Here is a 71,152-nt window from a genome sequence, read left to right on the forward strand (position 1 = left end):
AACGAGTGGCGCTACTTTACACAAAGGGTGGTGGGGGTGGGGAACAAGCTGCCCAGCCGGGGTGTTAAAGAGGATTGCCTGGTGCCCGTCAAGACCCAGCTGGATAAGATCCTCCAGTCAGGACAGGACAGGGAAGGCGCTTGTTTACACAAAGTGTGGCGGGGATGGGGAACGGGCAGCTTTAACATCCTGTGTTGTCCAGCCCCACCTGTGTGTGTTGGTCTCCCTGACTCTGACAGAAGCTTCGCAGGGCACTGATGTCCTCTGCTGTCCCCCTGGACTGAGGGGCTGAGTAAGTGTGAGGCCACATGGGTTGGTTTAATCACCTTTCTCCTCCATTTCTCTATATACTGAGCTGCTCCTGCCTGATCTCTCTCTCTCTCTCTCTCTCTCTCTACCTTAGATTCATCAGTTGGAGGTGTGATAGCAGTATCTATTTTTTTTTCCTCAATTGAATGCTAACTGAAATCTCCACATCGATAGATAGATAGATGGAGATGGTAAGTGTGTGTGTGCATGTGTGATCCTGTGGAGTAGGAGTCAAGCCGATAGACGCATCATCAGAAGATTCTGGTTCTGGAAGAATTAGCTGGTGGAGGGTTCATGTCCTGCCTGTGTCTGCAGGTCCTGCTGATATTAAAAATAAAAAGATTAGGCTTTCTGTGTGTGTGCCTTTATAGAGTATAGATTTAGACTGTGTGTCTCCTAGATGTGTGGTTGCAGCCTCAAATCCTACCTGAGACCTGTGATTTCATTTCAAGCAAATTCTTACTAATAGTAACACATTGATAAGTAAAGAGTTTAGTGCTGTGGTGATATGGGCCTATAGGGTTGGGGGTTAAGACATGTTCATACATAAACAAAAGGGGGGTCTGTGTCAAGGTGGCTCTGTAGAGGAGAGGTTAAGATGTGGGGTTCTGGTCTTGCATGCTGCAGCCTGTCTGTTTTCAAGTTCATTCTTAACGACATCAACACATTGATAAATAAAGAGATTGATCTCTTGTATGTGGGCAGGCTTGTAGCAGAGTGGTTACATCCCTAAACTCAGAAGTAGGTGGCTGTGGGTTCAAATCCAATTTAAGCCCTGATCTTCATTTTTATTCTTACTTAAATATCAGAACCTTCATAAATAATGACACTGAGGTCAGGGGAACATGGTGCTGTGGTTTGGAGTTTAATGCTCTGTGCTCATAGGTGTTAAGGTGTGGGCTCAAATCCTGGTTAGAAAGGGAGCTTTCTTTTCAATTTTTGACTTTCAATTTCTGTAGAGTAGGGGTGAAGGCTTCGCGCTCATGTTTGGCAGGTTGTGGGTTCAAATACACCTCCAAGTGTCATTTTCAGTTACAGTCTCCCAGAGAGGGGCACATGGATAAGGAAAGATATTGGAGATGACCTGGTTTGGCCCTTTAGTTAGTAAAGGCTGTGGGCTTGTAACTCTGGGAGTGTGGGTTCAAATCCTGCCTCAGGACCAGGGGTTTCTTTTCAATTACACTCTTAATAAGAGTAACACGCCGATAAGTAAAGAGAATGGGTCTGTGAGTGTATGTCTTTGTAGAGTAGAGGCTAGGACTCTGGGCTTGTGGTTGCGTGGGTGTGGGCTCAAAACCTGGCTGTGATTGCATGTTGTTTGTCAGTATAATTCTTAGCAACAGTAACACATTGCTAAGTAAACAGATAGGGGTTGAGCTTTTAGGCCCAGAGGTTAAGAGTCTGGGCTTGTGGCTGACTGGTTGTAAGGTGGAGAGAGTGAGCAGGTACCAGGGACAGAGCAGAGTAACTAGATGAGCCCAGGGTGAGGGGCTCTGGGGTTTACCTTTTACTGAAAATTTTCAAAAACTATCAAAATTTTCAGTAGGTGAACCCCAGAGCCCCTCACCCTGGGCTCATCAGTTACTCTGCTCTGTCCCTGGTACCTGCTCACTCTCTCCTCCTTACACAGTTACCTGTCACTGCTCACTCCTGAGCTCAGCACCCAGCCTGGTCTTGAACCTGGGAGAACAGTCTCTTACCCTCTCTTCTATTGATCCCCCCACCCACCCTTATAGTTCCCCTGACTTATCAACACCTTTCTGTCAAGAAGGACTAAACTACAAGCAGACCTGTTTCAGCAGGATTGGAACCCACAACCACCAGACTGTGAGCCCATAGCCTCAACTTTCACACTATGGAGGAACACACTCACAGCGCCACTCTCTTCACACTTATCAGTGTGTTGATATTTCAGGAAGAATTAAACTGAAAACAGACCACAGGTCTAACAGAGGGTTTGAACCCACAACCAGTCAGCCACAAGTCCAGTCTTATCCTCTACTCTACAAAGGCACCCAGACATAGACCCACTCTCTTTCCTTATCAGTGTGTTATTCTTATAAAGACTGTAATTGAAATGAAACACCTGGTCTGAGGCAGGATTTGAACCCACACTCCTAGAGTTACAGACCTATAGCCTTTACCAACCCTCTATAGGGCCACGCTGCCTCATCCCCAATCTCTTTCCTTATCAATGTGTCCCTGTCTGTGAGAATATAACTGAAAAGGAAACCAGGGGTGCAAAGCAGGACTTGAACCCAAACCCTTGAAAGCAGCCTCACACTCTTCACCACCACACCACAGGGGCAGACAACCATCAACCCACTTGCTTCACTTTTCAATGTGTTCCTCTAAGCTTGAATGGAATTGGAAATAATCATTAAGGCCCCCACAGGATTCAAACCCACAAGTAATGAGCCTAGAGACTAAGCCCTCTCTTCTATAGAGTCACACAGCCACAAGACATTTAAGTAAGAATTAAAATGGAACTAAAGCAGGAGTCACAGACAGGATTTGAACCCACAACCACCCTTCCCTGAGCTTGGGGCTGTAACCACTATCTTAAAGGGCTGCACAGCCAATACTCCCAATCTCTTTATTTATCAGTCTGTTGATGTCTGACGAAGACGTGGTATTCAAACCTCCAACCTTTTAGCTAGCAGCATGGAGTTTTATCCACAACTCTATAGGGCCACGTGCATCCCAGTCCCCTCTTTTTATTTATCAGTGTGTTCATGTCAGGACACATTAAACATAAACCAAAATCCACCCATGATTCGAACCCAGAACAATCCAGCCATAGGTCCAGAACCTTAGGCATTACTCTATAGGGCCATGCACCCTGATCACGTATCGCTTTATTGATCAACGTGTTAGTACACCTGAGCTTGAAAGCAAAGCTCACATAACTCCCAGCGTTTGAACCCCTGATGCATCAGCTAAGAGTGTAGATCCCTCCCTATGCACTACTCTATAGGACAGCAAATAAAGCACCCGACCTTTATTGACTCATGTGTGAATGTCAAGTAAGAATGGAAAATAAACCTCCTCTATCACCAAGGACTGGAACCCACAGCTCCCGGGCTACAAGTCAAGAGCTCTTCCCAATGAGCCCCAGTGTCTTCTGGGTCTCCCATCCAACTGTCAGCAGTCACTTGTATTAAATATCTCTCTCATATCTCTTCTTTTATTCTGCGGCGGTTATGTGGCTGAATATCGGGGGGTGTAATTCTAACATTAATAAAGGAATCCTTGATGGATCTGTAAGCCATCGACGACAGAATAACTCAAATCGACGTGTGTGTTCGCCTTGACAACGACAGACCCATCTCCAGCGCCGTCTTGCTTGAGCTCGGTGCGACTCACACCGCCCCACTCCTCTTTATCGTTTTCATCCTAAATCTCTCCTGCGGTCACAACCCTCGTGTCTTCTGTTGCCGAAAGTTTTCTCCGCGCGGCCAGGCGCCGCTTGCTACCGGCGACTGGCGTCCTGCGACACCTGACCGGAGAGAGGCCACTGACCCGCGGCAGAGGAGGAGGGTCTCGGTTTCGCGAACGCAGCGTTTTGATTGGACGAACTCGCGTGGCTAATTATACCCGCTGTTCCTATTGGACGGCTCAGTCACTTCACCCACACAGGACGGGTAACCGCCCCTATTTAAATAAAAGAAATGGACCAATAGGAGAGTCGGTCAGCCCCCCGCAGCCACACCCCCCTCAGAGCGCTGCTCTTGTGACGTCAGTTCTCCGGCAGCCAGAGAGGAGTTGAGCTCTGCTCCTACAAATGTTCACATGCAGATAATTTGCTGTCCAACCTCGACGCGCCAGATTTAATAATAAAAAAAAAACATTCTAGATCGAGACCTAGTTATCAGGCGTTAAAAAAGTAATGAGGAGCCCAGAGAATCATGCAAAACCCATTACCAGTCCAGTGACGACTGACTGGTACCGCCGAGACCCAGACGGAACCGGTCTCTCCAGACAGCCTGTGCCGAACTGGGTCCTCTTACGGCCGTGACGGCTCAGATAATGAGCTTCTGCGGGTTTCAGACCGGACTGACGTCACGAAGCGGCTTGTGGGACTGACTCAGGTGAACGAGCGGGTTTAGGAGAATAACTGCAATGACACTATCCCGGAATTCTGCCCTGAGTCACTGTTTACAGTGTTAATACACAGCCGCTCTTTGCGAAATAAATAAGATCAAGCTCAGTCTAGGAAACCTTACGCATTAAACCACAAGAGCGCGCCACAGGTGTAAAAGCAGACTAGTTTTCCCAATTACTGCATTTTCTATCGCAAAGACGTTTTTATATGTGCAGCCCAGAAAGATACAACTTTTTTCAAAACACACATTCATTAAAAAATAACAGTCGGGAATGGAAAAAGTCAGGATAAAGGCATATACAGCATGAGACACTTTCAAGAGTGAAATTATTTACTCTCAAGTACAAATTGTGCACATTTGACTAATAAAGTTCCATAAAAACATCGGAGGTCCGGATATTTTCGCGATCCTTATGGACAATTCTTCTTTGTGCTACAAGAATGGATACAAATTAGATCAGGAATATGGGCCGCTTGGCAGTTTGTAGCTACTTGATCCAAGAGTCTTATTTTTAACCCCGATTCCAGTCCAATCTTGTGTTCATTTACTCAGAGCTTCATTGTTGGTAGGCTCATGCCTGCCAGGATCTCTGAAGGACAAAAAAAAACCATCTCTAGCTGCTTATGAAGAGTCCCATTCTTCCAAAAATATAATGTAAACGATCATATTGTGTTTCGATAGAAATCTGCCCTGAGATCTATTTTTTTACATTTAATAAATAAAAATTAGTTCAATTGAATGTAATTTACTGAGGTTGTGCTCTGCCATAGCGCCCATCCGCTTTCCAGATGAAAAGGAGCTGCTCTGGGGGGATTCCGGATGCAGGGGTCCCATCACAATGGAGAGTGACCTCGTCGCCGACTCTCACCGACACGTCCGCATTTGCAGACGATGCTGGGAGACAATCAGGAGGGAGCAACATCAACGAGAGACAAAGGCCCTTCAATCCAGTTTGAAAGAGTGTGATCATATGAAACACAGCGAGACACTCCTGTACACTATTCACAAGAAACTATGTCTTTTGACTCCAATTTAAAAGGGTGTGATCATGCTAAACACCAGAGACTCCAGGCAAAGCTTACACAGTGAGACACATATGTGAGACAACACATTTTTACTCCAGTTTAAAAGAGTGTGATCAGACAGATCAGGGGAAACTGGTACACTGTTCACCTCCATTTCTAACCGACTGGAAAAATTCTTGAATGAAACTAGGATTAATTCATTCAGGGTCTTGTTTCCTATGGAAGCTTATTGGCGCCACAGAGAAAAAAAATTAACTCATTTATACGAGAAAGTTATTCAGTTTAAACACAATAGTTAATTTGTGAACAATGTCACCTCCTATATTAATACTGTGTATTTCATTGTACTGTATGTGCAATAATATTGCCCCGTGTTGGGGAACTACCATCTCTTCTAACCCTGGATATCAGAAGCGGTTGCATCTATGATAAGCTGGACTAGGCACTTGTGTCAATTTTCAGTTTTTGCTGCTCAGTCTCTGAAACAGTGTAGATCAAGGCAAACCCAAACACACCTCCAGTGTATCTGGCAATAATCAACAACATTATTTCATTTATTTCAATAAGAATAAGAATACTTTAAATAAATCTTTGTAAAAACTTATATTCACCAACCAAAAACAAATGTGAAGTTTGATTAGCCGATTCTCAAGGAGTTCTTAGTTAATAATTGTCATATTAATGGTCATTTATTTAATATCATGAGAAATGAGATGTGTGATTTCATTGACTATCCTATAAACTTCTACACAACACCATTTAGGATTTTAAAACATGCAGATATCCCCTAAACATTTTTATCTGCGGCACAAATCCAACTGGATAAATATTTTTTAGAAAAAAAAATTAAAACCGATACACTGCTGAAAAATACACCTCTCGCACACAAATTATTCTGAATTTATCCCCAAACCTTATTAAATATTAAATGTATATTTTCACAGGTTCAAGTCTGGTAAATTCTTATTTTGTAAGAAATTATGGAAAATAAAGAGTGCCCAGTCTGAGTGAGAGATCAGAGGTGTGTGCAGCGTGCAGGGACAGTGTGAGAGGGAGAGATCAGAGGCATGTCCAGTAGTGCAGGGACAGTGTGAGAGGGAGAGATCAGAGGTGTATCCAGCATGCAGGGACAGTGTGAGAGGGAGAGATCGGAGTTGTGTCCAGCGTGCAGGGACAGTGTGAGAGGAAGTGATCGGAGGTGTGTCCAGCGTGCAGGGACAGTGTGAGAGGGAGAGATCGGAGGTTTGGTCAGCGTGCAGGGACAGTGTGAGAGGGAGAGATCGGAGGTTTGGTCAGCGTGCAGGGACAGTGTGAGGGAGAGATCAGAGGTGTCCAGTGTGAGATTCTGTGATCTGGGGCTCCTCTGCTCAGTACAGGTAAGGTGTGCCAAGAGGGGATTTGTGAATTGTTGAGAGTGAAAATCAACAGGAAATATAAATTTGTGAATGGAAATTGATACTCACCCTCTGTCAGTGCAAGCAAAAGAAAGAAAACCAACACAGGAAGTCTCATCGTAAGATTCACCCTGGGGAAAGAGACAAGGGACCTTAAAGAGGGAACTACCGTGTTTTTTTATATATCAGGGTTAGAAAGATACTGTTTGCTGATGTAAAACAGGAACATATAAAACCTCTAATTTCCTGACTTACACTGAATCTCCGCAGTGTTCTGTGATTCAGAATGAATCGAGGGAAATACAACTGCCAGTGAGGTGAAGTGGCCCTGTGACACTGTCCACTCAGGCTTGTGGATCTGTCTCTTTTAATCCAGTAGAAATCCTGCTCTTGACTTCCAAATGGATTTGCCCACCAATATGTTTAATTCTTAACTCAGCCTGCAGATCATGATGGAACAATTCTGTGTTAAACGTCTGCTGCACAACCTGGACGTATTCGCTCGTACATCAGTACATCTGTCATCACAGGGACTAGTGAGCAGGAAGGGCCACATCACAATTTGTTAGGATTCTCAGTCGTGCCTACGGCGAGACCAGGGGTTTGCCACAACATAGCGACCTACAGTACTTTCACAAAGTTCACGATTCTGTGCCGTATTTTGAAATTTGTACAATGTTTCTATACCTACAATTAATTTATTTTGTCAGAGATTTAATAACCTGTCTGAGAACCTGGGACTGCAGTTGCTCTTTAATGTAGCCTGGTAATCTAGGTGTAACACAGGTGTCCCCCGCTACCAGACGCAGTACTCAGGTCCTGTGCCATCCCAAGAAACCCCCTGGAGACCCTCCAAATGCATATTCTTGATTTCTCAGAAAATAAGAGATCCCCACTCGGAGCCTGACCACACAGCCATCCCATCTGAATTCTCTGTAAATCTGTGCTCTGCTGCAACACACCTGGAGATTCGGTTATGAAGGAATCTATGCATTATTTCATTCTTAAAGCTTATTTTATCAAACACGTCGTGATGTAAAACCGTTCTGTGACCACCATGTTGTGAGATTTCCAGGAGCGACGCCTTTAACGAATTCTCATCTCTCCCTAAGAATGCAACGAGTTTATCGTATTTTAACAGCAGAATGTTGAATTCAGACGCCACAAACTGGAGTCTAAAACAGAGACCGTCGTATTTGTCAAAGTACGGAGACTGGTTGGTAAAATATCTACACTCTGTCATTGACACTGGTCCATTTTCCGTGTCAGTATAAACTACAGAACTACAGGTGTCGCTCTGCCTCACCTCCCTGCCCGGCTGCAGGTCTCCAGCGCTCAACACCAGCTCTGTTTTACTCATTACTTCTGCTCTGTTGCTTTAAATGTCACCGCGCTACTTTTCACCAGTTTTAAACCTCCGTGCACGGGCTGCCTGAAGCCGCAAGGAGAAAAGTAACTATTCATCCTGTCTGAAGCCCACAACCCAAACTAAAGGAAGTTTTTGGTCGGACATCCGACTCCTCCAAGATGCACTCAACTTCCACGCTAGTTTCTATCATGTTGTCGAGGGAAAAAAATCACGAACGTAACTACGATGTATTTAAAAATTAAACTGGTAAAAGTTCGTTTTCATTAAATTAAAAAGTAAAATAAATTATTGTAATCGACACTATGTTTTATTTTTCAGTTCAATTCCATCTGATCACGTTCAGTCTCATCCCCCCCAAAACCTCCGGTGAAGACGCCGGGACGGATCAATAATACTCACCTGTGTGACGACAGAAACAGGAACTTTGCGACTGAACGAGTGAAATAGCAACGCGTTTAGACGATAAAGACGATGTATCTCACGCCTGACAGCAGCGAGGTGCCGGTGTATCAGTCCCCGACAGAGAGAAGCAAAACTCGCTGCAGGTTTGAAGAAGCTAACTACGCGCACTAGCTACAGTCTGTAAACCGCATTGTGATTGGATAAATCCAGAGAAGCCCTATACCTCCGCCGCATTGTGATTGGATTAATCCAGACAAGCCCCAACACGAACATTGAGTAACCTTTAACTCGCTCTCTCTGCTCACGGAGATTAGAAATTGTACTAGAAAAAAAATGAGTATATGGAATTTCCCTCCCAAATTGTTTTTTTCATATAAACGTGATATGGAATTTGTGTTAAAATGTCACTTTGACATTAATAGAATTCCTCTTAAATTATCTAACTTTTTTAAACAAGTTCTATTGTGTTTGGATTTAATATATAAACATAACTTTTCACCATATACATATTGTATTTGGAATCATAAGGATAGAGGGTATCAAAATAAAAGCATATTTTTTCCGACTTGGTATGATAACAAAATCTGGCTAGTGGCCCAATTGTGTTTTATCTGTATTTTGTAATAATGAGAAGGAATCTTTGTTACCTTTCTTTCTTAACTGCAGATATACAAAACTGTTTGGGATAGATTTGCTAAATGGTATTTTCCACAGAGGTCAATGGTCTAATACTGCCCCCTCTATTCATGCTTTTAAAGTTGAATTCCTTTTTTTAATTTAAATTCTATTAGAAATTTAAAGAATCAAAAGGGGAGACATACGATGGAAATATGTACGTAAAAAGTATCATGTTTTAGCTTTTACAATTGGGAATTCTTCTGGCTGTCAAGCGTCTATTTCTATTTTAAAATTCTGTCTCCTTTTTTTGTCTCCAGTCACTAGAAGCGTTGGCTGCCAAAATAATGTCAGCAGATCTTAAGAGTGTTTTGGATGAGGCAGTTAAAATAGTCAACTTCATAAAGAGCAGGCCTGTACAGTCACACTTACTTCGAGTGCTATGTGAAGAAATGGGAAGTGATCATGTTCAGCTTCTTTTGCACACCGAGGTTCGATGGCTTTCTCGGGGCAAGGTGCTTACTTGGCTTTTTGAGTTGCGTGATGAAGTAAGAATTTCTTTTATCCGACTCAGAATTTGAGCTCTCAAATCGTTTCAATGATTTCGAGCGGCTCGCTAAATTGGCTTATCTTGCGGAGATTTTCAGTCACTTAAATGGACTCATCCTTGGTCTTCACGTCCGAAGTTAAATAGAAGCCACAATAAAGAAACTGGAAATGCGGGCCAAACGTGTCGATCGGTCAAACTATGACTCATGTGAAAATGTGTCAGAATTTCTTACAAAAGAACAAATGCAGCTACCAGCCTCTGCCACAGAGTTAATTACAGAGCACCTACAAAGTTTGAGGACCCAACTGCGCGACTACTTCCCGGCTCTAGATGTTCGGTTCAGCTGGATTGAAAATCCTTTTGTGAATTTATGCGAAGTGCCCCTCGCAAGTCTGAGCACAAAGGAAAACAGTATATCTTTGACAGTGCTTTAAAATGGATTTTTTCACAGAAATTCTTAACCAAGTTTTGGCTTCATGTTACTTCGGAGTATCCTGGTCTTTCAGACAAAGCAGTGAAATTTTTGATGCCGTTTCTGACAACATATCTTTGTGAAACTGGAGTTTCTGCGGGGGTGGCACTAAAGACCGAATACAGGAGTAAGCTTAATGTTGAGCCAGACCTCTGCTTGCAGCTTTTCTCTCTGCCGCCCGACTTCCACCATTTGGTATCTGTCAAAGAGCACCAGCCCCCTCACTAAGCTAGCCAGAAAGAAGGCGCTCTTGAGTAATTGTTCTGATAGTTATGGTGCATATTTTTCTCTCAACGTCTTCATATGTTCATTGGCACAAACCGGCTACCCCGCACTTCTAGAAAAAATGTTGTTTTGTTTTTGACAAGGCTAACGTTTCATCATACCATTATGAGATTTCATCAAAAAAGAGCTGTACTGGTGCCTTAGTTTTTAAATTTTTTTATGTTATTTATTTGTGAGGTGCTGACTGGACTCCTTCTGTAATCAATAAACGGTCTTTGTAAAGCCATGTTTGTAGCTTGTATATGCGTATTTTCTCTGATTACTGGTGTCGATTAGGCTACTGCTGAGGTATAGAGCTAGCCCGTTTCAAAACGGTGAGGATGGGCTGGTCCTTGTGTGGGCCGCGTAAGTTTTTATGGCTGTAATAGGTTGGGAACCTCTGCTCTAGCGTATAGAAACGTATTGTAAAAATAGAAGAGCGGTCACGCCCTGTTGGCATGTAGTGGGGCTGCGGCGCCTGCGCAGTGGAGACGTGCGCCATTCCTGGTTGAGACGGGGGAGGTTCCCCGACTCCTCACTGGGTTTCTAGAAAACACCGAAGAAGGAACTGCTTCACAGCGGAGTGAGGGGAAAAAAAGAGAATATGAAGAAAGGGAAACGATCGACGGGGCTCAGGAACAGATGCCAAGCCGCAGAGATGCAAAGAGTTCGGGAGCTGCACAAACCAGCCTTCCGGGGTGTCTCTCACTCGTCCGAGTGCTTCTGGGGCTCTCCCAATTGTGGACGGCCCTTCATAACGGCCTTTACACATCTTGTGATGTTTTAACATTGGAGAAACTCCGTCCCCTCGGGGCAGGTAGGTCACCTTTCCTTTTCTTGGATTTGGTCAGGGTGCGTAGGCCCCAGACACTTGCACTCCGAAATGTTGCAAAAAGAGGGGTGAACGCTGCAGTGGCTTCCGAGATATCTCTTCCGTTGTTCTTGCGCATAACACGGGAGTCCAGGTCGACGGCATGATTTTATGACGAACAGAGCAACGTTTACTTGTAAGGTGGCGCTTGTATCCTTTTTTAATATTAAACTATTAAATTATAAATAATTTACAAATACAACCAGAGGATCAGAAACGGGTACAAGAGGAAAAAAACCAAACATTTAACCGCCAGACGTAATGAAGTAAATTATGTGATCAAGTCACAAAATTAAAGTTAAAAAATAAGGTTACTTAATAATAGATGTAAGAGCTCGGAGCAGTATAGAGAGGGACCGATCAACGTTTTGTGAGGCCGATCGCCGATTTTATGATCACTGGGTGTGTGTGTGGCGTGTTACTATTCAGCCCAAAACGCACAAGATGGTAAAATGGTTTTATTAACAAGACGGACAACGATTGTTGCAAGCAGCTCACATGAAGTGACAAGCAGCAGGTTAACGGTCCTTTTATCTAAGGAAGATGACCATAATCCGAAGAGTATTTTTTTTTATTTCTTTCGAGATGGAGGCGTGCTGGTGGCATCCTGCCTGTTACAGCACCTCTGTTTCTTTTTTGTCGTCTTTTCTTTTCTTTCGGTTGGTGTTAGTGTTTTTCTTTCTTTTCTTTGCCGGCGGCTCGATTTCCGATCACACAACAAGATGGATACTAGGGAGTCGAGATACTACTTTTTGGCTGTTACTCGGACCACTGTTTGCTTCCGGTTGTAATGCAGATAGCTGCAGAGTAAGTGTTTACACACGTGACGCGCTGGGAGCACTGGTGAGGAAGCGGAGGGAGTGTAGACCATGCAGTATCGTGTGTTTAACTGAGATGTGGCTGCAGGAACAGATAGATAGATAATACTTTATTAATCCCGTAGGGAAATTGATGTGTTACAGCAGTCCAGCCCAAGACAAGCAAAACAGACATCAGAATAGTTATAAAACAAAAGACAAACAAAATAATTAAAAATAAATAAATACATAGGTGTGTGGAAAATGTGCTGATCATAGTCACTGTAAAAAACAATAAAATATGTGCGAAATGTGCATAGGTTTACACAGACTGATTGTCCAAAAAGTACAATGGAGTAAACATGCTGTCCATAGAGGAGCAAATGAAGGGCTAACAGTCCTAGCCTAAGGCAGCGTTATACAACCTGACAGCCGCCGGGAGGAAAGACCTGCGGAAACGTTCCCTTGAACACCGTTGCTGGAGCAGTCTATTGGTAAATGTGCTCCGCTGCCCAGTAACAGTCCCATGAAGCGGATGAGAGGTGTTGTTCATAATGGCTGTGAGCTTGGTCAGCATTCTCCTCTCAGCCACCACCTCCATGGGGTCAAGGCTCATCCCCAACACAGTCCGGCTCTACTAACCAGGGAGAAGCCATCAGTCCCGGAGGAAACGCCGAGGCTGCAGGGCCCGGTGCGACGCGAAGAGAAGGAGATTTAAGTCCTATCTTCCTTCGATCATTATGGGAAACGTGAGGTCCTTAGCGAATAATAGGGCGGTGCGGTGGCTCTGTGGCTCAGGATCTGCGGCTAGAGGGTTGCTGGTTCAAATCCCGTGGCTGGCAGAGGAATCCTACTCCTTTGGGCCCCTGAGCAAGGCCCTGAACCCCAGCTGCTCCAGGGACACTGTATAAATAGCTGACCCTGCGCTCTGACCCCCAGCTTCTCTCTCCCTGTCTGTGTGTCTCATGGAGAGCAAGCTGGGGTCTGTGAAAAGATGAATCCCTAATGCAAGAAATTGTATAGGGCTAATAAAGTGATCTTATCTTATAAGATGGACGCGCTGGGAGCACTGGTGAGGAGGCGGAGGGAGTATAGGGAATGCAGTATCGTGTGTTTGACTGAGATGTGGCTGCAGGAACATACTGTATTCTGGACTCGAAGGCAGACAGAAATGCCACCGAGAGGAAAGGAGGGGGGTCTCGCGGTGCTTGTTCACAACACATGGTGTAATCCTGGACATATTCCTGTAGCCCGGACGTTGAACTGATTTGCCATCGGACTGCATCCATACTATCTTATAATAAAGAATTTTCCCTTTAAAGTGCCCCTTTAAGATGGCAACGCCCGCTGAATGATTAGTACCACTAGAAATCCAAATGTCATCCCCCCCATTGACTTTTCCAAAACTGAAAATCAGGCTGATCTTTTGGTGACAAGGCGTTTCTTGTAAAAAAAATAAAAATAAAAGTCTGCTCTCTTCTTTTTTCAAAATGGAAAAATCGCCTTTCTTTTAACTATATTCCTAATACCTCTGGGGTTAATAGAGAAAATGGAAAAAGACACAAACAATACAGAAAAAAACTCTTGGGGGGAAAAAAAGCTACTGAACTGCGAGTTTCAAACCCTTAAAAGTGATTACAACACCACCGTGTTCAGCATTAACCGTGTTCATAACCGCTACAGGGAGATCTCTTGGGCTGGACAGTCACTGGCCACAGATCTCTTTCCCACAGCTGGTCCCTGGTGTGCCTGTCCTCGGCAGACAGATCCTCTGCAATCCTCAGGTCTTTGGCCTTCAGAGACTTGTTCTCTCTGGCCGCTCGCCACAGCATGTCCCTCGTCATCCTTCTGATGAATCCTATAATGATGGCTCTGGGCTTTGCAAGTCCACATGTTGGCTCTCCTGATGCGTTGGACTCTGTCAGTAGACGAAATCCTCCTCTTGGACCGGCAGCACTTTAGCAACAACGTCTTCATTTTGTTGCTCTGCACAGCTTTCTGCGTCGGTCTTTCAGCTTCACTGACTCTTTGTTTAAGAGCATTCATTTTCTTGTCTTGCTCTTCAGAGCCTTTACTTCCTTTTTTTAAATCGCCGTCCTCTTTAAACCAAAAAATCTGCAGATTTCTTTCAAGTCTCAACTCTCAGAGCATTGCCCCTCATCATTTCTTTCAAGTCTCCGGCAACCTTTGTTATCGTGCCAAGAACGTTTACCTGCATGTCTTCCAGCGACAGGTCGCTTTTCCCCTCTCTTGGCTGCTAGAGTCCTCACAGGTGTGACGGGGGGAGACTCCAATTCCAGCCCCACAATAATAGAACAGATCCCTAACAGACGCTGTTGAAGAAATGATAGTGAAAAATCTGGAAAACATTACATTTGTCATTAGCATGTCCTGTGGGAAAATTCTTCATCAGAGGAGTAGGACGCAGTCTTGTGCAGATTCAGTGTTTATTGAGATTAATAAGGAAAGCAACATGTGCTGGGTCTGTCCTGCAGAACGGACACGCTCAATGCAAGGGGTACCGAGTTCTTATATACAGCACACAGGCCCAGAAACAAAAGTCATATTTCATACTTTTAACATGTCAAATCGCATTTTGTTACATGTCCATGTAGGGGTGTAACCCTGGCGTCCTGGCCAAATTTCCCATTGGCCCTTACCAATCATGGCCTCCTTATAATCCCCATCTATGAATTGGCTTCATCACTCTGCTCTCCTCCCCACTGAGAGCTGGTGTGTGGTGAGCGGACTGGAGCATCATCCAGGTGGGGCTGCACATTGGTGGTGGAGTGGGATTCCCCATTACCTGTAAAGCGCATTGAGTGGAGTGTCCAGAAAAGCTCTATATAAGTGTAAGCAATTATTTTTATTATTATTATTTTTATTATCATCATCATTATTATTATTATCCCTTTTAACACATGTAGCGGGCATGTGTTGTTGCAGCCGTTGGTACAAGTCACTTTTGTATGCTCTAACGCATATGTTGAGATAGCCTTTGTTAGCAGATCTTGGGGATCTCACTCGGACTTCTGCAGTATGTTTCGGTAGTGATATTGCAGAGCTGGAAATGTGCAGTGTGAATATTGATCCTGCTTCAGCATGAATGTCAACATTTTGTTTGTAAGGTTAACACGAAACTGTTTTATCTGTTTATAAACTGTTTTTATTTTGGGAGCTGGAGCCTGTTCTGTCAATCAGTGGGCATAAAGCAGGGTTCACCCTGGGCAGAACACACACAGGACACACATACCCTGGACAGGTCCATCACACAGGACACATACAGGACACTCACACCAGGGCCAATTTTCCCAGAAGCCAGTTAACCCACCAGCATGTCTTTGGACTGTGGGAGGAAACCCACATGAACATGCAAACTCCACAGAGACAGCACCCCAGGAACTTGCCCCAGGGCCTTAGTGCTGTGAGGCAGCGATGCTAAACACTGTGCCACAGTGCCACCCAGTTGTTTTTGTCATTCTAAAGAAATCTTTCAATCTCATCACCTGTTTCAGAAAGATTGAGTTGGATTGTTTTTTCTTCCCTGCTTACTCAGAAGTCCTCACCCTGCAGCCTGGAGCCTCTCTGTCTGTCCCTCTGTCTGTCCCTCGGCTCACTGGAGGTTTCACCCTGCAGGAGCTGGAGACTCGACCTCAGTGTGTTCTATCCAGAACAGCACAGCCAGCTGTGTCCCCCAGTAGAGAGACAGAGTGTCGGTGTGGGACGGCTCTCTGAAACTGCGCTCCCTCACTCCAGCTGATCAGGGGAGCTACACAGTGAGGGACCTTCAGGGAAACACCATCAGCACTGTGACAGTCACTGTGGGAGGTAAGAGGTTTCCTGACAATTTCAGTTCTCTGTAACATTATAAAGGTGCACTGCTCTTGTCAAAATGGTATGTGTGGTAATGGAAAAATAAACTTGTTTCTGAATATTGTGTGAGTGTGAGTGTCCAGTGTGCAGGGCAGTGTGAGAGGGAGAGATCAGAGGTGTGTCCATCGTGCAGGGACAGTGTGAGATGGAGAGATCTGGGGCTTCCCCATGACCTTTAGATGATGATTGAAAATGGATGGATTAATACAATCTCTCTATTATTGCAGATCTCGACGCTGGAGGGAATTCTCCAATTCTTTTCCTCCAGCTGATCCCTCCCTTCCTGCTGCTCTTCTTAGCTCTGATCTCTGGGCTCCTGGGCTCCAAGAATCGCCGGTGGAAAGGAAACACAACCTCTGGTGTCTAGGAACTGAACCGTCCAGTCTGAAGGCAGTGCTGTAGATCAGTATTTTACAGAGCAGGATCAGCTTTGCTGTCTTGCAGAGCTCTCTGCGTGGCTTTGAGAGCTGCAGCTGTTTTTCAAAATATAGACAGACTTTATAAGCTTGATTTTGTACTACAAATTGACCTGCTTTGATCTTCTATCCACAGATTCAAAGATTTTTCAAAAACTGGACTGGAATCTGGGTTCAAAATGAGATTGTTGGGTGAATTTGGTATGAAGTGCCAAACGGCCCACATTCCTCATTTGTAAGCATTCTTGGAGCACAAAAAATACAAATGCTGATATCATGAAAACATGGACTTGGAATCTTTTTCTGGAAGTTTATTATTAGGTGGATGCATGCATGTATTTATTTGTGGTTTGAGTGCAGTTTGTATTCTAGAGCACAATAATTTCACAGTACTCTTAAATTGTGTAGTAAACATGTTATATGTAGTGTTGTAAGTGCCTTTAATTGTCACTTTTCTCTGTCTATTCTATAATTTATAAATAAACACTTAATGTAAGTACGAAAATTGTCTTACTGCAAAGACGTTATTTCTCAATTCGAAGTGCTTAATGGATATCTGGCCTGATTGTGGTCTTCAAACATGTAGCTCTGGCGCCCTCTTGTGGGTAATTTGGTGAACTGACGCTTCCCACGCCAAGTTTCGGCAGCTCTTGATTTGAGATGGCGAAGCTCGGCTGTGCGGTATCAATACTGTTAACTAACTGAGGGGTGGGTTTCGGGGAGAGCGCCGTCTGGTGGCGGGGGCTGGCAGCGCCGTTATTCTCCCGGTCGGGTTCCGCTCGCCGCTGCGTGACGTCTGAGACCCGCCGAAGCTCATTTTCTGAGCCGTACGACAGAGCTCCGTCAATTACCGAGTCGGTGTGTGTGAGGAGAAGGGGGGTCAGTGCGGTTACAAGCTACTGGGGATAATATTGACACTCCTGGTGTCCGACGGCTGTTTGTTGTTTTTTTGCCGGCGTAAACAAACCCGTCATCAGGACTGCGGTGATGTTCGTTCGCAATAAAACCTCTGGCCCGATTTATTAAGTGAACTAATGAATTGATACAATGACCGGATTACCGGAGCTGTGCTACTGTCCCGGGGCCTGCAGGCGTGTGAGGTGGGCCGGTTCGGTTCAGTTCGGATCGGCCCGGCTCAGCTGGGCCTGAGCTCCGGTGCTGTCCGATTTGGGTGGGGGGGGGGGGGCTCATCATTGGGGTTTTAACGAGTGAGAACTGGATTTGGCGGCGATAGCGCGAGTGATGTGTGCCTAGACTTCGGCTCGCTTTCCTCCCTGGGATATTTCTCTCAATAGTCGATCTCAGACATCACCATCGCAGGACTACAGCCCCTGCGTTAATGAGTACCTGAAAGTGTGGTTCTGATGTCACCTTTCTCTCTCATTAGAACACGGGATCCGTGGTGTTGTGGTTCGTTCGCAATTTTAGTTGACTGTTACAATTAGTTGCCCCTTTCGTCCGACATCTTTTTTTTCTGCTAGGTCGTGTAACCAAAATGTCCTACAAATGCTTCGTCCCGAAGGAAATGATCACCGCCGAGCTACACTCCCGTATCAGCTGTGCAGTTTTTACATTCGCTATGTACAATGCATTTTTTTATTATTAAACTCTCAATTAAAATCATGTTTCGTACATACTATGTATACAGATTTACTAATAAGCCTATTATTGTTGCAGTTGTTATTCTGTAAAGCGCTTTGAGATAAAGTGTTATTACTAATATTATTATATAACGCCAGTCATTTTAAAATGTGAGTTCTATGAGTGTTGTTCATTACCTTGACGCATCTCATTTGGGATTGGGTTATCCCCGGCTGATCGCTCGGTTTTTGCTCGTGTCGGGGTGGAGATGAGCCATCTTCTGCGGCTTCCAACAGGTCTCGGCGATACCGCTGTCCAACAGGTTGTAACCTGCTGGGGGACAGGTGACAGGTGCGTCACGATACAACTCGGCGTTTCTGTTTTGTTGGGTTGTGTTTTCCTGCCGGCGTTTCGCACATCAGCAAACTGCCGGTTTGACCCCCTTCCGCGGGCCACTCTTTAACGCCTCAGTTCTCACCCGCTATCCCCCCACTTTTCTCAGCTCCAGAAATCGACCACGAATCTGTAAAACCCCTCTGTCTCGGAGCTCGTCACTCACCCCCTTCCTGCTGCTGCTGCTGATAATGACGACGGCGATGACGGCAGAAGAAGAGTTTCACCCGCTTTGAAGCCGGCCGGTTCGGACCCGCAACGACCCTCGGCTTAAGTTGTTCTCCGATACTCGCTTCGTTCACTTCCAGCTCGCCCCGAGAAAACTCGAACTTGTCCCTCAGCTGCAGTTGTCTGCGTGTTCCCCCGGCATGACAGAGCAGGTGACGGAGACGCCCACTCTGCTGCCGGATCGCTGGAAGGCGTCTCAGGAGAGAGTTTCTGTTCGTTCTCGGCGCCGCCCTGAAATCTCCAGGATTTGCAATGTTGCTGTTTTTAGTTTTTAGCCCCCCGGGGGGCGATGACACATTTCCCCCCGCTATTCTTAGTTCAAAGGACTCTGCTTTGGGGGAGTTTCTGTTTTTCTGTTGTTGTTGTTGTTGCGTTTCAAACGCGGTTGAACGTATTGAAACAAAGCGGGGCAGCATTTTTACACAACATGAATCATACCCAGTTTCTTCGGACGGTCGAAGACATTTTTTGTCGTTCTCCCCCCCTCCCGCTTCGTACGAGGTTCAAGAAGTGTTCTCTGCCGGCGCTTGAGCTTGGGGTCGCTGTTTTGCCTCTCGTTTCTTTTTTCCAAGAGCGGACCGTAGAGACCAGTCAGACTCGAGGATGGGGCAGTATTTTAAAAAATGACAGAATGTGCGCCCGACCGGACAACGCGATACCCCGTGTGCCCACTCGCGTTAAACCCACGTCGCAGGTCAGAGGCGACGGCGTGACACGAGAATGACTTCGACACTGCTACTAAACGAGACTTTCAGTCCCTTCGCTGACTTTTGCTTTTTGTGTTACTGGGTAGGTTGTTTGTGTCCTAAATGTGCCATTGCAATTAGGAGAAATAACGGACTAGTAGCTGGTTAATAATGTACCCGAGGTTCATAAGCACTGCAATGAACTTGCCCGCAGAAATTTGTCTCCCAACTCCGCACTAAAAACTGTTCTGAACTTGCGAAGAAACCCCAAGTTTATATCTTCTAGAGGACGCTAAAATATTAGCCGTTGACATGAGAAAACCCGCCCAAAAGAACTAACGCACTTAGCTCATGCAGGTGCATCAGGCTTACATTTACGTGTATTTATTTAGCTCGTGCACATAAATGCAGCTTGCCTTTAAAAAACAAAATGAATAAATTACCGATGTGTTCTCTTAACGCGTCTGAAGTATCTCCGTATGACTTAAGTGTGGTTTGATCAAGGAAAAATACAGCGCCAACACGCAGTTGTCTTAAAAACCCAACATTATCACGTGCATTAGACAGATTAATAAATGCACATCGATAGTGGCCCGCAGATCAGTGAACCGGTCAGGATAATTCAGAGATTCCGAACCCCTGTTCAGTTTCCTGCTCGGTAGACGAGCGGTTTAATAGTCGGTACCGGATTCCTGCAGCAGGGTCTGCTCGTGGTTAATTAAGCTCACAGGTGGGAGAAACCCCTGGGCAGTACCGTAGGAACTTCAACTCAAGTTTAGCGCAGAACTGCAGGCCAAAACGCAACTTCTTAGCAACTGACAGGGGGGAGACTCGTGTATTCGTCGTATCCCGCGTGCGGGTATTTCATTTTTCTGCAGATTACCTAACAGGATTCTGCCAGTTTATTTCACTCATTCATTTACGGGATCTGATTATTTTTAAAGCATGGCCTTAAACTATCCTGTAGTCGCTCGTTCTAAGAAAAGTCACGGAGACACTCTGAGGCGACGGCACATTCTCCACCCTGACCCGTGCAAATCAGGTTTCTGATTAGGCCCAAAGCCAACGGATTGCCATATGTATAATTCGTCACGGGTCTGCTATTTAAAAGAGTTTCGCAGGTATCCCCCCGGATATCGGTGTGGCAATGGGCGGAGTTATGGGTAGAAGCTAAAGCCTCGCTGTTCTGATCTTATTCTCACGTAGTAGGCGGTACTTGTATCGCTGTAATGTGCATATAAACTGTCGGAAACTCGGCAGACAAGCCGGGATGGCAGAATAGCTGATACGCAGTACAGAGCCGGCGGACTGGACACGCAGGTGAGTGTCCGAGGACCTCAGACATCACTGCTGGGGGGGGGGGCAAATAGCATATCAGCCGGGATGAGTCTGAAATCTCGGGCGAGCGTGTTGCTGCAGGACAGAGCTGTGTGCTGATCCCGGCACCTTCCTCAGCGCGGAGGTGCGACTGATCCTCAGGTGGGAAGAGCTCGATTTTAACTGCTGCAGGCTGCATCATTCCAGACAGACGGGAGTGGATTTAGAAAGGAGCCGAGCAGCTCTCCTTTTTTCGATTTCTGTGAACCAAATGCTCAGTCCCCCTGCTAGTTTTAGATAGAAAATGCACACACGTATTTGGCGACTAGAAAGTGCGTGGTTGTTTTTTTTAGCCGTCTCGTCATTCGCTTAGAATCTTTTTGGACTAGTCCTTTTCCGTTTAAATACGCGTCTCTCTTTGCTTAAAAGTTTAAAACGCGTCGGGTTTTGTAAAGGGAAAGTGCTTCAAGTGGAGTAGACATGCCGGAGTTTTCGTGTTTTGCGGATCTGCGGATGCGCTACTGTACCTCGGCACAAATAAAAGGGTTTTGTTCTTCCTTGTTCTGACAGGAGGGTGTTAAAATAGGTTGATGAAGAGGGCTCGTGAACTCTATCAAGCCTAACGGAGCCCTTCACCTCCGATAGTCTTTTTCTGTCGACATAACTCCGTTTTAAATCTTTTTAAGCACACTAAACTGCTGACTTTCAGTTCATAAACCACCAAGCGGAAATAGAGCTTTCTTGCCAGCTGAAAGCATCTTCTAACACCCTCCCGAGACCAAGCAGGCTACACTCGTACACTCCCTCGTACACTTCGAAATATTCTAAATTTGTATGGGCTTTTTAATGAGTTAAAAATCCCCGAAAGGTTTCAGTTGGACCAAACTCACAGAATTGTGCCCGAGCGTATACACACGCGTCATCTCGCATTTCTGAGAGGTATTAAAATTCAGCATCTAAATGCGAAAGTCTGGCGTCGGTATAAACTCGGAGTTAATAAATATTCCATCCTAACAGCACTTTGACCTTTTTAAAAATATTCGAGAACAACGGGGTGTATGGAATGTGAAAGATGGCGGGGAAAGGCTCCTTTCCCCCACCCGCTTGGTCAAACCGGGGATCCCCAGCGCTGGACCTGGTGACCTCCACAGACCTGGTTTTCACTCCCTAAGGGACCCTAAGAAGTCGCTTCGCGGCGATATTTGCGATAGTTTCTAGATACACGTGTGAGATTTCATTTCCCCTTCCAGCAGTCGAGGCCGAAATGTTGTCTCTTTTCTTTTTTTTTTCAGCGCGGAATAAACCTTTACCCGTTCCCTCTCCTTACGACGTCCATGTAGCCGAGCGCTCGACTGGACCCCAAAACCACCAGGCGTGTGTTTGTGGGCCACCAGGCCCCGGATCCCCGAAAACACTTGGTTGCTGCTGAGAACAGGTTGAAATCCGTGAAGTCGCCCCCGTCCTACACACAGTGAAACCCACCGCGCTCGACGGCTCTGCGTGTGTGCCGGTTCGTGCCGTTGCAAGTTGCTCCCGAGCAGTTTCAGGTCGCTTTCCTTTTTTTCAGGAGACCCAGGACTCTGTGGCATAGCCTCCTGCAAAAGACACAGACTCAACTGATTTGTTTTTGTCTTCTGAGCGGGTGGAACCAGCGTTGTAGTGTTTCATTGTTTATCTGAGATGTTACCTTCTGCCCAGTCACGATTTTTGTTTTTGCCTTGGGGGGGAATCCAAGCTGTTAATCTGTCTTTCCATTTGTATTCTCTACCCAGTTTATATTCACTTATGGCAGGAGGGGGCAATGACAATTTTCTTGCTGAAACATCTCTTATCTCCCCCCCTTACAGACCAGCGCGGTCTTTGCAGCGACCGTTCAGTGTCGCTTCAGCTGCAGATTGGGAGAGTCGAGTCTCGTCCGGGATCCTCCTGGCAGGATGGCGCTCCCGACAATCCCTGCTGCCTTTTTACTGGTGCTCTGGACCACGGGTGGGTGACGCTCCAGGCTTTCGATTCAAGTTCCCTTCAGATTCCAGCTGGAGTTCAGTTTCCTCCACCGTCGCGACACGATCCCGGAGGCGCCGGAAGAGTTCTTACATTTAGCCAGCAGGTGTATCACCCTGCAGCTCCCAGCTGGCAGCCCCTCCCCCCACTGAAACTCAGCTAGTGTAAGCCTGGTCAGTACCTGGAGGGGAAACTCCTGGGAAAGCTGAGGCTGCTGCTGGAAGAGGTGTTAGTGGGGCCAGCAGGGGGTGCTCACCCTGTGGTCTGTGTGGGTCCTGATGCCCTGGTATAATGACTGTGACACTGGACTGTAAAAAGGTGCCATCCTTTGGATGAGATGTAAAACCGAGGTCTGACTCTCTGTGGCCATTAACAATCCCAGGGCATTTCTCTGAAAGAGTAGGGGTGTAACCCCGGCGTCCTGGCCAAATTCCCCCCCTGGTCTTTACCTATCATGGCCTCCTAATAAACCCCATCTCTGAACTGGCTTCACCACTCTGCTCTCCTCCCCACTGAGAGCTGGTTTGTGGGGAGAGGATTGGTGGACTATGCCTGCCATTGCATCATCCATGTGGGGGCTGGATGGGTGAGTGTCCAGTGTTTTGCTGATATGTTATTAAACCACTTAGGGCAGCTTAGTACATGGTTATCAAAGCAAAACATCCTGTTTAATCCAGTTCTCTGTGTATTTTCCATGTTTATTGTATTTGCTTTTAAAATAGTACAGTTTGTTTGTTTTTTAATGCGAAGCAGTTTCTTATTCTTTATTCTTTATAAATACGTGGCTCGAAGGCTGGTTTGATGTTTTTAAACATTCTTGAACTGCTTATTCAAAATGAGAATGAGAGACTCCCTTGTCTCTTTATTTGAACTATTTGAAACTTTATTTCAGTTTTCTTAAAAAAAAAAGACAACTCACAGCTACCAAGTTCGGACCTGCCAATTAATGCTATTTTAACAGTGCAGTTGTGGTTACATCGGCAGCTCTTGTGGTTACACTGTGAATAAGGAGACAATTATTTTGACTGGTCACAATAAAAGCCCAGAAATACCGGTATTCAAATGAGATGGCTAATTGATAATATCCTCACCGGAAGACACTGAAATTACACCATCCGTTAGTGTAACTCACCGTAAACGCGGGGGGTTTCAGTGTGCGTGCGTAACTTCTTGGAGCTGACAGCAGGTGGGGGGGAGGACGGGGGTAGCATGTCTCCCCTTGGTGATCCCCAGGCCTCTCTGAAACCGCGTCTGTTGTTTCCCAGAGTCCTGTGCTGGCCCGGTCACTGTGAGGTTTTTGGACTCGGCTACACTGCCCTGCATCTCCAAGGATCCAGCCCCTGTGGACCAGCCTGCTGTAAAATGGGTGTTGTCTACAGGAAGACCTGTGCTGTATGTCGAAGGTGGAAGACTTCATTCTGGACCCGGGTTCGAGCACAGAGCCCAGATGTCCGGAGACATGGCCAGACAGGGAAATTACTCCCTGACCATCGCTGCTGTGACGTTCTCCGACACGGGCCTGTATGAGTGCTATCGGGAAGCCGAGCGAGACCACCTGCAGTTCCTGGAGGACACTTATCTCACTGTCACAGGTAACAGCTCACGAGTCTCGGTTTTAACAGCGTCCAGCTGAGCCCACTGTGGGAGGTGTCTGATAATGTTCACATCTGGAAAATCTTCTCCCCAGTTCTTACACTGTCCATCTTTATTAGACTCCAAGGCTGTTTTCAATGTTCTTTTCAAAGTCTGCAAACTAAAATAATCCAAACCCAGCTGACATTCTGATGTTCATCTCTCTGCTTTCAGCTCATGAAGAAAATGTCACCCATCAGTCTGGAGCCTCTCTGTCTCTCCCTCTCCACACTACTGGTCCAGTGGAGGTGCTGTTTGATCCTGCAGGATCTACCCAGTCTTCCAGAGTCTTACTGAGCAGCGCAGGGCCCCCTGACCCCGGGTATGAACACAGAGTGTCAGTGCAGAACAGCTCTCTGACACTGCGCTCCCTCACTCCAGCTGATCAGGGGAGCTACACAGTGAGGGACCTTCAGGGAAACACTATCAGCACTGTGACAGTCACTGTGGGAGGTGAGCAGATCTACAGTAGGGTCACTAGAGGGCTCTGTATTCTTGACAGAGTGTGTTCTTATATCATCCTCTGTCCTGATTGTCTTTCAGCTCACAGAGTCACTGTCACCCTGCAGCCTGGAGCCTCTCTGTCTGTCCCTCTGCTCACTGGAGAGCCAGTGGAGGTGCTGTTTGATCCTGCAGGAGGTGGAAACTGGACCTCAGTGTGCTCTGTCCAGAACAGCACAGCCAGCTGTGTCCCCCAGTACAGAGACAGAGTGTCAGTGGAGAATCAGGAGTTGAGACTGCAGGACCTGAGGGCGTCTGATGAGGGGATCTATACAGTTTTGCTCTCACACATCCAGAAGGCCGTCAGCACTGTCTCTCTCACTGTGGAGGGTAAGACTAGACTGAGGTGCAGAGGAACTCCTCAAATCTTGTAACCCTTAACTTCTTGTTCTCAGTCTGAGGTTTTTAACCGCAGGACATTCTCAAGTGTAAAGAGTTTCTCCTGTTCTTGATCCTGTGGAGAGAGATCAGAGGTGTGTCTGCTGGTCAGTATCTCTATCGGAAGAGACTCCTCATGTCTTCTTGAAGGTGTGAGGAGCTGTGTTTTGTCTCCTCTGTGTTTCCTACATCAGACCATCTTCGTCACAGGTCTGTCGGAGTGATCGCTGGTGTCACTGGTGTTGGTGTTGCTGGAGTCATCCTGGCAATCCTGGGAGTATGGGTCGGGATGAGGAGATCAAGGACGACGATCAGGAATGACGGGACCTATGAACTGACAAGGAGAGATGATGCCCCGAATGACAGCAGCTCAGCAATCAGTCCTCCAGCAGATCAACCAGAAACTGGTAGTCAGAATGGAGTCTGTCCTCAGGTCCCTGGTGTCAAGGTGACTGAGGAGACAGGAGACGGACACTCTGGTCCTGTTGTCTCCAATGGACACAGACTGCAGGGGTGATGAGGAGAGTCGGTGCAGTATATTGGGGGTGTAGCGGCAATGCTTGTTAATAAGACAGAATTAAGTGTTGCTGTGCTTTCCCAAATGAGGCCTCATCTCTCTGTTCATCTCTGTGGTGCAGCCACAGAGAAACTATTCATGCAGGCTGATTTAAAGATGTTTTCTTTTGATAAGGGACAGCTCCCAAAGGGGGATACACTTAGCTAAGCCTGGCTATCATGATCAATGGTCATCCATTGGCGCCTATCTGTCTAGGGAGTGCCAGATGGACATCTGGACTGCATTCCTAAGTGTCAGGAGTAAGTGACTCATATATCACCTTGATCAACCAATCAGGGACTGGTAGGGCCGAGTAACCCACGCGGGAGTCTGATGCCCATGGAACCTTCAGCCAATCAACGAGCTGAAGTTCCTCCAGGTAAAAACAGGCAACACAGAGAGCCTGAGAAGAATTCTGTGGACTTTTCTAAAGGGAGTTCAAAGGAGAATTCCAGGGCAGGACGGCCCAGGAGCAGAAGGCTCCCAAGGGCAGGACATTCTCGCAGCGCGCCTCCTGACCATCCTGAGACTCAGCCCGGACAACCACGGAACGGCCAGTGTGTCCGAGTGCCAGAACTTTCCTTTGTTCTAAGCAGAGGTTGCCAGAGAGTAACCAGAGGATCCACCCGAGGTTAGCACCAGCAGCAGGCCTCGTGAACAGGTCAGAACTGTGGACAGCTGAATCACTATTCAGAACTAGCTCTTCATCAGGAACGAACCGGTCCTCTTCCTGACTTGCTGGGATCCACAGTCATCTTTTCTCCTGTGCGCAAACTTTGCTAGTTAAAGCCAACACTAACTAGCTGGTCAGTGAGCATCAGCAGCACACCGTCGCAAGCCGCACAGCACAGCCTGGCACCGAGCCAGAGAGCGCGGATTGGACAGCAACAGCCTGCAACTGTTTCTTTGTGCCCGCAGGAGATCTGAATCCCCAGAGATTGGATGAGTATTCAACTTCACTGCATTACTGCTCGAGAATTCAATTGTTATCCCAACCAGTTGATATCAATTTAAATCCTAAGAGTTATGTACTTGTTTTGAGTATCTAATGTAGAAGTTGTAACCAAGTTCACTTTATGAAACGGTCTAAATGAATGATATACTGAACGTATGTCCTCTTGATATATGTAACACTTCGTAACTGACTGAATATATACCTTTTGTATTCTGATAACCCTCTCGATAAGATCTGTTAGGTTTATATGCATATTCTATGTATTAATAAATGTATCCTCGTGTATTAGTACCTGTGTGTGTGCGTTGTTTGAGTTATATCGCATGGTTGGATTCTAAAGCCATCAAAAGAATCAATTTATGATTTACTGCTACAATTAATAATTGTCCCAGTAAATGCCCAAACCCTACAGAACTGGTGCCTTCAGAGAGCACACTACAGGGGTCAGAACAGGACTGAGCAGTTTGTGTTATTTTGATTTCTACTCTTTTGGACTTTCAAAATGCATTTTGCGGTTCAGTCTTTATCCTGACCTGAAGGAATCCAACAACTGAATTTCAAATTCTCTAAGACTGAAGGAATTCAGTCACAATTCTGTGATACCATAGCGCGGTTTTTTTTTTTTACTCCCTGGCGGAAACGGGCTTCCATAGGTTCTCAGTCCTGCGAAGCAAAAGCAATCTCTGAAATATCAGACAAATTATTATCAGATCATGTCAAAAGCTGATCAGTATTTCTTTACTGGGAAGCAAAGAAATGCTTGTATTACACATTTTAATATGACATGCAATTACACATGAAAAATAGTAAAATTATTTTCATTGCGGTACATGTTGATGGAACAGCCCCCTCGATAAAGGAAAGTATGGACGGACGTGTCGCATGTTCCGTACTCTGTCTGACAGAGAGTTTAACACACTGTCCTCGGAAAATAGAAACTAATTGAACAATAAATTCATCTGAGCCAAATCTACACGTGTGGGTGATTTAATTCTGTCTAAATTGCATGGAACTCCTCTGCTGAGGTCAGATACACACAGGAAAGCGTTCAGGCGGCTTCACGGAGTCCCGCCTCAGACTGGAAGCAGGTTCAAATTAGACGCTGAGAACAATCCGGGTCTCTGTGTGTAATTGATTGTGTTGATTGAGCGGTAGTGTGACCAGGTGTGTGGTAGCAGGTCCTGCCAGTATAAAAACCTATTCACTGCGTTCACACTTTATGTTCTCTTGCTTCAACACAGTTTGGTGGTTTACTTGTCTTACTCCTGTAGCAGTTTAGCGGGACGTCAATTTGGCGATGCGCTCGTTTCTCTTTGTGCTGTGCCTGTGCGCAGGGGCCGGGCTCCCCACACTGATCTCCGCCGGGCCGGCTGGCTGGGATTCTCGGGAATTAGCGCTCCAGGCCGACCTCCCGGCTCCTGAAGACGCAGCCCAGTCGGAGGACTTGAGCCTGGCAGATGCGCCCTCCGAAGACCTGTCTGCAAGCGAGAACGACTCACAATCCTTGGCTCCCAACTTCTGCCGCCTTCCCATGTCCAGAGACGCGTACTCGCCCTACTTCTACAAGGAGAAGATGAAGCCCGAAGCCGGCAGCCGCCCCTTACCCGCCTACATCAAGAGCGTCCTGTTTCCTCCCCAGCGAGGGCGGCAGCCGGCTCGCCCAGCCATCAGGGGCACCCGAGGAGTGGCTGTGTGGTGCGACTCCAGCAGGATGTACGTGAGGGTCAGTCGGCTCCTGTTCGGCTTCAGCTGTCGGCCATCGGAGGCGACCTTGGGCAACTGCAGCGTCAGCCGAACCACACGCCGTTACTTCTACTTCATCTATGGGCTTCATGAGTGTGGCACCGAGCGATCGGTAAGCGGGTCTTCGTCTACAGGCAGTGTAGCGATGTGAGCTGTAGGGCTAGTGTCGGGGTTGCCTTTCCTGGGAATATCCCTTCCTCTGTGTCCCTGCAGGTTGTCCAGGGCCGCCTGGTGTACTCTAACACTCTCCGGTATGCCCCGCCCTCTTCCAGTCTGCCTGTGCATCGCTTCATTCCCTTCTCTGTGCCGGTCAAGTGCTCCTACAACAGGTAGGCAGGGCTCTGCTGCTGCTGAGAAGCTGCTGGGAAAGTGTCCAGAAGCCCCTCATCCCCTCTGTCCTGCAGGTTCCACTACTCCTACAAGGTTGGCTATGTCCCCACGTGGGCCAGGAGAAGGACCTTCTTCAAGGACCTGAAGAACAAGCACAGCTTTGTCCTGCTCATCACCAACTGTAAGCTCCTTGAGCAAGTGGCTCCTCCTGCCTGCAGGGGGCGCTGTGATGATCCCATGCTGAACAAAGGGACTGTTTAGATGAGTAGACTGTGGGTCTCTGGGTATAGCAGATCCCTCACTCCTGGGTGCTGCTTGTCCACAGGTACCAGGAGCCTGGTGACCAGCAGTCGGGTGGCTGTGGCACCAGTAGAAGCTCCTCTGGATGTGGGAGCTGACTGGACTGAGGATGAGGAGGGAGACCCTCAGAGCACCAGTGAGGATGTGGAGGGAGCAGAGGACTTTGGAGATGTTGGCCAGTGGACAGGTAGGGTCTGGCAGGAGGAGCTCCTGTAGGGGTGGGTGTCCTGCAGTTCAGCTGGATTGTTCTCCTTCTTCCTCCCCAGGTGCCTGAATGAAGGCTCCAGCCTGGCCCTTGTGACTCTCCTGCCTCCACCTGCCTTGTAATGGCAACAGTTCAATAAAGCTGTGAAAGACTCCTCTGCCTGCCCTTGTTTCTTTATAGTTTATAGGTTTGAATGGGGTGGAGAAATTCAAGGGGAGTGAGACCCATTGATAAATGGAAGTACTGTATTTGTGGGGGTTCCACTTTCAAGAATGCTTCCTGTATTGCTGCCAATGAGGACTGAAAATGGCTGGAGTAATAAAGCATTGTACTGGGGGAAGATGGCTGCACTATTCCTTGGGCAGGGCAGTGTGACTTTTTTTACTGTGGGAGAGACAGAGGTGTTCAATATACTGGAAATCCTCCCGTTTCCGAGAGGGGTAGTGGTTATGGAGTGTGAGTTGCTACTGTAGTGCCCAGTAAGAGTGAGATCTGGTGTCCTATTCTAGGCTGCACAACCTGACTAAAAGAAACACAAGGAAGGAATTGTCAACAGGGGCTTGGTGTAAAGTAGGCCTTCCCTTCCTTAGCAGAGGAACGATACTGGTGCACAAACATCAGTGAATAATGGTACAGTTAGAATCTCGGAGGTCTTGTCTTATGGGTGTTGGTTTCACAGCAGTGGTAGTGGACAGTCATGAGAAGTATTAGGATTGAGACTAGAGATCCCAGCACTTGATCCCGAAGAAAGGTGTTCACAACTACCTCTACCAGCAGCACAGACTGTGTAGATTGAGACTGAACGCTTACTACACAAAGCCTCTCCACTGTTTCAGTGTCCCATGTCATGAATTTCAAGTGAATCCTAGTCTTCCTTTGTGACTACCTATAATTTGCACAAATCATGATGGCCCACTAAGGCTGTCAATTTTTAGCCCTACTGCAGTGCTGTATTAAAGCTTCAAGGATTTAGAATAAACTATTTTATATAATGGTTCTGAAGGTGGCTTCGCAAAGCACTTGACAGAATTACAATAAGAATACACAGGATAAAACAATTCCAATAGACTGAGGAGACCATGGATGAAGGTACTAAGAAAAGTAGAAGCAGGGGGGTAAAGAATAGAACCAGTTCAGTAAAGGCTCTTCAGGGTATCCTTGGGGAGAGAGTTCCAGAGCTTGGGGGCATAACAGCAGAAGGCCCTGTCACCCATACAGTGTAGACGGGCTTGGGGGACAGTTAGGAGACTAGAATTAGAAGAGCGAAAGTTATGATGTGGGGAGTAGGGTGATAATAGATTAAACTGCTACTGAGAAGCAACTGAAATGTGACAGCATGTTCTACAATTTATGCAAGAAAGGGTAATGTTAGGCTTTTATGGAACAGTGGTAATGACAGCACTTTTGAGGATCGTTGGTACAACGGCAATGCTCAAGGATTCATTTCTAATATTGAGGACAATGGGTTATATACCCATCATTCTTACCAAAGGATCAGAGACCTTTTGCTATATAAAAAGACTCCTTTCCACCACTAATTTATACAGGTTTGGTTCATTTGGGTTTTATCAGTTAAACATTTAATATTGTATTTGTCAGTTTGTTGATGCCTATATATCACAGTGATCTGCACACACATCTTTGACTGAATATGGGCTGCCAAACCTCTCCACCAAACTTATGTATCACGGTAGGTACACAAGAAGTTTCTTTGTAATAACAGGGTTGGTGCCAGTAGTCAGATTGTGTCAATTGCAAGGTAAGAACAGCATCGCATTAACTGGAGATGATCCAGAGATTAGCATGCAGCTCTGTACTCCAGATTACTACCGATTTGCAACGCGCTCGTCTGCTGACTTTAGTCTCCTGCTCAGTAATCACAATGTTCCCAATTGCAATGAGCCCAAGGAAACAGCTGCTGCCCTCTAGAGGACACTACAGGACAGGACTAAGTACAATTCCTGCAATGGACTAAGCAGTTTAGTGCCAAACTAATGGAACACTGAATCCTATGGGACAGTTCCTAATGTAGTAACAGCTTAATACTGAAATAATATAAACACCTCGTGATCTTAAGAATCTGTCGCTGTTAAAAAGTATTGTAATAATAAGCTAAAACTGCACTGCAGCCACAACACAGTAGACCTGCAGCTCATGTCCTGATCATACAGAAAGATGTCATCACTATGTAGTGTGCTCTGTGAAGGCATCAGTTCTGTAGGGTTTGGGCATTTACTGGGACAATTATTAATTGTAGCAGTAAATCACAAAATGATTCTTTTAATGGCTTTAGAATCCAACCATGCGATATAACTCAAACAATGCACACACACAGGTACTAATACACGAGGATACATTTATTAATACATAAATATGCATATAAACCTAACAGATCTTATCGAGAGGATTATCAGAATACAAAGGGTATATATTCAGTCAGTTACCAAGAGTTACATATATCAAGAGGACATACGTTCAGTATATCATTCAATTAGACCATTTCGTAATTGAACTTGGTTACAACTTCTACATTAGATACTCAAAACAAGTACATAACTCTTAGGAATTAAATTGATATCAACTGGTTGGGATAATTGAATTCTCGAGCTGTAATGCATTGAAGTTGAATACTCATCCAATCTCTGGGGATTCAGATCTCCTGCGGCCTCTCTGGCTCCGTGCCAGGCTGTGCTGTGCTGCTTGCGACGGTGCGCTGCTGATGCTCACTGACTGGTTAGTTAGTGTTGGCTTTAACTAGCAAAGTTTGTGCACAGGAGAAAAGATGACTGTGGGTCCCAGCAGGTCAGGAAGAAGACCGGTTCGTTCCTGATGAAGCGCAAGTTCTGAATAGTGATTCAGCTGTCCACAGTTTTGACCTGTTCATGAGGCTTGCTGCTGATGCTAACCTTGGGTGGATCCTCTGGTTACTCTCTGGCAACCTCTGCTCTAGACTCTTAGAACAAAGGAAAGTTCTGGCACTCAGACACACTGGCCGTTCCGTGGTTGTCTGGGCTGAGTCTCAGGATGGTCAGGAGGCGCTCTGTGAGAATGTCCTGCCCTTGGGAGCCTTCTGCTCCTGGGCCGTCCTGCCCTGGAATTCTTCAGAATTATCTTTTTCAGAAAAGTCCACTACAGGCTCTCTGTGTTGCCTGTTTTTACCTGGAGGAACTTCAGCTCGTTCATTGGCTGAAAGTTTCATGGGCATCAGAATTCCACATGGGTTACTCGGCCCTACCAGTCCCTTATTGGTTGACCAAGGTGAGATATGAGTCACTTACTCCTGACACCTAGGAATGCAGTCCAGATGTCCATCTGGCACTCCCTAGACAGATAGGCGCCAATGGATGACCATTGATCATGATAGCCAGGCTTAGCTAAGTGCATCCCCATTTGGGAGCTGTCCCTTATCGAAAGAAAACATCCTTAAATGAGCCTGCATGAATAGCTTCTCTGTGGCTGCACCACAGAGATGAAGAGGGAGATGGGGCCTCATTTGGGAAAGCACAGCAACACTTAATTCTGTCTTATTAACAAGCATTGCCGCTACATATCCCCCCTTTTTGAAGGTCACGAGGTCCTGAGGCGTTGTTGCCTTCAAAACAAAACAGAGTTAAGTGATGTCCCTTGCCATTAGAACATTAACCTTAAATGTCCACATTACTCCTCGAGAATTCATACAGGAACCAGCATTGGATACAAACATTATGAACAACATCTGGAGTACTGTATGTATAAACAAGGTAAGAGACATCATCTCAGTCTAGGAATTACACATCAGGAAGTTCACTGTTCATCTCATACCTCTATAGTAGATATTTGGGAAGAAGTAACTTCCTTTCTTTTGACATGCTACCTTTGACTCATTCATGCTACCCAGAGTACATCTTGATGTGAGAGTACAGCATTCAGAGTACACTGTCAGTCATGATCCAGCTACCTGGCAGTAGTGTTACAATAACAACAGTTCCTGTTCCCAGCCCCCCGATAAACCACGACACCTGTGTTGGGCACCTGCTAGGGTGGTTTGGAGGTTTGTTCCATTACAGCAAACTAACTACCTGTACCCCTTCAGGGCTTACTGTTTCTTGGATTCCCATCCAATTCAATAGTGTGGCCTCTGAACGCATCCAAGACCTCAGGTTTGGTCTAATATTGTCTGGTTCTAGACAGTACAGTGTTAAGTCACCAAGCTGTACTATGGCCTCCTCAGGAACTTACAGGAACTGTTTGGTTAGGTAGCTGCATTGTGGTAGCTGTATCATGCCTGTCACAAGTCATGGTGACAGTTAAATGTGGTGTGCTGACCAGCCATTTACTTCCCACCTGCTCTTCATGGGGTTCGTTAACCTCCCTCTGCCCATTAGTAGCTTTACACCCTTCATTGATGGATCAGTTAGACACAGCCAATGGATAGCTTTGGTAGCCATACCCATCTCAAGATTTGGAACCAAATTCAATCTTGGATTGCCTTCTAGGTGAGCTATGAGCGATGGGGTTAATGTCACATACTCCTCTACTGAGAAGAGTGGAATCAAGTGGTTTGGGAATTGTGCCATGGTTAGACTGGCTACAGTGGCACTAAACTCCCTTAACAGGTTTTGTGTCAACATTCTGGCCTGTTGCACACAAGCATAAACCCACTGTATAACACCAACAATCATGTCCACTGGTTGGGGAATAAGATTCAACCCTGTTGCATAGGAAGTTGCCTGTAGGGTTTTACCTAAGCTTTCCAACTTTTGCTGCTGTTGATACAGTCTGTCACTAACCTCTGGCATCTCTGACACCTGCCTTCTTGGGGCAGTCAGGGTGAGAGTGCCAGTAACAAACAAACCTACCAAAAAGAGCAAATGCACAACAGTGGTGGCAGCAATCAGTCCTCCCAAAAGTCTTTTACGGTGGCTGATCTCAGTCATCTCCTTCTGAGTGACTGTCGCCTTTCTAAGCTGGCGCAGCATGTACATGGTGTCTTTCTCAGTATGCCGTGTGACATCTTGGGCACCACCATCCTGGAAATCTGGGGAGATCTGACGCAGCTGCTGATGCTGCTCCTCCGTTTCCAGGGCATCTGCTTTTTTGATTTGTTCATGCCTGTGCTCTAGGAACCCTGCAGGGGGTGGTGCAGCAGTGGAGCATGCCTGACCCTCGGCTGAGTGGTCATCTGGAGCACCTGAGTGATCTGGGATTGTTACCCCATTCTCACTGTTCAGGTCCACCCTGCGCACTTCCTGATTGAGGAATCCCTCTATCGGCATGTTTACAATCATTCGCTGGGCATGGGTGTAGGACACCTGCTCGCTCCCCCCTTCCCTCGCTAGGGGTTCAGGGAGCTGCCCCAGCAGTGGGATAGCTAGTTCACTGTCTTTGAACTTACTATCACCCACCAGGCCAATGTCAGTGCAGGCGGGGATTCTGACACCCCTCTTTGCGATGTCCTGCACTGGCAGGCGGGTGGCTTGACCATCCAGCTCCAGTCTGGCTGAACCACTGTTGGTCAGACTCAGACCGACAGACTGGGCTGGTGGCTGTAAGAAAACCGGCTCGGCTTTCATTCCCTGTCCCTTCCTGGGGACTGGGTGTGTTGGAAACCCTGCCGTTGAGGCAGGAACAATCAGGTCAGTCTCACTCACTACCCGGTAGTTGTGAGAAATAATGTTTCCTGACTGCAGGTTCCCTGGGTCACAGCAGAGGGAATCGGCATCTGGGATCAGGTGTGTCCACAGCGCAGTAGTCTCAGCGTCCAGCTGGACCTCCTGTCTAACCTGTGAATGTTGCACCAGGGGCACCTGGTGGTGGCCCTGTGACAGCTGCTCAAGCAGATCCTCACTGATAGAGGATCTCTCAGGGCTAAGGGTGAGGGCTACATCACCAACCTGCTCTCCTGCCATCTGGATCCCTTCCACCACTGCGGGGTGGTGGTCCTGACCCCTCTTGGGTGCCAAGGTGCACAGGGAAAACTACTTTTCATCACCAGGGGAGGAGATCAGCTCCTCTTTAGGGATGTAAAAGGGGTTTGCTTTACCTGGTGGATCAGGCGGCTGCTTGGAGCACCGCTCCTGTGGCATGGAGGCTGTTGTGACCTCAGCCGGGACACGACTTCCTTGTATATCCGGGGAACAAGGAAATATTTTTATTTCTTGTCCAGAGGGAACAGAAGGAATCTTCACATAGGCTTCTGTGTTCGGTGGGCACTGTGTGAGCACAGTCTGCCTCTTGGCCCCCCTTTCCTTCTGTACAGAAGGCTTAGGAGCCTTGACCTGTTTCCACACTTTGCCTTTCTGGCGATCCACCAAAGGTTCCACTCTGAGTCGCATACCCTTTTCTTTTTCTACCCGTTTGAGCTTGCCGTGTGACATCAAACACCTTTCAACCTCAGTGTCAATCAGTGTCTCACTGGGTAAGACATCTCCCATGGCAGCCTTGAGGTAAAAGCTTCCTGCTTTTCCTCTGTGTTTTACTGCCTGCTCTGTGACTTCAGGGGTGGAGTCAGCACTCGCTTGGGAGTGACTGACTTCATCCAGGCAGGAACCCTTCCGCTCAATCAGATAGACTGAGGGAGGGAGAGGGGGCGGGTCTCCGCCTCCTCCAGTGGAGAGTATCAGCTCATTCACGCTTCCGGCAGCCTTGGGGAGTGGTTGTCCCTGTCCTAATAAAGCTTGTTCAAGCCTGGCCAGGCGGGCGGCTACTGAATCCTTTTGTTCAGCTTTATCTAGCCCTTTCCCTCCCCCGGTGTTCTCATGGCACTTAGGGCGCTGGGTGCGGTCCTGTGTGCCCGCTTTGGAACGGGGCTTAGCCAGCTCAGGAGCCTGTGCTCCTTCGAGCAGGAGGGAGTTAACCCTGCTGGCTCTGACGGCGAACACAGTCGCTTTAGCAGCTTTTTGCTCAGAGCGACTTTGGACATCATACTCCCAGGCTTTCTGCACGAATCTCTTCATATCAGTCATTTTCATGGTCTGTGCATCTGTATGCATTAAGATCATCTTTCTGACTGATGGGTGGAGATTCGCGATGAATAAACCCTTGAGATGTGTGTTCTCGCAACCCTCATCATTTCATCCTGCAAAATAAGTTCATCTAAGTCTCTCGTAATATTGCTTAATGTTAAGGGCGGTGGCTATCGCAGCAGTCGGGTCAATAAACGCACTGTATTCCTCGATAAGTGCATGACAAAGCTGTTCAAAGTCATTACAGACTTCTTTCATCTGCCTAGCCATCCACTCATGTACAGCTCTGCTGGTAGTTTTTCTGACCAGAAACACTTTCTCCTGTTCTGTGGCGTTTGGCAGGTACTGCCATATAACTCTCTTAGGTCCTGAATATAACTCTCGATATTATTCTCTGACACTGCAGGGTCAAATCTCTCCATGTCCTTTGCTAGCTCTCTCACAGAATGGAGGTTTATTCTCCTAACTTCTCTGCTGATGGAGATATGGCGGAGATCGTGGTCAGACTTGTCGCTGCTAGAGAGAATGCTTACTAGCGACTCGAATTCAGACCTTTTAGTAACCATCGTTAAACTTAAAAGAGTATTACTTTTAAGTACGAAATCACAGTTTTACCACAGAAAACCACAAGATCAAGTATGCAATCAACCCGGTAGATCGCAAAAAATCACAAAACAATCAAAAAAAGCAGCGTCGTAAAAGAAGTGACGGAGCTGTCCTCTCTATAAGAAGGGTGCCAGTGAGCCCTGCTCTCACTTACGGCCACACCCCCTTGAGCATGCCTGATCTCGGAAGTTAAGCAGGGACGGGCCTGGTTAGTACTTGGATGGGAGGCTGCCTGGGAATACCAGGTGCTGTAAGCTCTTTAGCGCAGGAGGCGCATTATCCCCGCTCGCTCATTCCCCTGTTCATGTGTGCAGTGCGGCTTTTCCGTCTGTTCATTTGTCAGCTTTGGCGAGACATGGGTGCTTGTGTATTAGCGTGAGCATTTTTTATTCTGATCATGAACAGTTTTACAAGTCCGCAAAGGATCGAGGAAAGGTTTATCGCCAGCTGAAAAGAGACACAGCGCTTCGGCTGTGGAGACTTGTTCGGCTGGCGTTCTGGGAGTCGCGTTTTTCAGAATTGTATTGAGATCGTTTTCCACGGAGCTCAGGTGTCAAAGCACAGCAGCAGCTATCCACAGCGATCCTCTATAGCACCCTTTCTCCCGCAGCTCCGTCCTTATTGGAAGGAAGCAAGAGTGAAAGACCGAAGTGAAACAGAGCGGAGGTGAAGGCAGTGAAGAGAGAGAACGTGGGAAGAAGAGAAAAACGCAAGGGAAAAAAAGCAGCATCGTAAAAGAGGTGACGCAGCTGTCCTCTCTATTAAACGGATAACTTTAGAGGTCTATTATACATATATGGTTAGAGCTCTATTATACGGGTAACTTTAGAGGTCTATTATATGTATATGGTTAGAGGTCTGTTATACGGATAACTTTAGAGGACTATTATACATACATGGTTAGAGGTCTATTATACGGATAACTTTAGAGGTCTATTATACGTATATGGTTAGAGGTCTATTATACATCAGATAGGTTTTGTAGGTGTAGAAACAAGTAAACCAAGCCAATGATTTGGTTTAGAAATTTATTCTGAAAATACACATTCACACCTGAAAAATATGTATTTCAAATTATACATTGTATGCAATCAATCAACAATCAACATATGGGCAATAATCATTAAAAAACACAACTAGTCTTAAACTTCAGCTACAAATTCTGGTAACATCAATATACAGTATAGTAATGACAAACAAAAACTAATTACATTAACACACTAACTCAAAACCACATTTTGATTCAAATATAAATTTTAAAATGTACAACTTCTATATTTCCAAGGAAAAAAAAAATATTACAATTGAAGTTAAGACGATTTTTGTCCACCATTTGCAAACCCTGTCTTATTGTCCTAACAGGACCAGAAACCTATTATTTTCAGTGTCGAGATCTCCTGGCCCCCTGCCTTGCATATGCATTCTTCAAGTAACGCATTGCGTGCTCCTTTATTTCTTTTTCTGTCGATGTAGGGTGGGACTTCAGCACCGCAGCTAGGAGAAAATTATATAATATTACTACTCAAATAAATGATGATTAATATCTTCTTGAGTATAACCTCAAAAATGAACCAATAAGGTTTACTAAGCTCAAAGCTGAAATAAACTGATAAAATTTGGCTTGCATCATAGCGATTGAGCAATAAAGTCTGTCCTAATTAAAGAGTACCCTGTCCTAATTAAAGAGTAAGTTTGAAAGTACAACATAGAATAGAAGTACCTTTAATTACTCTATAAAGATTTGTGTCTCCCAGGCCCCTCTTTTGTTGTTTATCTTTTCGGTTTGTGCCAGCGAAGTTGAATTCTGTCATCAGTTCATTTGTCATAAGTCTGAAAACCAAATTCAGACATTTAGTTTAGACTTTTTTTTCCACTCAACATTTATTTACTCAAATATTTAGGATCAAATGTAGTACTGTAATCCTTATATTTTAAAAGACAATTTTGCAGTTTTATACCTTGCACATTCAGTGGTTAACACATAGGTATCTATAAGCTCAATTCTGTGGATATGTTCACTTGATCAAAGTAAAAATGTAATGTAAAAACATTTTAAAAAAACAATAAGCAATACCTTGACAAGACTGTGAACACACTCTCTCTAACATCACTGCCGCCTACTCTCTGAAGTTGGTTTATCTGGAAATAATATTATATTACAAATAATATTAGAAGCTACTAGATCTTCATTAATCAACTAATCAGACATACCCATTACACATGACCATTCAATGAAACGAACACATTTTCACATATTAACTGCACTTTTTTGCAGTATTTTCTCAGTCTATAAATACAAAGTGACCATTTTTCAAAGTAAAAAAAAATTGAAGTAACTTTTTAGAACATGAAAACACTTTAATTTGCCATTAAAGGATAAGCAAGATTATACATTATAAACTAAAAATATGAACGTATGCCAGAGATGGATCATATTAATCAGATGTAGGCTATAAAATTATGACCTATCTGAAACCTAGAACATTAGTAGTGAATATTTTCTACACCACAGTGAGAATATAATATCATACCAGCAGGTTTTGATTGTCCATGATGTCAAGTGCTTGCTCGTATGCACAGAACTCTTCCATTGTGGTCAGCCTCCTGATGTGGAATTGGGAGTCCACCGGTTCTGTGGACCTACCCAAACGCCTCAATTCATCCCTCATCTCTATCAGGAGGCCCAATACCCGCTTCTGAAACTCTGAAATAATTTACATTTTATATCAGCATTTAAAAGGAATTAGGTTAGGAGTTTCTTACACTATTGTCACATTAGCATTACTGTAGTGTTGCTACATGCAATTTATAATCTTAAAAAGTAAAAATTCCCACATCTGTAGTTTATTTTAACTGTACTTACTTCCTTCTGAAAGAGGATATCTCTCTCTCTTCTCTTCTGGTCTGGACGTGGTCTTCTGCCTGGGAGACTCTGAAAAGAATTCAGTTATGGAAAACATTTACTTTATCACACAACTCAATATTTCAATTTAGTCATTTAGTTTGTCATTGAACTAGGATTCTATAAACAATGTCAATTAAACTCCATTGGTGTATTTATTAAAAAAAAATAGCTTCAATTTTGAATATGTTTGTGTCGTTTGTAGCATTGTGGTAAAACACAACATATTTTTATATTGTGTATGAGCCTACACATAATTAAAATACATTCTGTGTAAAACTATAATATGGGTAGTTTTATTTATTACTTTATACAATAAAAAATACATACTTTTTGACAGTCTTCCAGGATCATTTCTGCCATCTGGCCAATCCTGGTTTGATACTAGAAACTAAAAAGTTAACAATAATCTCATACCTATCAAATCTATCATTTGCAGAGGGATCATAAACTATTCTTAAATTTAATAATTTAATAAATATGATACAAGTAATGTACTATTGTTCATGTCTACAAAGCCTTGTGTTAAAACATTTATAAAGCCATTATTTCCTCAGCTGATCGAGATGAGGGAGAAGGCGAGGGTGAGTGCGAAGCTGAGGAGGCATGGTGACTCTGGGGTTCAGTTGAAGACTTTGGTCTTATAACTTGCTTAGGGCTTCGAACTTTGCGTGGTGAGGTCCCAGTTTGGACTACCTGGGCTGTTAATATAATATTGCAGATTAACTTAATATTTAAGTATGGACGTAAAATTTTCACCAGTCCAATAATCTTTTAATATAATTCGCTTATGGTAGACAGTTCTCCAGACTTAGGAAAGTATAGTGACATAACCTCAGACGTAATAAAAAAAAATAACTTGTGAATTCTCACCTTTGATTGTTGGGCTTCAATAACATAAAGAATAGTGTTAACTTGTCTTTAAATATGATTGATGATGGTTATCTTCTAAGGACATTAAGAAAACATTTTAACTTTGATTGCAATAACCTACCTTTAAGCGTACTTGAACAGCTGAGTGAGGTCTGGGAGACTCTCTTCCTAGGAGAGAACCTCAGTTTGGGGGGTAGCACTGGCAGCTTCAGTGGCTTCTTCTTTTCTAAACAGAAAAAATATGTCAGTAAAATATTTAATATCAAATTAAATTATATTATCAACTTGATCTGTAACTTTTTACAATAAATTTATTTCCTTTATTTTGGGAAATTTGAAGGCAGAGAAATGTACTTACTTGGAGTAGCAGCATCAGAATCAAAGTCTGTAATATAATAGAAAATTATCATATTTCAATATAATACTGAAAATTAGTTTAACATAGAATAAGCTAACCAAAATTCTTAGCAATTTCCATGATCAACAAATCTGATAAGATTTTTAACATTTTCATACAGAACACTTTTCAAAATAACTTATTTTAAAGGGTTGTAAAAAAATCAATAACAAGGTACAAGCTAAATGAGGCATCAGTTGATATTAATAACTGGTTAAAAATATAGCTATTGAGATTGTTACTTTTACATACCATCAACGTAATCGGAGAACACCCGCTTCTTACTTTTGCGTTTTGGATTGGGTGTCTCATCCTCGTCTTCAGCATCCGTAACCGAGGTGGTTAAATCAAAGTGATCACACTCTGATTTCTTGTCTACAAATAATTATATTTACATTACGTATGATCAAATATGAAAAAGGTATTGTTGCACTAATACATGTACATAGACAGTTACTGTAAATATTCAATCGGAATTTATAATAATGAACAGGAATTTGCTCTTATTTTCAAAGAAAGCTATACCTGATGTATGTTTAACTTGAACAAGCTTGAAGGTAACCCAAGTACCTTTATTAGGGTTGGCCTTCTCTTTGTATAGTTTTGTGGCCTGCTTTGGATCATTCGGCCACCACACAAACTCTCTTCGGGCATCCACCCAGTTTGAGGGCAGGACTCCCTCAACCTCCCCCTCCTGCTCTATCCAAACAGCACATGTCCACATCACCTGAAACAGACATACACATTTTAATTTTGAGTCTTAATTCAGATTGTGGTGCTGATTACTACACTTGTGTTCGCTTATAATGATTATACTCAATAAAAACACATCATTCAATAATAAACATTCTGCTTTATGTATATATTTGTAGTTAGATGGTATTCACTACATGCAATTCCTAACAAACTTTAAAATTTAAACTTAACCATGAGAAAAGAACAGACAGAAACATCCTGTGTGAATAAAAGTTGCAACTTCTTCATGGAACAGGATTATGTTCTATGCCATGTAGAAGAGGGAAAAGGACATAACCAGCACCATATGGGAGACACGCTACTTTTCTGTGCAACTCTTTTACAGAGAGGAATTTCTCCCTTGCATGCATCTCCAGACTATTAACATATACAATATTAAGCAGTTTTGACTCACATGGTTCAGTGAAGAAGTTACAAGTCTGAGTCTGTCATACAACATCACATAGAAGACTTCTGTCTGCTCTTTCCTCCTTCACAAATGCAAAGTTTTCATTATCCAACAGGAAACAACAGTCTTTTTGTCTTGACGAAATATACATCTGTGAACCAGATGATTCACAGTTGCTCTGAACTCTTTCCTTCTCCTTCATTCTCTTTACTACTTGAGCTATAGGGTTATGACTGCTCCGCACTAATTTCTTCAAGGACTGTAAAAAGTTTTCAAATGGGAATGCAGATACATCATTAAAGGAACAAATTGTACCACATCCTGATGTAGATGTCTCAAACTGTACACATTGTATACAACAAATGTTGGTCCATACAAATGCTGAGCATTGTCAACAAAGGTATCAAGCAGTTTTTGGGCATAGTTGAGATAGGCATTTCTCTTTCTTTCATCTGAGTCCAACATAATGGAAAGAGCAACTGTTAGCATCAGAAAATGGGTGTATAGTTCCTTTGATACAACATTACGAAGCACAATGGGGCCTGTATACAAAAGGAACTGGCAGAACTATGTAGCCTTCCATCTGTCAAGCTCTGCGAGGGATCTTGGCTGTCTAGCAAATTCCCCAGGTATCTCTCCGCTAAGAATTTCCAAATTATCAGAAATTTCATTCCTCTGCCTGACAGTTGACATTTAGATGGTCCTTGCTTTAAGAAAATAAGAATTCTTTTGCCAACACCAAGACAAGCTAGATGCATGTAGTCAAGGTTGAACTGGCTTATCCACCCAATTCCAGCAGCAGCTAAGGGAGAAAGTCTTTGTTGGTGTTCCTTGTACTCAAAGTTCTTGAATTGTTCTTCCCCTGTGAAAACAACTTTTCCCTCCCAGCTCCCTTTAATTTTGCATCTTTCGCAGCCAAAGTACGAATTGTGTCCTTTGCAGCATTTCAGATATGAGCGTGCAGGGGCATCACATATAAAAGCCTTCACAGTAACATTAAATACTCTATCTTCAAAGTGAATGCCATTATTGGTGAGTAACTTGAACTCCTCTAAAAAGTCACTTACATAATCATCAACTGATTCAGGCTTGGACCCTCCACAAAATAATGCTACAATGAAAGGCTGGAATTGGTGAAAAGAGCACAAAATAGGCCAAAATCTACAGATGTAGATTTGAAGAGAGGAACTCCATCAACATTGATACACAGGTCTACAGAATACATGCTTTCTTGGAATGTTTTAGAAGAAGATATGTTTTTCAGGATTCCTTTCTTTAATCCAAAGTAAATGTACTGACCACCGCATTTATCACTGATTTGCACTTTATTAGGTGTTTGTAGGAGAGTCCTGCAGTCCTTTGGAAGCTTGTGCCCCTGACGTCTCAGTATCTCCAATAAATCATTGAAACACTGTCTTTTACAACCATGCTTAGCAGACCAAGCTACAAGTTCAGTAGATAGATTTGGCCTTGCTGGGTCAGTCTGTGCCTCATCTACAAGGTCAGTAGATTCAGGACTGGGGTCAGTTACATCAGATTCATCAGAGTCAGAAATTTCAACCTCGTTCAAGATTTCTTCTTCAGAAGTAATAACTTCTTCAGTGTACCCATAGTCATTTGAATCCTGATGTGTAATGTCATCACTGACACAAGCACCCATATCACCAGACGATTGTTCCACATTCTCGTCCTTGGTGTCATCTGTGTGAAAACTGTCATCTTCATCATCTTGATCATCACTGCTGGATTCTTCAAGTGCATTTAGCTCTGCACGTCGCTTCCTCCATTGGGATAAATAGTGCTTTGACATAAAGTCTGATTTGGTGTGCCCCCTGCGTGCTGATGTGCACCTACAGATAGTTGTAACACATGCAGTTAGTAAATAAACAGCGACTGCTGTATGTAAGGTACAATAAGGACTATGGAATATAAAAGGAAATGGTATCAACTTTTCTTAAGAAAATAAAAATAGAAATATTGTCATTCAAAGAAATCAACATTTAATTACATTTTTTCAGGCAGGTGGCAAGACCCCCTCGTGAAACCCCTGTATGCAAAGCTGTGTAAATAACTTACATACAGCACTGTTGCACGTTTTAGACCGTACCGTATGCTCGGTAATTTCCGGCAATTCCCATCAGCAGTTTCATTTTTGGGATTTTAACAGAGATTTTCTAATGTTTACATTTATATAATCTAATTTACATATAATTATATAAGGGTACATATAATTTACATTTATATAAGGGTTAAGAACAAAATGACTGCGATGAAAATGTTGTTAAATTTAAAAGGGTGAGTAAAAAAGGTCACACTACGCAGGTATTTCCCATATATTATTGCCTAGTTAAATCTAGAAAAAAAACTATTTCAGAAATCACACGGAAAGGAGTATAACACGTGATTATTTTTTTCCATAAAAACATATCGTTATTCCTTAAAGTTGTCTTGCTGGGGCAATTCTAATTTCGAAGAATATCCATATATTTTTAGGAGAATCAGAGAAAATTATCATCACATACTTTACAAATCCATGGGGTACTATAAAATTAAGGGTTGGTTAGCATTGACATTGTTAATGGTACATGTTACATACTTCTTTTCAATGACCCGTTGAACATGTGCTGTTTTTTCTGATTCTCAAATTAGAGAAACAGCAAAACGATTTTGTGTAATCTTCCCCTTCACACTATTTTTATGTGCCATTTTTTGCTTATTAACGTAATATTTTAATCAAAATAATATTAAGTAAGATCTGTATGTATTCAGATAGTGTTATTATTTATACTTACTCGTATTGCTGAGATTTCTGCAGATTTCTTCTACGATTGAAAAACATGGCCAAAATGGCGACCAACGAATACTAGCAATGCAATGTGGTATATAACTGGAAAATATGCTAGGTTAGATATTTTCTCAACATATGCATTTATTAATGTTGTCAATATTATGGTTGAAATTTAACATTGATAATACATCGCGGCTATGTGCCCCCTGCTATGTGCTGATGTGCAATTTTAACGCATGCAGTTAGTAAGGATCGGTCACTGTTGTATGGTATTATATATAATGACATTATGGAATAGGATGGGGACAGGCCTGGCATCATGGGGGGAGGGAGGGGTGTCGCCCCTTCAGTTCTGGGCAAAGGAATTTACTTAACTTGTGCCCTAAAAAAATAGTTGTACTTTGTCAATGGTCAGACAACACTAATTGACACTAACAGTCACTCGGACTGTTTGATGTGCAGGAGTTAATTTATTTACTATATTTATTACTATAATAACTATATTATACACGTGTAAATCAATTAATTACTGCAAAAATAATTTACTTCGTACACTGTGCAGATTGCTGTATACTCCTAGTTGCTGCACACACGATATATACAGTAAAAAGCCTCAGACAATGTGTTAGATGTGTTTTCAACGTTATATGTGCGTTTATTAATATCGTTGATTTTACGGTTGCAATTCAACGTTGATTATACATCGCGGCGATGTATATATACGTATAGCCGTATTTTCCCTGTGATATATACGTATATTCGACGAATCACTTCCCACTGGGTCAGTGTCTGGTCTGCTATGTAAAGGAGGCAATTTGCTCTGAGAGCAGGCTCAGCGCTTACTGAACGCAGATGTCTCAGAGTGGTGTGTCCAAGTGGCTGTAAAAGGCGAGCGTTCTTGGTTATCAGTGCAGGAGAAATATTGCCTGCTGGCAAAAAAAAGCAAGCGATTTTTTTAACCTGAAACTTGTGATTCGAGAAAAGTACCCACTCGCCAGTCCCTGTGGCACAATCGGTAAGCGCGTTTGGCTGTTAACTGATAGGTTGGTGGTTCGACCCACCCAGGGACGAATTTATTCTGCGATGTAAACATTGTCTCCGCAAAGGTCAATTGGATTTTTCAGCAAAACCTTAACCATTTTAATATTTGCAGGAAATGCGAGTGTTTAACACATGTCAGAATCTACCAGGAAATGTCCAATGATGCCTAACATCGCAACTTCCCAGAAAACCATATTCACCCAAGAAAAATGATATTGTAATTTTGTTGAAATATTAAAATATGTTAGCTGAGGATGCAAAGGGGTGAAAGGGAAAGGTCAGAGGGTATAGTAACAACAAGGTTAGGATTGGTGGAGGTGGTAGGGGTGTTGATGGTTTTTCTCTGTAGAGGATGATTGAGTTTTTTATCCTTCTCTGAAGTGAGAAGCTGGAAGAGTTGGGAGTTGAGGGATCTGATGAGGTTAGTTATAAAAGGAAGTTGATGTGGAGCTTTTAGCCATAAGGATTCCTTTATATCTTTGATGTTGTCATCAAAGATAAACTGGAGTCAGCAAAGATAAAAAGAAAATTATCTTTGCTTACTGCCCTGTCTTTCTCACACCTGAAGAAGGCTCCACAACCAAAACGTTGTGTTTCCTTTCTTCTCTTTTCAGCATGGAATAGTCCTTTACTTGTTCCTTTGCAGCCTACGCATGCAGGCACAGCTACCCACTTGATACCGTATATAAAATTCCTATAATCACAACTATGAATGTCCACTGCAGGCATTTTTTCCATGATTAATTATTCTGGCATTGAAGCGTATTTTATGTCATAATCACTGAAAAAAGACTTTTTGTACATCCAGATTTTCTATATACTTTAACATACCATGTTCAGAATGTCACAATGCAGAAATGCAACACTGAAGTGTCGTAATTACAAATGTTCATGATGAGTGATTCTGTCTCTCTTACCTTAGTGTTGGAATTTTAAAATGTTTTGGTAATGAGGAAGGAGGGACATGCCATGTTTACAGGGTCATATTTTAAAAATGGTACAGTAAAATTTCCTGAAGTCCAGGATTTTGACAGTCTGTTCCATTGTCTCTCACACCTCAGTGTCAGAATTTTGAGCTGTTTTTATAACCTGGAGATAGTTTCATAGCAATAATCACCCTTTGCTCACCCTCTGTTAACCATATATTCTCATATGCCATGTTCTAAATGTCCCAAATTAAAACTGCTATATTAAAGATTTAATTTGAAAGATTTTTAATGATCAGAAGGCAAGGTTGTGGTAAATATGCAGAAAGTGCCAATGAATTCACGTTTTGCCTTTGTCTTATTTACTTGATTTTCATCAGCCCAAAATCAATGTACTCTCCAATCGCTGTTGCTTCTTCAAATCCTTTAAATGAACGTTGATATTGAGGGATTATATTACACAAATTGTGGTTTTCTTTTTAAAGCAAATTTGAAAATCTGAGGCTCTATTACAGTTGTCTTGGATGTTTCGCAAGGTATAACAGACCCCTTGCACCCTCAGTTAAACTATTTAAAAATATAACAAACTTAATTGATATAGAACAGCATTTAAGGTTACATGTATATTTAAATTAAGGTAAATATACAAAGGTATTAAAATACAAATGTACAGTCCTAAAATAATTATGCTGTCCAACTGTCTTTTTTGCTTGTCAAGTTCTCCAACAAATCTGTGTTGTAATTTTCATATTCTAACTAATGGTGCAGCGAGAGAATAAATGAATTCTCCTGCCAGCCATTCGAAGATCAAAGTGCATGGGTGAATACAATGTCCTTGAATGTTGGTCATTATTGGCCACTCCCAGTGATAATGACTTACGTACTCAATTGTTTAGTAGAAATGAGTTTTACATCAGAATAATGAGAAGTGGGCTCGAACCACTAACCTTTCAATTAACAGTGCCCAGAGAATCAGGTGTGTCCCTGTAAGTTTTTGGTTAAAAAAAGAAAAAAATGCTTTTTCTTGCCAGCCTGCGATATTTCTTTTGCACTAATAAGCAAGATTTGTATTTCATCTTTCACAAGCTGTATGAATTTAATGAAAAGCAAGTTGTTCCAGAAAGGAAAATCAAGCCACACGTGATCATGCATTCTATAAGACAAGACAGGAAGAAAGTCACTGTTTTCACTGCTATAAGAGCACAAGAAATATTTCCTGTTACAGAAATGTTGTAAGAATAACAGGAAGTAATCAGCCACCCTGACACAATATCAACAAAACAAATTATTATTATTTGACATTATCAAAAAATATAAACATATCACAAAACTATAAACTGAACCCACATAAGGAAATCAGTAAGATCACCATTAAGCAGAAACAGAACAGTTATTGGGTCCAGTTCCTTTCATCAAGCCGGTCACTGGTTATTCTCACACAGAGAGCACACTGCTGAGCAACACATTGCGGGACACAATGGAGTAAACACAGCTCAGTATCAGCACACAGAGCAAGAATATTACTGGGAACATTTGCTGGGTGAGAAACCACAGCAAGGCCAGATGTTCAGGAAGAATCACTCAAGCCCTTGCTTAGAGGAAGGGGACAAACTGTAATTACAGATGGACAAGAGTAATGCTGGGCAATTAACTGTCTGGTTTCTTCAACTTTCACTCAGGAGAAAAAATCTGCCTTTAAACTTGAAAGAAATAATAATTTATCGTGATAATTATCGATATCGACTGATATGAAAATTTTTATGGTGATAATGTTTTTGGCCATATCGCCCAGCCCTAGACAAGAGCAGTTTTTTTGTCAGTCTAGCACTTCAAAACCCTACCAGAACCTTCACATAGGAGAGAGACTGTTAACTTGCAGGGAGTGTGGGAAGGGTTCTAAAAACATAAGCCACTTAAAAACTCACTGGCACATTCACACAGGAGAGAAACCTTTCTGCTACAGTCAGTGTGGGAAGAGTTTTAATCAGTCAAGCAACTTGAGAGCCCACCTGCGCTCTTAAGGTACTGCTCTCTGTGTGCTGCTCACTGAGTGTCTCTTTCCCTTCTTCAGCACTGAGCTCTGTTTCCTGCATCAGACTGGAGCCCCACTCCTCCTCACTGTGCTGCTGTTCAAGAGGAGCCCTTTCCCCAGCATCAGGGAGAGCACTGGCCTCTGACCCTGAAAACACAGGACAAGAGAACAAGGCCTTTAACATAAACTTAGAATACTGTTCAAAAGTAAATAATATCCACACAAAAACAAGCTAAACATCTTAAATTTGAGATAACAAAGAAATATCATCTGGCAACTGTGTTTAAATTAACTTGTTAAACCTAATTTAAAAACTAGATGTAGACCAAATATCCAAACAGATATACAACAAAGATACAGACACTCTGGACACAACAAGACATTAACACTGCACTGAGAGATAGAGGGGTTAATAAAGACACACTGAGTGGACACTACAGTACATTAACACTACACTGTGAGAGAGAGGGGTTAATACAGACACAGACTGACTGGACACTCCAGTACATCAACACTGCACTGAGAGAGAGAGGGGTTAATACAGACACACTGGACACTACAGTACATTAACACTGCACTGAGTTAATACATGTTAATACACACAGACGTTTAAAATACTAATCTGGTGCTTTGGGGAGTTATTTTTCAACAAACATAAATATACGTACTGCAACTTGTATTATTTTATAATTTCTGTATAGTATTATTTATTATACATATGCTCGAAAAGAGTAGGGCTGTAACCCCGGTGTCCTGGCCAAAATTTTCATGGCCTCCTAATAATCCCTGTCTACGAACTGGCTTCATTACTCTGCTCTCCTCCCCACTGATAGCTGATGTGTAGTGAGCGTTCAGGCGCACTATGGCTGCTGTCGCATCATCCAGGTGGGTGCTGCACACTGGTGTTGGTGGAGGGGAGTCCCCATTACCTGTAAAGTGCTTTGAGTGGAGTGTCCAGAAAAGCGCTATATAAGTGTAAGCAATTATTAATTATAATTAATTATACAAATATTGCACAATAATTTTGGTAATGAGGCTAAATTATAGAAACTGATTCTATCAGAGAGAAAACGTTTCGGCTGTGAAGCCTTCTTCGGGTGCCTTCACCTAAAAAAGGCTTCACAGCCGAAAGGTTGTTTTCTCTCTTCTCTTTTCAGCATCAAATAAACGTATTACTTGTTCCTTTGCTGACTACGCATGCTGACGCAGCTACCTGAACTATACAATAATTGTTCAGAAGTAACACACTTCCTATCCCCAGGACTATTAATGACAACTTTTCCATCCTACAGGATGATCCCTCCATTGGGGCCCTCTTTTCTGACCGCCCCATCATCTCATATCGCCAATCACCTAATCTGCGCAACCTTCTTGTTCACAGCTCCCTTGACAGCCCTCAGCAACCATCCACACCAGGTATGTTCCCCTGCAACAGAGCTCACTGTATCACCAGTACAAGTACACATCCAACACCACACTCATTCAAGGCCCCTCAGGACAATTCCAGATCACCCAGATGGCATCTTATACCTCCAGCAACCTTATTTACTGTATCTCTTGCAGTAAATGCCTAGCCATCTACATTGGAGAAACAGGAAGGAGACTCGGAGACTGCTTCAGAGAACACGTCAGAGCTGTGAAGATTAAAGATCTCTCCAAGCCCATTGTTTCTCATTTCACCTCTGACGGCCACGACCACTCTAATCTCTCTGTCTGTGTTCTCAAAGATGGTTTTCCTAACTCATACATCAGAAAGACTACCGAAACCAAACTTATCCTGCAGCTAGGATCACACCTTCCCCCTTCTCTCAACGACAGACTACTATTCTACTAAATGTTCTCCATTCATTGGAAGTTTCATTTCACACCTTTCTACTCCTGACTTCACACCTCTTGATTGGCCTCTCTTTCTGTCCCCTGCTCCCTCCTCATTACCTTTGCCTACTGCCTTGTCTCTCTCACACCTGAAGAAGGCTCCACGGCCGAAACGTTGTGTTTTGTTTTCTCTTTTCTTTTTTTCAGCATGGAAAAAACCTATTACTTTTTCTATACAATTATTGTGTCTTCAATCATTTTTACCTTTAGATTAATTACATACCAAAGACCTAAAAGTATTCCAGAATAAAGTTTCACATTATATGTTGGCAATCTGAATTTACAAATGTAAATAAAATAATTTACCGATTTTTTGCTAATCCTAAAAATCCTAAGAGTCTAAAAGTGCTGTTTTCAGCCCTGTTACTGTATTACTGATGTTTTCAGCATCATAACTGGACAACAACAGTTCAGTTTCTATTAAAATAATCCTGCTGCTACACAAGACTTTCCCACTTCACTCTGTATCTCTTCACTATATTATCACCATGAGGAAGTTAAATACACTGCTTTAAACACACACACTGACCTCATACAAGTCACCACACTGACCTGACAGCTCCAGTTTCATGTCCATTTCTTCCTTTATTCCTGCAGTGACCTCACAGGGAAGCGTGTGTCCAACATGATCTGTCTGTCCCTGATCTCCTTCTGCTCCCGACTCCTCCCACAGCTGCAGTCTCCACTTCAGGCTCTCGTTTTCCTTCTTCAGCTGCGCCACTTCATTCCCGAAACTCTCTTCCACACACTGTGTGATATTAACCATTCTGTTTCGGAAAACTTCAGAAAATTCATCCACGATCGATTTAAGCAAAACCTCCATGAAAGAGTGAAGCTCGGTCTCCAGCGTGAATAATAAATTAGCCATCTTTCTAAACAGTCGATCCAAAACAAAGGCTGAGTTTACGATTAGATTCAGTCTGCACAAATCTGCATCAAAACAGGGTCGCGCCCCCAGGAATTAAAACGTTTTTTTAATAACTGCCTTTATTATTCTTCTAAAATAGAAAAAGAATTACATTATTTTTTTATTATTCATCTAAACAGCGGATTCAATCACGGCCACGCAGCCTGATGACGTCATTTTAGCGCTGCAGAGGCTTTAAAACAACCCAGGAGGGAAGCCGACAGAGATTTTCTGTAACGATATGAACGTCACTGCACCGTCTAGCGCCAACTAGTCAGGAGGAGTGAATAGCCATTGAGCTACATGTTCGTGTGTGTGATTTGCATTCAGCTATACATTTCTTTCCTATAAATATAGTAAAATTGTGTACATTATTCTCAAATTCCTTAATGTCTTTGATGTTGTCATCAAAGATAAACTGCAGTAAGCAAAGATAAAAAGAAAATTATCTTTGCTTACTGCCCTGTCTTTCTCACACCTGAAGAAGGTTCCACGGCCAACAAGTTGTGTTTCCTTTCTTATCTTTTCAGCATGGAATAACCTTTTACTTGTTCCTTTGCAGCCTACGCATGCTGACGCAGCTACTCACCTGATATTTAACATTCCTATAATCACAACTATGAATGTCCACTGTGGGTATTTTTTCCATGATTATTTATTCTGTCATTGAAGCATATTTTATGTCATACCGAAGTGTCATAATCACTGAAAAAATATTTTTTTTCATTTAGAAAGTAAGAAAATGATAAATCACTATGAATTGCATTTAGCCTGTTCTGATCTAGATTTTCTATATACTTTAACATGCCATGTTCACAATGTCACAACTCAGAAATGCAACAGTGAAGTGTTGTAATTACCAATGTACATAGTGTCGGAACATTGAGATGTTTTGGTAATGAGGAAGGAGGGACATGCCAGGTTCACAGGGTCATATTTATAAAAAGTTCAGGATTTTGATAGTCTGTTCCATTGTCTCTCACACCTCACTGTCAGAATTTTTAGATGTTTTTATAACCAGGGGGTAGGTTTATAGCAAGAAGCAGAAAGTGCCATCACCCATTGCTCATCCTCGGTTAACCATATATTCTCATATGCCATGTTCTAAATGTCCCATTTATATTAAAAAGTTCTTGTAAAATGCAAGATTTTAAGACTTTTTATGATCAGAAGGCAAGGTCATGGTAAATATACAGAAAGTGCCTGTGAACTTATGTTTTGCCTTTGTCTTATTTACTTATTGTGTTTGTGTTATTGTGAGTTTTGAAAATTGGTTAACAATTTTCTGAAATGTGTTTCACACAAAAATGCTATTTGGATAGTCACTACTTACATATTCCCCTTTACTGAGGATAAATACAGTAATCCATCCCGATTAGTACTTTTAAAAATTACTGTAAAGAGCCATCTACAGGCGAAAGGCGGCATAACATCACAGCAGCAGCATTTAAGGCAGAAGAAGAAGCTGGCGAATAAGAAGCCAGATTCAGCCTCGTTAATGCAATACCATTGGGTGAGGTGGAAAAATATTTCTTGCTCTGAATCCTAACATTTTTATAGGAGGTGTTCTAGTAGTTCTTGCCTCAGATAAGACTGCCAATACACTTATTTCTACTCCATCAATAGCAGCAGTGTTATCGGTACTGAGTCCTAAATGTACGTCCTGTCATCATATAAAATGTCAAAAGTTTTGACTGCATTCAACTGATCAAATTTCTCTTCGATGACAGTTATAATTTTATCCAAAATACATCCGAAACAAATTTGCACTGTTTTTTTTTATCCAGAAGAGCATCATCATGAGACTCAAAACATACCTGTTTTTTCTTCTTTCCAGGAGGAAGGATTGTTCAGATGCAAACATTGGTCCAAAATCAATGTACTCTCCTATTGCTGTTGCTTCTTTAAATCCTTCATTTGAACGTCGATATTGAGGGATGATATCTTACACATTTTGGTTTTCTTTTAAAGCAAATTATATTAAAATATGAGCCTCTGTTATAGTTGTCTTGGAAGTTTCGGAAGGTATAATAGACCCCCTTGTGCCATCAGCTAAAATATGATAAAATACAACAAAATGTATTTACATAGAACAGCATTTATGGTTACATGTATATTAAAATTAAGATAAATATACAAAAGTATTAAAATACTAACGTACAGTCCTAACATCATCATGCTGTCCAACTGTCTTTTTTGCTTGTCAAGCTCTCCAACAAATCTGTGTCGTAATTTTAAATATTCTAACTAAGGGTGCATCGAGAGCATAAATGAATTCTTCTGCCAGCCGTTTGAAGATCAAAGTCCTTGGCTGAATATGATGTCCTTGAATGTTGGTCATTATTGGCCATTCCCAGTGATATTGACTTACGTACTTAATTATTTAACAAAAACATTCACATTTCCTGCAAATATCAAGTGGGTTAAGGTTTTGCTAAGAAATCCGAATAAAGATGAGGTTTACATTGCAATAATGAGAAGTGCATTTCTGGGTGGGCTCAAACCACTAACCTTTCAATTAACACAGACTCACGTGTGTCCCTTTTCTCCATTTGCAAGCTTCTGATTAAAAAAAAGAAAATAATACTTCTTTCTTACCAGCCTGCGATATACAAGGCAAGATTTGTATTTCATCCTTCACAAGCTGTATGAATTTCATGAAAAGCAAGTTGTTCCAAAAAGAAAATGAAAACTTGCATTAAACAAAATCAAGCTGTACTTAATCATCCATAGTGATACATTTTGTAAGACAAGACAGGAAGAAAAGCACTGCTGGGATTTGAACTCAGCATCTCCTGTTTAAGAGGAAAGCATGTTAACCAAATCAGCCAAAGTGCATCAACACCATGTCTGAGTCAGTGATTGCAGCTGGAGGACAGTTCATCGTGAACAAGTCAGCCTGCATAATGAGGGGGAAGAGACTGACCTCTGTGATGCAGTATTGACAAATACTAACCTTCTGTCCAACTGTTCTCTGCTGCATTCTGGATTAGCAGGTACATATTGGTTTCCATGCGTGTGTAGGGGTTTTGTGTATGTACTGGGACAATTATTAATTGTAGCAGTAAGTCACAAAATGATTCTTTGATGGCTATTAGAAAACCGACCTTGCGGGTTAACTCATTAACGCACACACACAGATACTAATACACTTATTAATACATAAAATGTGCATATAAACATAACAGATCTTAAGAGTGTGGGTTAGCAGAATACAAAAGGCATATATTAAATCACGAAGAGTTCCAAACCAAGAGGGACATACATTCAGTATACCATTCATTTAGACTGTTTCGTAAATGAACTGGGATTACAACTTCTACACTAGATACTCAAAAGCAAGTACATCACTCAGGTATTAGATTGATATCAATTGTGGTTGAGGTAACAATTGAATTCTCGAGCTGTAATGCAGAATGTTGAATACTCATCCGATCTGTGTGGATTCAGATCTCCCGCGGACACAAAGAAGCAGTGGCAGGCTGTTGCTGTGTGCAATCGGCGCTCTCTGGCTCGGTGCCAGGCAGTGGCCAGTGCGGCTGGCGAGAAGGAGAGGAGGGAGAGATTCCTGCTGCGATGCGCTGCTGATGCTCTTTGAAGACCGGCTAGTTAGTGTTGGCTGAAACTAGCAGAGCTTGTGCACATGGAAAGTGACTGCGGGTCCAAGCCAGTCACACTCTTTAGATGGGAAGAAGACCAGTTTGTTCCCGATGTACCGCTAGTCCTGAATCCTGAGATTCAGCTGTCGACAGTTCCAACCGTAGTTCACTTGTTGATCAGGCGAGCTTTGGCGGTGGAGTACCGGTGGTTCACGAGGCTGTCAGCTGGGCTAACCTCGAGCAGATCTTTTTGTTATGCACGGGCAACCTCCGTTCTCGACTCTTAGAACAAAGTTAAGTCCTGGCACTTTGACACACTGGCCGTCACGTGATTGTCCGAGATGAGTCTGAGAACGTCCTTGAGGGGCACCTTCTGGGCATTGTGTTGCCTGTTTTATCTGGAGGAACTACGGTAGTTCAGTGGCTTAAAGTTCCGCAGGCATTTGAGCCCCAAGTGGGGTTACCCTGCCCTACCAGTTCCTGATTGGCTGATTGAGGTGGAGGATGAGTAACAATGACCTCTGACCTTAGGGTTGTAAACCTTGGGATGAGACTCTCCCATGGAATCTCCCAGACAGTAAGGTGCCAGAGATGACCATTTGTTAGGGTAGCTGGTGAATCTCAGCCTTGGGAGCTGTTCCTTATCAGGAAACTCTATCAGCTAGAAAAACACCTTAAATGTGAACCAGATGGAATGGCCTCTCTGTATCCAGCTGCACTGAGATGAGGGAGAGAGGGACTGGCAAGGGAGCAGCAAACTTAATTCCTGTATTTTAAATACGCCTTGCCGCTACAGAAGTGTCCTTAGAAGAAAAACATCTTCTATGATAGTGGTACAGTCCATCACGCCCCTCCTATAGCCTTTCAAAGAGAAAAAAAAACTGACAACAAAGTATGTCTATGTGTTGTCAGTCTTACAAACATTCTTAAACCCTTACACCTCCTTTCATTGCAAATGATTTGTACAGGTTAAAAGGTTAATTTTGGCTTCTGATATTATGGTGGATTAAGAGTCCTGGAATCTTTGTAGAAGTACAAAGATGAAAGAATGGGCAGTGTAACCATGGCCAAGAGAAGGGAAATGTTGGAGAGATCTGTTGGAGATTCACTTTTTATCATTGTTTTTCCAGCCCAACAAAGATCAACACATATGAGCAGGCGTCCTGTGCCAAATCCAATCTGCCTTCCTTCCAAGCATACAGGAATGTCAGTGAATTAAATATTGACATGAAAATACACAAAAATATGCAATCACACATATGCAGTTTGACCAAACATAAGACAATAACCAAGTACCACAAACTACTAGGCATCTAGTATCATAAGCAGTTCAGGTGGGGAGCTGCGTCAGCATGTGCAGGCAGCAAAGGAACAAGTAATAGGTCTATTCCATGCTTAAAAGAGAAGAAAGAAAACACAACATTTCAGACGTGGAGCCCTCACACCTGAAGAAGGCTCCACGGGCGAAACGTTGTGTTTTCTTTCTGCTCTTTTCATCTAGTGTCATTAGCCTTTTAACAGTTCCTGTCAAAATAAAATAGAAATGGATAACATTCTAGAGAGAGTTTGAAATACCAAGGTACAATTTAAACCATATTTCTTCCACTACAATCACAATGTTTTGGAGAGATCGCTGAACCTAACTGTTCTGGCATGTCTGTTAGCCTCCGTCCTGCTTCAGCAATGAATGCAGCGGGGGACATTCTGAGGGAGATGCGGTCAATCAGGTTGCAGGAAAACCACACTATGCTTTTTTTTGAGATCTTGAAAAGGACAGAGGGGCCATGTATATGTGTGCAGCTGGATATGTATTTGCAGGTGGCGTAGCAAATTCTGCTGAAGCCCCACTGCCTGGTGTGGACGGTAGCTGTGCATGTTGCAGCAGAATTGTACATGTGAGATCAAGGGGTCATGTCATGTGTTTCAGCACTTCACTCCCTTCAGTAGCACGTGATTCCCTGAGTCCCAAAAAATTGTAAGTTCTTTAGATGACCTGTGGACCGATCTTTCACGATGAAGAATTCCTTAAGAAGAATAGATCTCGGCCCACCATCCCAATGCCTCCATCTCCCAACAACAACCTCCCACTGCCCTTAGTCTGCAAGGCAGTCCTTTCAAGTGCGATGACGATGACGGGACCTTCGTTGCCTATTGTACGAGCTGAACTTTTGTGCTCATCAATTCAACGCTCTTTCCATCAACTCATCTTGTCTTTTGACACTTCGTGTTTTGCGCTCCTTTGACTATCGGCATATCGGGTGACTGCAAACACTGAAGTTCTTGGTTACGGAGTGTGGAACATTGTTTTGAAATGATCGCTGTTCTGTCATGTTGACGCCGACTGAATCTTTCTTTGGCAACATGGGCAGGCTGACAGCAGCGCGAGCGAAAGTAATGGGAAATTTCTTGACTTATTTCTGAATGTGAATGTTCTTTAGAAAAGGGATGCGGCGTTGCTTATCCCCAGTGTAAAGGTCACGCATTCCAGACATGGTTATGAGCGAACAGTTGCCGCAAGTGTTTGAAAAGAGCAAGAGAGGAAGCAACCCTGCCCCGTGTGAGGATCAAACTCAGGACCTTCAGATGATGAGACTGACACACTACCAATTACGCCAACGAGCCCAGCTGCAGTACACACACTGGAAAGTTTGCCTCACATGGATTTCAGTCGCCCGTTCCCTAATCTTTAGACGCCCTCTGCTGAATGTTGCATTTGCCTTTTGATCTCACCGATACATTTTTGGTCTGTTTCTGTTGCGAGTCCGTCTTTCAGATCTCACCTAGCACAAGTCTCTCTGGCTGAAGTGGCCTCTCTGCTTCAGCATGGTGCCCTCACTCAGCCATTAAAAATGTCACTCGGACTTCTGACATGCTGACATGAAATGTCAAGAGAGAATGGCGGAGACGCTTAAGCCAGAGAGAAGATGAAAAGGGGGTGTGGCTGCAAAATGCTTGACAGCTGCACAACGCTCTCCACGCAAGGCGTGACCACAGGCTAAAGGACACCTTTCAGCACATCAAGCTCTAAGCACACACCTGGAGGATGCAGGAATTGATCCCGCTACCTCTCACATGCAAAGCAAGCACTGTACCATACAAGCTAACCCCCCTCGCTGGGGCTTATTCCTCGGCGTCACCTAGTGCCGCTTGTTCCCCTCTTACCGGGCGCAGTTCACTGCCCTTCGTCTGCAAGGCAGTCGTGTAATTGCGGCATTCTTGACTTATTGATGAAGGTCTGACTGGACGAACGAATGACGCCTCTCCCCCGTCCTCAAGCTCACTGACAGATTGAAATAGAAAGTGCTGCTGGGGCTTGTTGGTCTAGTGGTATGATTCTCGCTTAGGGTGCGAGAGGTCCCGGGTTCAACTCCCGGACGAGCCCTTGTGTGCTCTTTTCCTCCTCTTCCACAAGACTGGGAACTGATATCCACATCACTTCGCAGCGTCTGCTTATGGCAAACGATGGAATGTGACTAATGACTGAACGAGCCTGGTGAATTCTCATCACGTGGCACGATGAGCGCGTGCAGTCAGCTGTCCAAGGCGGCAACCTCATTGCTCGTTCAAAAGAACACGTACTGAAAACTCATTACCACTATGTCGTAGATGAGCACAGCGATCGCTTGTTGTCATGCGTCCTTACTTGGGAAATGCAGAAGCAAAAACTGCCCTCTCTCAGCCACCGAAACGTGTGCGGCTCGCCTTGCGTTCTCTGCACCTCGCATATTTGTGGAGCTGTCTGCTCTTCTTTCTGTTGAAGTACTCTGGGTTACGGGGCGTCCTGCAGATTATGATGTTCTCACTGAGAGCTTTCAAGATTTGAAGGAAAACTACGAGCTTGATGGCTCAAGTCGAACAAATGTGATTGGTAAGCCATCGATGATCAAAAGCACGTCTTCTAACAATTCGTGAGAGTATTATCAGCACTGTTTTCACTCGGATATACTTTTCACTTGCTAAGCTGACAAATTGGATGAGAAAATGCCGGAGACGCACTCAGTGCAGACTGAGGTTGGGAAGGAGGTATGGCCCTTCAACGCTTGACAACTGAAGGACATTCTCTCAGCAACGGAGGAGCACCTGTCAGAAGTCGCAGAGGCTAAAGGAGAGCACCTGGCTCCCGGGTTTCGACATTTTGTTTCTTCGCGCCCTTTGTTCCTCTCTCCAGTGCCCCCTGCCTAAAGTGACGCTTCCCTTTCTCAGCCCGAAACGCAAGCGAAACACCAACAGCAACCCCTACCGGTTTCCGTAGTGTAGCGGTTATCACGTTTGTCTAACACGCGAAAGGTCCCCGGTTCGAGACCGGGCGAAAAGAGCCTCTTCTTGCACGCTCCTGCACTTCACAGAGGTCTTGAACCACCGGTCATGTGTTTCCGGTGCCTTCATGCACCAAACGGACGTTCCTTCTGTACCTGGAGCAGATCATTTGCAATTGGGCTGTGCTGACAGACCAAGACGAGCTCTGTTGGCTCAAAAGCAGCGCAACACCTGCAAGAACAACAGAAAGATTAGCATCCAGCGGGGGCCTCTGAGTGAGCCCAAGATCTCATCAAGAATCGACTCCAGCAACAGGGCTGGGTGCATTGTTCCATACTCCGACCACTCTCGGTGTAAACAGGTCCCTCCTGGTCTCTGCTTGAAATGCACTTTCCTGCGTTTGCTTGGGTGTAACTGGCTTCCCCTGCATGGGTGAATGTGAAGAAGATCCTTAGTAAGTCATTGAAGAAAACAGAGAAGAGGTTGGAGTGGCCTCTGTCGTTCATCAATGATCCAGTCAGGCAGTACTCCTCTGTAAAGCGCCGCTCGTTCACATCGACGATTGGCTTTTTTTTGCCTTCATTCGTGCATGTAGTAAAAGCAGATGCCCCTATTCTGCCGTGACCCGGATTCAAAACGGGGTTGTTGCGGCCACAACGCAAAATACTGACCACTATACGATCACAGCGAATTACCGAGACACACACGGCTCCACCCTTTTCCGCCCCTGAATAGCATTGGCGAAGCTCAGCACTGGGCCACTGGGCACAACTTCTCACCGTTTCCATAGTGTAGTGGTTATTACGTTCGCCTCACACGTGAAAGGTCCCCGGCTCAAAACAGAGCGGCTTTTTTTTGTCGCCACGCACACTGTTTGGGGATTCGCCTAGCGCTGTGATCGAACAGACCCACTCACCTCTTAGTGTGGCGGGATCTGCACAGTGCATGTCGCAGCGCTTCCTGCTTTCACTTTAATGCGCGTCCTAATGTCGAGTCGTGTGCCGTGCAGAGGCTCTGAAAGCAAGAGCCATGAAAAGGTGCACGGCGCTGTGAAAGGGAACACAGAGAAGTGAAAGGCAGTCCTTTGTCTAAGACCGGGGTAAAGTTAGCTTGAAGTTCGAAAACGATTTTGGTACGCCTGTAGCGTTTTCGCCAAATCCCTTAGAGTTACAAAAACACTTGCTTTGTGTATAAAATACATTGTGAATGCTTTCTCAGCCTTCACTTTGTCGTTTTTATTACATTTTTTTTACCACGCTCGAATATTCTTTTGTCCATATCTTCGCAATGGAAGCACAGAACTCCTTCAAACCAAATGCATTTTAAAGACCACGACTTGTGGAAATTTCCACAGTCTCTACATCAAACTTTCAGTGAGCTAATTTCGTTTTTTAAACCTCCGGTTTTTCATCTATGCGTAATTACGCACTAACTGGAACCCGGGGGACCTCTGTGTGCACATGTTCACAATGCGAGAAATACTGTTCAATACGGCTTCATGCGAAGAACCCGTATATGACCATAGGAAGCAGAACAGTGCAGTCTCCCATTACCCAGACTGTAAGCACGGGAATAAAGCTTTGTTTGATTTCTGAAACCCTTCCTTTACGTCCTGTTTTCATTCAGGTAAGGGTCAACTATATTCACAATACTAATGACAGCAGGAAGATTAAAATATTCTTTACTCAGCAGCTTATTAAAAACAGCTCCCATGATGTTCAAACCGACTTTTTACACAGAACACTGACACAGCATTGTGTTCTGAATCTCTTTTTCTCGTGCTTTTATTTAATGTGGCACAATGCACTGGGATAGGGGTATTCTGTTCACAAACCAATAGCATTTAAACCACAGCACCCACAATGCTGCAAGTAAGTGTTTTGCACACTAACCAGGTCCTCTGACTTTTCCCAGCTTTGTTTTGGGCTGTGGAACCTTTCTTTATTTTTTAAATGATTTTCTAAAGATAACACTACAGGTAATATACTGGGATAGGTGGGTCTTCTTCATGGCTCAGTAGCATTTCAGGTACAACAGCCACACTGCTGAAACCAAGTGTTTTACACACCCCTAACCTTATACAACCTTGCTGTGGCTGTGGCTGTGGCCCCTTTCTTTATTTTTTACGATTTTTTCAATATGGCACCATTAGACAGGCAGTACATGGGGATAGGGCGGTGCTATTTACGAGTCAATAGATGTGGAGCACAGCGACAAGAACACCTTGAACTTTTTTATAAGTGAAGGAAAATTCAAAGGAGTATGAAAAGTATGGATCGTATAAAATATCCATGATACAACTCGAGAAAAAACTGAAGGACTAAACAACGACTTTTGATGATTACAAGAGATTCAAGAAACACAACCGTCCGCACACGGGCTTGGATCCTGAACGCTTAAGTTAAAAGACAAAGCGAAGGATACGAACTGTAGACTCTCTTCACGTCTTACAGTTTATGAAATAAAACAATTTCTTACTTTCTTCATAATTTCTTACTGCTGATAGATGATTTATTGCATTTTAACAAAATCACAATTACAAACATTTTGGGTTGAACTGTTATTCACATACTCTAACGGAGAGAAACTTTGGTGTCTTCAGGTGTGTGAGCCCATTTCTAAAAAAAAAAGTTATATGAAAATAATTGTTCTACTTTTTAGGCTTGCATAGCTTTATGAATATTTTGGTTAAATCTTTTTTTCTGTAGTAATTTCGGTTGATATTAATATTAGTCATGATTTACAATTTTTGTACAAGGTTCATCTTAAATAATTTTGTAATTAGTTTCAGTTTTGGAAAATCGCACCCAGAAGCTACCAAAACTGGTAATGTTCATATAATGTGTAATGCAATAGCAGTATTTTTGGTGGGAAAACAAAGAGTATTTCTTGGTATGAATCCCTACACTTCATAAGCGGGGTTCGAGGACTTCTCACTTCAGATAAAGCTGTCAATACATCATAGATATTTAATCAATATCAGCAGTGTTATCGCTACCGAACGCTAAATATAGATTCTGGCAATACTTCGTGAGATCTTCGTAAGAAAATCCAAAATACTACAGACGCAATCAAAGGTATACGTTTCTTTTGGATTGAGAAGAGGATAATTATGAGACTCAAAACATTCCTGTCTTTTCTTTTTTTGAGGACAAATGGATTATTGAGGTGGAAAGATGGGTTCAAAACCAATCATCTGCTATTGCTGCTGTTTCTTTGATAGTTTCTTCAAATCCTTCAACTGATTATTGATATCGAGGAATAATATTATACAAATTGTGGTTTTCTGTTAATTGCCAATTTTATTGTAGTTACATCTTCGTTTACAGATGTCTTGCATGTATCACAAGGTATAATAGTCGCCGTGAGTCCTCAGCTAAAATGTTTTAAAAAGTACGACAAAAGTACAATATGCTTAACAACATTTATGGTTATATCTATATTAAAATGAAGGTAAATATATCAAGATATTAAAATACAATTTTAAAGTCCTAGCCTAATAATGCTACAAATATCAAATAATAATGAGTACAAATATCAAATTCAATGAGTGAAAATACAACAGTAGTGAGTTTCTCCCTGAAATGATTTGCTTGCAAAACACTAAGCAGCTTTGAACGGATCGCGGGAATCGAATATACAGATGGGTTCAGAGTGTGCTTTCCAACTTTTGAGTAACATTTTTCTTTGATAGGGCGGAGTTATCTTCACAATCTGGGTTAAATAAAAAGGAGTGACGTCAGTACAAAACAGCTTTCCTTCTTGGGGAACAATGGTTGTGTTCCATATTTCTAACTATTTTGGTTTCAAGATCTCAATTTAGTGAGATAAAAAAAGCCAGCTGGCTAAATGGCCTTTCAACTAATCGCCCGTGCAGGGATCAAACCCCAGCTGCTGGTACGAGTAGCGTAAGGCTCTGCAACATGCAGATGAGGAACTAATCTCTGCTTCTTCATTATATACACAGTGAGCTATATTTGCGAGCCTACTGCCCCCTACGGGCTCTGTATTTCATTGCAGTACAAGACTAGTCGTGGCGACTTCTCGGTCTCGGTGAAAGTGATACACTCCGTAAAATTTCCTGACATTCATTTGTTTTTAAAGGAAAATCACCAACAGCGGCCGAGATCTATTGGAGTTTTTTTTTTCATTCTATACTGCGATTTCTGAAGGTTACCCTGTGAAAATACGAGTTTTGACGAGAAGGGATGGACATATATGGCCAGCAGGCTTGGGGAATTGGACCTTATGGTGAAGGGTGAGGGCTCAGCAGCAGCAGAACCTGATCAGTATCGGTTGACTCCGATATTTACCTTAGTGTCGGTATACTAAGATGTTTTGGTAACGAGGAAGGAGGGACAAAGCAAATTGGCAGAATGTGTGCTATTTTGTTGACTGTAAATCCCCACATGCTGTGTTCAGAGGGTCATTATTAAAAAAAAAACATAACAGTAAAATCTCTTGTACTTCACGATTATGAGTGCCTGTTACATTGTGGCTCACACCTCAGTGTCAGAATTGTGAGACGATTTTGTAATCAGCAGAAATTGCATTCACCTTTTCCCAATGCATTCTCACATGCCATTTTCTCACATGCCATGTTCAGAGGGTCATATTTTTAAAATGGTACAGTAAAATGTCCTGAAGTTCAGGATTTTGAAAGTCTTTTCCATTGTCTCTCACACATCTGTGTCAGAATTTTTAGACATTTTTATAACCAGGAGGTAGGTTCACAGCAATAAGCAGAAAGTGCGATCACGCCCTGCTCATCCTCAGTTAACCATATATTCTCATATGCCATGTTCTAAATGTCCCATTTAAAACTGCTATATTAAAATTTCTTGCAAAATGCAAGAGTTTGAGACTTTTTATGATCAGAAGGCAAGGTCGTGGAAAATATCCAGAAAGTGCCAGTGAACTTATGTTTTGCCTTTGTCTTATTTACTCGTTGTATAACATGCCAGATTGTTTTATTGTGAGTTGTGTTTCTGAAATGTGTTTCATACAAAAATGCAATTTGGACAGTCTCTACTTACATATTCCCCTTTACTGAGGATATGTACAGTAATACATCCGGATAAGTATTTTTAAAAATGACTGTAGAGAGCCATCTACAGGCGAAAGGCGGCATAACATCACAACAGCAGCATTTAAGATGGAACGAAAAACGCGAAGAAGCTGGCGAATAAGAAGCCAACTTCAGCCTCGTTAATGCAATAGCATTAGGTGAGGTGAGGTAAAAAATAAAAGCAAATTTTATGCTTCAAATTAAATACATTTTATGTATTATGAATGTGCCTGAAATTTTTCAGTACTTTAGAGGGTTCTGCCATTTTAGATGTTATGCTGTTCCTGTCTGATTTGTCAAATGTGTCATTTAAATCTCCCGTCATTTCTATATCAGTCTGAAGGCCTTGAAGTAAAGATTGCAATTCATCCAAAAATACAATTCATCCAAAAAAAGTTTCCCACTGGTGATACATACAAGGAAATGAATGTACATTTTCCCCCCAAATCAACAAATTTAAAATCAAATACCTCCCTCATCTGCAGGTGGAGAGAATAATGTCAGAATAAATACAGGTTTAAAAGTCAGGAGCATTGATAGTGCTATTTTAAAATGACACTAAAATGCTCACAATATATTAAAAAGCTCTATTAAATAATGAAAAAATTAAAACAAGTAAAAAGAAATAATACACAGTTATAAAGCTCAGGAATTATCAATGGGAAGTTACAATGGGTTGATATGATTTAAAAAAAAATGTTTGAAAAAAATCCACTTACAATATGCTAAAAATGGCAAGAATAATTAAAACAGGTGTGTAAAATTAAAAAAAAAATAAAACAAGTTAAAAATAAATACTAAATGGGTTTAAAATTCAGGAATGTGATTGGTCAGATGCTTATGATGAGTGTTGCTGGTGTTTCGTGTGATTTACCGAAATGAAAAAAATATTCAATTTAAAAATGGCAAGAGCTCGTATGAAAAAAAAGTTCTTAAGTATCTTTGTTGTAACAGCTGCGCCAGAACTAGTGTATTCATATACATCAGAAAAGTAGCTGAACTTGACTGGTTTATATTCAGTTATATGCATTGGGGACGAAAAGGAGACTTACATGGATTTTATTAGGTTTTAGGAATCAGAAAATTTATTTTTATATGTTTATGCCTACGAGCAGAAATAACTTCCTGCTTTCAGCGCTTTTATTGTTTCTGCTTGTAACCTCGAACAGAGAAACCCAGTACTGACTCACAGAAACGCCTCGGAGTTTCTGTGTTTCTGGGATTTAAGAGGGATGTATGAAGATGGTAAAGGGGAGTTTTTTTTTCCCCCGCTGAAGGCGGTGTGACGAGTCTGGAGGGAGGAGAAATGCATTCCGCACGGGGAGCACAGAGCAATGAGCTTCACCTGCAGCTCGCCGAGTCCTGTCCTATATAACCGCTGAGCCTGGGACACACTGAGTCTCTAACCAGTGTTGGAGATGTAAAGGGTTAAACCCAGAAGTCGAGAGTGGAGTTTTTGTATAAGTGTAAGATTAAGGGAATAGGGTTTTGGGGGGTTTGGTGCACAGAAGAGGTTTCGGTTTAGGTTTAGTTTGCTTTTGACACATTTGTAACGGCCATGGTGGCCTGTAGAGTCGGCATGCACCTTTACTTTTGCGCACGTTTGGTGTATAAGGGTGGTGAGGGTTCGGCTCACTCGGGTGATATTTCACGGTTGGACTTTTCAAGGAAGGTGTTACAGAAAGGATTAAGGCATTAGATGTCAAATGCTTAATCACTTTGCTGAAGGGAATTGGTTTTGACATTAGTTTCAATCGGCGAAGTTACTGGAACAATTTTGGATGAAAATAGAGGAGAAAAAAGATGTGGGCCTGATTAGAATGTTTGAATGGCAGAAGCTGATGGATCTTTCTAATGTGGTGTGAGCCTGGTCAGTACCTGGATGGGAGACCTCCTGGGAAAAACCAAGGTTCCTGCTGGAAGAGGTGTTAGTGGGGCCAGCAGGGGGCGCTCACCCTGTGGTCTGTGTGCGTCCTAATACCCCAGTATAGTGACGGGGACACTATACTGTAAACAGGCGCCATCCTTTGGATGAGATGTAAAACCGAGGTCCTGACTCTCTGTGGTCATTAAAAATCCCAGGGCGTTTCTCGAAAAGAGTAGGGGTGTAACCCCAGCGTCCTGGCCAAATTTCTAATTGGCCCTTACCAATCATGGCCTCCTAATAATCCCCCTCTCTGAACTGGCTTCATCACTCTGCTCTCCTCCCCACTGATAGCTGATGTGTGGTGAGCGTTCTGGTGCACTATGGCTGCCGTTGCATCATCCAGGTGAATGCTGCACATTGGTGGTGGTGGAGGGGAGTCCCCATTACCTGTAAAGCGCTTTGAGTGAAGTGTCCAGAAAAGCGCTATATAAATGTAAGCAATTATTATTAATTAATAGAACTGTGATTGTTTGCATGTTTAATGAGATGGTGATGAAGGAAGATGTTGTGACATGGTTGTCTAAGTATTGTTTAGTAAAAGGTGAGCTTCAGAAAGTCTTGGATGATGATGGCATCTGGTACTGTGCATGGAGAGTACCTGTTTCATTGCATGAAGACAAAAAATGGTTATGGTGGATTTAAACACATTCCTTCTTTGATTGGATTAGGTGAAAATAGATGCCTTGTATTCTACCAAGGGCAGCCAAAACCGTGCAGGAGATGTGGGGAGATGGGTCACTTTGTGGATGCCTGTACAAAGGTGGTGTGTGGTAAGTGCAAGGAAATTGGACATGCATATACTGAATGTACAAGCGTGAGGAAATGTAATCTCTGTGAGTGTGAAGGTCATGTGTTTAAAGACTGTCCAAATTCCTTTGCAAATAGAACAAAACTGGGAAGACCAATGCTCTTCCAATAGCCTGCCACCTGTAGAGACTGAAAGTGCTCAAATGAAATGTACAGAACAGAGGGTGCAGTCTAAAAGAGACATTGGATTTAGAAAATGATTGAACTCCAAGCAGAAGAGTGAGGGAAGATCATTTTCCGAGTCCTCAGGTAGGTTCTCCCATGGGTTTAGATGTCTCCAATATATGTGATCTTACTGACCAAGCTTTAGAACCAAAGACTCAAGGAGGGCAGGTGGAGAAATATCCTATGGATTGTGGGGGTGGTGGAGGAGGAGACAATTAAAGCAAAAGGGGGGGAGGCCTGTATAGTAGGTGTCACCTACTGAACGATTCTAGCCAGAGCTTTTAGTCTCCCCTGGTCCTACTTTAAGTATGGCTCTTAATATTGTGTCAATAAATGTGAGAAGCATTCGCTCCAAGTTAAGGGCAAGGACTACACTATCATTTGTGAGGAAGGTAAATGCTGATATTGTGTTGTTACAGGAGTGTGGCTTACCCTTTAAAAACTGCTATAAGGATATGGAAGAACTGTGGACATTGGGCCCATCAATCTGGAGTGGGTCAAAAGAAAATGAATCTGATGGTATAGCTGTTCTAACTAAAAATAAGATGGTAGAGGAACGTCAGCACCTTGTAGTGAAACCAGGGAGAGCAGTGGCGGTGTATCTGGGTTTCATGAATATCTAATTTAAACTCTTAAATATATATTTTGTTGAGTTGCTCCCATGACAGACATGTCCTAATTCAGGAACTGAGTATATTTATTGGGATGGGAACCAGTGGTTTTAGCTGGGGATTTTAATTCTCTTTTAGAAAGAGAAGGCAGAATGAGGGGCGAGAGGCGGGTCCAATTTGATAAATCATCAATATTATTGCAAACATTATGTAAAGATTTTAAACTGAAAGATGGCTTCAAACTTCATAGTCAGGGGAGGGCAGGTTTCACATGGCACTAGTCTAATGGGACCCAAGCCTCACGCATTTTGTTTTGATACGTGATTTTACTTGCACGACCGCAGGCCTAACCCGTTTTTTTTTTCTCTGACCATTGTCTGCTGTCATGTACAATTTCTATTCCAACAGCTGTTACTGTGGGGAAGGGTGTGTGGAAGCTCGATATTTTGCTTCTGGAAGGTGAGGAAGTGACGCACAGGTTCAGGGAAAGATATAAGGAATGGCGGTCTTTGTATGACCTGTTTGGCACAAGAGCACAGTGGCTGACCCTGCGCTCTGACCCCCAGCTTCTCTCCCTGTCTGTGTGTCTCATGGAGTTAGAAAGACTACAAGCTGTGCAAACTTCCAAATCTGTAACATAATTTCAAGGGTGTATGATAGATCATTCACAAGATCAAATGGCTGTTTATTATTTTAAGAACTGTAGTTCACTACTGTTCTTTTGACTCTTGAGCTTGCATTATACAGCCGTTGAGTGGATTTTGAACCTAAGAGATATTCAACTGATTCAACCTGTCTGATGAATGTTAAATGGGTTGTGAGTTTTGGCAAAGTTTTTTGCAACATTATTTGTTTCACGAATACCATTCATCTCTATAACAACTTTCCTGTACCCTGAACATATGTTTTAAATTGCTTGATCCCATTTGGTGCAACCTTTCCGTTGTACTCGTAATGTGTTGTTTGCATTAGGAGTGTGTTAAATAAGCAGAAAAGCAGTCCGTTTCTTCTACTGCTTCTGATCTTATACAGTGGTCAGAATCTCTCATCCAAAAGAGGGAGGGGGGGAAATTAGTGCAGATGCTGTAACGCTGCTCTGTAGAGGTGAAAAGGATCCGATGCAGATGCAGGAGTCGCAGGGAGGTAAGTAAGCGCACCGAGCAAATCCAGGAGCTGAGTCGTAGTCTGAAGGCGAAGGTAGGTCGAGATCCGGTAAATGCACTGGTGGCGAACAATCCAAAACCTGAGGCAGAATCGTGGTCAAAAAGAGGGCTACAGGGTCAAATCCAAAACAGGCAAAGATAGCAAACAATCCAAGGGGCGAGACGAGATCCGAAGTCCGAAGGCAAAAGGTGAAGGCAGAATTCCAGGAAGGCAAGAGAGGGGTAAGAACGCTAGGCTGAGCAACAAGTAGAGAACTCAATACCGAGCAACGGGAATCAGGTAATAATGGTATAAATAACCCGGCGTGCCGCACGGTAGAGCAATTGCAGGTGTGTTAACTCGTGCGGCGGCGCTTGTTAGTAGTAATCCGCTGCTGGTGCTGATTAGCTCGCTTACGTGTTGATCTCAGCTGGCTGGTGGTCGTGACAGTACCCCCCCCTTCACGGGCAGCTCCCGACGCCCGAGACGGCCGATCAGGATAGTCCCTGTGAAAGTCACTGATTAGTGTAGGGTCCAAAATATCCTTCTCTGGAACCCAAGATCTCTCCTCGGCCCCAAAACCCTCCCAGTCGACTAAATACTGAAGGGTACCACGGTTCCATCTGGAGTTGATGATCTTGTGGACCGTATAAGCCGGGCGCCCCTGAATGCGACGAGGAGGTGGCGGGCGATGTTGGGGAGCCGCAAGGGGCGAGCGGTAAACAGGTTTCAGGAGGGAGACATGAAATGAGGGGTGGATTCTGAGGGTAGGGGGGAGAGCAAGGCGGAAGGAAACCGGGGTGATCCGGGAAAGAATCCGGAATTGACCGATATATCTAGGTCCAAGTTTTTTTGGAAGGCTGATGTATAGGTAGGTTCCGTGTAGATAACCAAACAAACTGTCCTTTCCGAAAACGAGGGGCTGGTCTGCGGTGTCGGTTGGCGAATATGGCGTGGCGCTGGGTTGACTTAATAAGAGCTGTCCTCGCCATTCTCCAGGTCCTTCGCAGTTTGGCAATATATTGTTGCACGGACGGCACTGCCGTGAGTGAAGGTGTGACAGGGATGAGAGTGGGATGATAACCTAAAGAACAAAGGAAGGGAGAGAGACCTGTGGAGGAGGAGGTAAGAGAATTGTGGGCATATTCTGCCCAGGGAAGTAGTGATGACCAATCATCCTGTGAGCTGGAGGTGAAGACTCTCAAAAAGGTCAGGAGGCTTTGATTGGTCCTTTCCACCTGACCATTGGCCTCAGGATGATAACCAGAAGTCAAAGATACATGAGTCCCTAGAGTTTGACAGAAAGCCTTCCAAAAGACCGAGATAAATTGAGGTCCCCTGTCCGAGACAACGTCATCAGGCAAACCATGTATCCTAAAGACCTGTTGTACAAACAAAGATGCCATTTCCTGGGCTGTGGGCAATGCTGGGAGGGGGACAAAATGGGCTGCTTTGGAAAAACGATCGGAGACCACCATGATTTCCGTATGACCCTGACTGTTAGGAAGGTCCGTAATGAAGTCAACAGCTATGTGGGACCAAGGGCGGTGTGGGATTGGAAGGGGGTGAAGGAGGCCAGCCTTCCTAGAGAGCGGAGTCTTGCTCCTGAGACAGACCGGGCAAGCCCGGACGTACTCTGCTGCATCAGATCGCATGGAAGGCCACCAAAAGTCCCTGGTGAGGAGGTCCAGAGTGCGTCTGCATCCAGGGTGGCCGGCAAACCAGGAATCATGTCCCCACTGCAAAACAGCAGAATGTAAGTTGTTCGGGATGAAAAGCTTATCCGGGGGGCAGCACAGAGGAACTGTAGTTCCGTTGAGGGCACGCCTGACCTGATCTTCAATGGAGCAATGAATCGCTGCCACGATTCT

The 71,152-nt window shown here is 43.6% G+C and overlaps 2 protein-coding genes, 1 long non-coding RNA gene, 1 other non-coding gene and 1 pseudogene across 5 annotated transcripts; 4 read left to right on the forward strand and 1 right to left on the reverse strand.

Moving 5' to 3' along the window:
* Positions 1-10,998: 10,998 nt before the first annotated feature.
* LOC148824396 (uncharacterized) lies at positions 10,999-16,968 on the forward strand. Its single transcript, XR_016091743.1, has 3 exons — positions 10,999-11,323; positions 15,731-16,002; positions 16,275-16,968. It is a non-coding gene; the product is annotated as an uncharacterized LOC148824396 (long non-coding RNA).
* Positions 16,969-22,602: 5,634 nt separating this feature from the next.
* LOC148824397 (uncharacterized) lies at positions 22,603-25,702 on the forward strand. The gene is made up of 5 exons (XM_088926475.1): positions 22,603-22,654; positions 23,935-24,261; positions 24,476-24,754; positions 24,845-25,132; positions 25,375-25,702. Exons 1-5 carry the CDS (start codon positions 22,603-22,605, stop codon positions 25,695-25,697), a joined length of 1,269 nt encoding a protein of 422 aa, XP_088782601.1. The 3' UTR covers positions 25,698-25,702.
* An 11,265-nt stretch (positions 25,703-36,967) lies between these two features.
* LOC148824398 (5S ribosomal RNA) lies at positions 36,968-37,076 on the forward strand (annotated as a pseudogene).
* A 757-nt stretch (positions 37,077-37,833) lies between these two features.
* On the reverse strand, positions 37,834-51,890 carry LOC148824399 (uncharacterized). Of its 2 annotated transcripts, XM_088926451.1 has the most exons (11): positions 51,350-51,890; positions 48,900-49,069; positions 41,562-41,718; positions 41,244-41,366; positions 40,953-40,979; positions 40,716-40,820; positions 39,683-39,751; positions 39,351-39,523; positions 38,894-38,958; positions 38,540-38,649; positions 37,834-38,313 (listed from the first exon to the last, which is right to left on the reverse strand). In XM_088926451.1, exons 1-11 carry the CDS (start codon positions 51,663-51,665, stop codon positions 38,201-38,203), a joined length of 1,428 nt encoding a protein of 475 aa, XP_088782577.1. In that variant the 5' UTR covers positions 51,666-51,890; the 3' UTR covers positions 37,834-38,200. The 2 variants fall into 2 exon arrangements, 1 of the variants encoding a protein (XP_088782577.1); XR_016091829.1 differs by lacking the exon at positions 38,894-38,958.
* Positions 51,891-58,613: 6,723 nt separating this feature from the next.
* trnap-agg (transfer RNA proline (anticodon AGG)) lies at positions 58,614-58,685 on the forward strand. Its single transcript has one exon. It is a non-coding gene; the product is annotated as a tRNA-Pro (tRNA).
* Positions 58,686-71,152: the final 12,467 nt, after the last annotated feature.

Source organism: Atractosteus spatula, chromosome 10 (genome assembly GCF_055471065.1).
Source record: "Atractosteus spatula isolate fAtrSpa1 chromosome 10, fAtrSpa1.hap1, whole genome shotgun sequence".
NCBI lineage: Eukaryota > Metazoa > Chordata > Actinopteri > Semionotiformes > Lepisosteidae > Atractosteus > Atractosteus spatula.

Excerpts from the sequence above, each read along its gene's own strand:
- LOC148824397 (XM_088926475.1), top strand. The coding sequence starts at position 22,603 with ATGGCGCTCCCGACAATCCCTGCTGCCTTTTTACTGGTGCTCTGGACC. Across the intron at positions 24,262-24,475 it reads CACTTATCTCACTGTCACAG|CTCATGAAGAAAATGTCACC; the intron begins GTAACAGCTCAC and ends CTCTGCTTTCAG. Across the intron at positions 25,133-25,374 it reads TGTCTCTCTCACTGTGGAGG|ACCATCTTCGTCACAGGTCT; the intron begins GTAAGACTAGAC and ends TTCCTACATCAG.
- LOC148824399 (XM_088926451.1), bottom strand. The coding sequence starts at position 51,665 with ATGGCTAATTTATTATTCACGCTGGAGACCGAGCTTCACTCTTTCATG. Across the intron at positions 41,719-48,899 it reads GCAGTACCTTAAGAGCGCAG|GTGATGTGGACATGTGCTGT; the intron begins GTGGGCTCTCAA and ends TGTCTGTTTCAG. Across the intron at positions 39,524-39,682 it reads ATATCCTCTTTCAGAAGGAA|AGTTTCAGAAGCGGGTATTG; the intron begins GTAAGTACAGTT and ends AAATTATTTCAG.